At 47.5% G+C, this 72,089-nt stretch overlaps 1 protein-coding gene across 3 annotated transcripts; it reads right to left on the bottom strand.

The window, feature by feature from the left end:
• Positions 1-52,215: 52,215 nt before the first annotated feature.
• On the bottom strand, positions 52,216-68,923 carry LOC123120494 (uncharacterized). 3 transcript variants are annotated; one of them, XM_044540499.1, is made up of 5 exons: positions 68,842-68,923; positions 68,160-68,268; positions 67,900-68,049; positions 67,604-67,757; positions 65,699-66,830 (listed from the first exon to the last, which is right to left on the bottom strand). In XM_044540499.1, the coding sequence occupies exons 1-5, from the start codon at positions 68,854-68,856 to the stop codon at positions 66,737-66,739; spliced, it is 522 nt and encodes a 173-aa protein (XP_044396434.1). In that variant the 5' UTR covers positions 68,857-68,923; the 3' UTR covers positions 65,699-66,736. The 3 variants fall into 3 exon arrangements, with proteins under 3 accessions (XP_044396436.1, XP_044396434.1, XP_044396435.1); XM_044540501.1 differs by lacking the exons at positions 65,699-66,830; positions 67,604-67,757 and adding an exon at positions 52,216-52,398 and having other exon boundaries at positions 68,842-68,892; XM_044540500.1 differs by lacking the exon at positions 67,604-67,757 and having other exon boundaries at positions 65,699-66,933; positions 68,842-68,892.
• Positions 68,924-72,089: the final 3,166 nt, after the last annotated feature.

The following is a 72,089-nucleotide window of genomic DNA, read 5'->3' as shown; positions in this document are numbered from 1 at the left end:
ACAAAAGACTGTTCCGAGTGAAGAGACAAGTTCCACTCGGAGACAAAGACAAGCATATTTAAGGAAAAACCAAGTTCAGATAAATCCCATGAGGTTCCAGACCGCACATCAAAGTACTCGGGCATCAGGCCCGAAGGAGTTTAACGGTTACAAAACCACTCGGCATACCGAGGCAAATTTAAACGGGTCACAAAGAGTTTGTTCACTCCGCAGGAGGAGGGCTGGCAGGCTCGACGAACTCATCCAGGTCGATTCCATCTGCAATCCGAGTGGCAGCGGCAATAAAAGTCTCCATGAAGGATTGGAAGTCAAGCTTCTTGGTGTTGGCAACCTTGATTGCCGCTAGCTTCTCTTCTTTGGCTTCCTTGTAGTGGACGCGAATCAGAGACAGAGCCACATCAGCACCACACCGTGTAGAAGACTTCTTCCATTCCCGCACTCGACCGGGGATCTCATTGAGTCGAGTCATCAGAGACTCGAGGTCATTCTGGAGCGTCTCCCTGGGCCAGAGCGCTGTGTCGATCCGCGGCACCACAACCTTCAGTCGAGCGAGGTAGTCGACGACGCCAGCAAGACGGGATTCCAGTCGGAGCACGTTCATGGCAGCTTCATCCTTAATACGGGAGTTGATGGGGTCCAAGCTCGTTTCGATTCGACCAGTCTCTGCCTCGAAGTTTTGACAGAATTCTGCACTTATAGAGAAACAATGAGTCGGCGGTTATATGACTAGTCGACGAAAGCAAATCAATCGGACGAAGAAAAGTACCTTCAAGCATGAGGAATAACTTCTTGGCGAGTCCTCCCAGATAATTCTCCAGCTCATCTCTCTTGCGGGTGATGTCTTCCACTTTGTCGGTCAGGGTCCCTTTGTCCTTCTTCAGTCGAGTCACCTCTTTGTTGGCTTCATCAAGGGCAGCCTTCAACTTGGTGTTCTCTTCCTCCAGCTTTCCGACTGAGGCCACCTTCTGGTCGGCGAGCGCCGTTTTCTCTTCTGCCGTTTTCTGTGCGGCCGCAAGATCAGAGTCCTTCTTCTCCAAAGCCTGTCTCATTGTTTCTACAAAGAATAATGTTTGAGCTAGAAAAAGGAAGGAAAAGATGGCAGGAGAATCAGTCGTCGAGTTTTTCATACCAACAACATCATCCTTAGCCTTCTGCAAATTCATCTTGGCCAACTCTAGATCAAGATTGAGCTGGATCTCCTTCTGCTCCAAGTCAGTGAACCGAGCTCCAAGTTCACAAGATTTCTGTGGTCAAAGGATAGTCAGTCGACAGACACAAAGATTGGTTGCTTCCGAGCAATAAAGTAACAAGCTCAAAGAGTTCTAAGACTACTGCCGAATCAAACATTCAACACTAGTCTCGGGGACTACATCCAGTGGGTGCACTCAGCGTGCCCCCACTGGTTTGACTTTTTGATTGACTTGGTCCGTCCAGTCGGAAAAAAAGAGAGAAAGATATTACTTGTTCTCAGACCATAGCCGACTGCCCGCAGTCGACTACGGTCTCGGGGACTACACCCAGTGGGTGCACTCAGTGTGCCCCCACTGGTTCAGGTTCCACTCAACATGATCTGTTCAGAGCGAGTGGAAAAGTTCTGTTCAAAGACCCCCGCCGAATCAAACATTCGACGGTGATCTCGGGGACTACACCCAATGGGTGCACTCAGCGTGCCCCCACTGGTTCAAAGATTCAATCGATACAACCTAGTCGACTCAAGAGGAAACATTATTCAGCAAAAATTGAAACACCCAGTGGGTGTACAGATGCAAAGTGCAGACTGACAAATAGATGCACAGTAAAGGTTTTCAGGTACCATATCCTAACAGAACAAGCGTCAAGCCAGAAGATCAGTCGGAAATAAGCTAACCTGGACGTTGGCTGGAGTGTTGAGCTGGCGTCATAAGCAGCTTGACTGGCCTCGCGAACCACTTTCATCTGCTCCATCATAATGCCTGCCTAGCATATAGCTTCCTTGGCAGCACTCACTTGATCTTCTGGGACGTGATGAGTAGTGAAAAGTGAAGACGACAGATCAGCTGCAACCTGTGCAGTCGACGCTGAAGGCTATGCACTCGACAATGGAACGCCAAAAGTAACAGAAGCCCGGTTGAGGTCTCCGGACTGCTGAATCGCTGGTTCCGTCGCCAGCATCGACTGGGGCATCTTGCTAGTTGATGCTTTCCTGCCCGAGGTCCTGCCCCTCCTTCCCGTGGGCCTCAGTGGCACATCTTCGTCGTTGTCTGGAAGTTCAATAACATTGGGCGGAGCTGCAAAGGAGTCAATCACAAGAGTTCAGTCGACCGTCAAAATGGCTGATAGAGTAAAGACAAGATGACAAGAGTTATACCCGCGTTGGAAGTGACTGCGTCTTCCATCTCCTCCTCCTCATCATCTTTATAAACAGAAGTTCGAGAGGTAGCAGCACTGCAAATTTCAAAATACACTCGGTCAGAACAGGAAAATGAGTCCACCAAAGATCAAGTCGTGCAAAACTAAGAAGTCAAGCTAAAGGATTACCCAGAAGCGACGGGAATGGCCACTTCGATTTTTGGTAAGGCCTTCCGAGGCTTTGATGGCGCGACTTTGGGCTGCTGCGGAGCTTTCTCAGTCGGCACGAGAGAAGTTGTTCGAGTGCGCTTTGAGGTCTGACCAGTCACCTTGCCACAAACACTCGCCGGGTCTTGCCTCTGCTTGGAGCGTCTTTCTGAACGAGGTGGAGACTCGACTTCCTCGCCATTGCTTGAGTCTTCGCTCTCCTCGTCTTCCTCCCCATCAGATCGCCACTCGCCGCTGTCACCTCCGCTCACCTCTCCCTCTTGCTCCTGTTCCTGCACTTGCTCTCCGTTGGGCATTGAGTACATCTCAGTATAAATCTGCAAAGCACGGGATTGAACAGATATCAGTCGGTTTCGAGAACTATTATGTATCAGGACAAATGGATACTCGAAGGAAAAGGTCAGACCTTATCCGGCTCGCTGGTGTTGTCGAGTGGAGGAATTCTCCTGGACCCCCTAGGGTTGTCCTTGTTGCCAGTGATGCCCTGCAACCACTGCGCCACCGTCTCCTCGTCAACTTCCTCTGGGTGGATCCGCGTGGTGTCGTCGATGCCCGAGTACATCACATCGGATGATCACGAGCTTGAAGTGGCTGGATGCGTCAACTGAGAAAAACCTCTAACAAATCCATGCCAGTCACGCCATCACGAACGAGCTGAACCACTCGGTCAACCAACATGTTCACCTCTACTTTCTCCGCTGGAGTCACTTTCAAGGAAGAGGGCTTCTCAACTCGGTCCATGGAAAAGGGGGAAGCCCAGTCGAGTGACCAGGAGTCGGCTGGTCTTTGCAGTAGAACCAGGTCAACTGCCACCCTCTAATTGAGTCGGGAAGAATCATAGCAGGGAAAGTACTTTTACCCCTCATCTGGATCCCTAGACCTCCACACATCTGGATCACATGCGTCCTCTCATCACTTGGATTAGCCTTTTTAACATACTGGGAACGACAAGTGAAAATGTGTTTGAAGAGGCCCCAGTGCGGTTGACAACCCAGGAAGTTCTCACAGATGGACACAAATGCGGCGAGGTATGTGATGGTGTTGGGAGAAAAGTGGTGGAGTTGGGCTCCAAAAAAGTTCAGAAAACCCCGGAAAAAAGGATGGGGAGGCAAAGAGAAACCGCGGTCGACGTGGGTCGCAAGAAGGACACACTCACCATCCTGCGGCCGCGGCTCGGTCTTGTCCTCCGGAAGTCGCCAGGAACCATGGGGAATCAGTCCCCCTCGACCATATCCTCCAGATCCTCCTGCTGGATCGTGGAGCGGATCCAATCGCCCTGGATCCACCCTCGCGGCAGACCAGATCTCGACGACGAACCTCCCCGACTTGTCTTCTTGCCCTTCGCCTTCGCCGTGTCGTCTTCTCTTTCCCCATCGCAGCAGGTTGAGCTTGGATTGAGCGGCGGCGCCGAGAGTGGAGGCGGACGCAATGGAGAAGCAGAGGAGGAAGAAGAGAAATGGGGCGCACTATGCAAAAAACCCCGACCCCGATGCCTTATATGAGCCTTCTCCCGAGTGACTAACTCGTGGGCCCAGGAAATCCTGTCAAATCCTGCAACAGTCGCGCGCTCGATACATGGCGATAAAGGTGGCGCAAAGATTGAGGCGTCCCTGCCTAATTTGTTCCATTTTCTGCGGCCCTCTCCGTCCCGCGCGCTTCTCCAAATTTCGAATCCCGTGAGATCCGGGAATGGCAGTGAAGTCAATCGCGCCGAAGATTTTATACCATGACAACACTCGAAGCTTATCAGCAAAGTTCACTCGACAGTTTAAGAATGGATCAAGGCGACTGAAAATGAAGTCGAAGTTGTTATGTGGTTCGTCAATCCAAGTAAAATGCTTCCGAAGCATGAAAACTGGGTTGAAACCAACTTCAACTCCTTTTTCCACTCGAACCCAGAACCATTCGGGGGCTAATGATGAATACATGTACCTAGGGTAGGGTAATAGGCCTGACCTAGACACCCTTCCCAAGGACATTACCTAAAAATCAAGGATACTCAAAGGACAAACACCATCCACTCGACCATGAAACATTCCACTCGGAAAACCCAATTCCATTCGACCTGGGTGTACTCACTCGACCACATCAGAAATCACTCAGGTGGCAGAAGATCTAAAGTCACTAAGAACAGCAACGGTCAAGCGTTCACTCCGTAGTCTTAATGATCATTTATGCACCTTTATTGCTGGCGTTACCAGTAACGTCCTATCTTTATGTACATTGAACCCTGTGTAACTGAGGGCCGGAGGGGTCTGGCGAACTCTATATAAGCCACTCCCCTCCTCAGGCACAAGGGTTTGCACCCCTTGTAACTTCACACATAATCCAATCGACCGAGCCCCCGGGCACCGAGACGTAGGGCTGTTACTTCCTCTGAGAAGGGCCTGAACTCGTAAATCTTGCGTGCACAACTTCACCGTAGCTAAGATCTTGCCTCCTCATACCTACCCCCCATTCCACTGTCAGACTTAGAACCACGACAGGGCGCACTAGCCCCTTGTGGGCTGGTTAGCCTCCCTTCTATGGCCATATGGCCCATATCTTTCTCGGGGGGTTCCGGTAACCCCTCCGGTACTCCAGTATGTACCCGATACACTCTGGAACCCTTCCGGTGTCCGAATACTACCTTCCAATATATCAATCTTTACCTTTCGGCCATTTCGAGACTCCTCATCATGTCCGTGATCTCATCCGGGACTCCGAACAAACTTCGGTCACCAAAACACACAACTCATAATACAAATCATCATTGAATGTTAAGCGTGCGGACCCTACGGGTTCGAGAACTATGTAGACATGACTGACGGTGTCCTGGACTAGGGGGTACTCACCACGTCATCTCCCGATCTGTTAGATTGGGCCGAGGACCCCCATGGCTGTATACTCATGGGCCAGTTCGGACAGCTGCCGCATACAAGGAAGATTCCACAAGACTTGGTGATCAAGACAAGGACTCCTCCCCACCGGCGTATTCGGCTAGGACTCTTGTTATCCTAGGCCTCTGGTGCATTATATAAACCGAGGCCAGGCCAGTCGATAGATACAACAACAATCATAATCATAGGCTAGCTTCTAGGGTTTAGCCTCTACGATCTCGTGGTAGATCAACTCTTGTAATACTCATATCATCAAGATCAATCAAGCAGGAAGTAGAGTATTACCTCCATCGAGAGGGCCCGAACCTGGGTAAACATTGTGTCCCCCGTCTCCTGTTACCATCGATCCTAGACGCATAGTTCGGGACCCCCTGCCCGAGATCCGCCAGTTTTGACACCGACATTGGTGCTTTCATTGAGGGTTCCGCTGTGTGATCGGCAAAAGGATCAATGGCTCGACTACAGATCAACTGCGACGTCGGCTTCTTCGTCACCGGCTCGGCCGGTCACCTTGGCTGGACCGAGGACTGCGCCCTACCTCTGATCGTCATGTTCGGATGAGGGCCTTCATCAACATCAACTCCGATCTCTATCAAGATCATGGAGGAATCATCCAGGGAGCCCGGGGGCTCAACGTCAACATTGCCCTCGGGCGACCGTGCTGTTTTTCTGGACAGCGAACTTGTATCCGCCGCCACCGTCTCCTCAAGTGTCGTTTTAACGATTGCTTCAGTAGAATTGTGCGGAATTGAGTCTACAACAACCCTGGAAAATTTCGTCGAGTTCCGATGGAGGAATCTCTGGCAATCCGCGATATACCGGAGCCGTGTCAAATCTGGACGGGAATCTGGACGAGTTTAGGGCGTGGTCTCCAGAGCCCAGCTCGGAGGTCCTTTGGAAGATCCAATCGTTCATCTACTGCGGAATTCCCATATCTACCACCCCTCCAAATTTCAGCTCGATCCGACCGTCCAAACTTCGGGAACCTTCCGATTAGTGCATCACTTTTCAGATCTGTTTTCTGCGCGAAAACGAATCCGACCCGAGTTCGTCTTTTTTATGAATGGGATTTCGGACATCCTTTTTGAAGGAAGTTTTGTATGGGGTATTGTGTTTTGTTCCCGAACACATCCCACTAACTTTAAAATATTTTGAACATGACCTTCACCATCATGCTGGTGTCAAACCAGTCCGGCAATATTGCTCCACGGCTGCCGACCTGCGCTAGACACGTCATCACTTTGTTGAGCCGAGCTCAAATTCTTATCATCTCACCAAGCCGAACAGGAGTTCGGCATCGTGAAGGATAAATCATCACCAACATCGCTGCCCCATGGATTACACGGAGTGGGCGTTGGAAATATGCCCTAGAGGCATGTGTGGATACATAGACAACACCATGTCCCTAGTAAGCCTCTAGTTGACTAGCTCATTGATCAATAGATGGTTACGGTTTCCTGACCATGGACATTGGATGTCGTTGATAACGGGATGACATCATTAGGAGAATGATGTGATGGACAAGACCCAATCCTAAGCCTAGCACAAGATCGTGTAGTTCGTTTGCTAAGAGCTTTTCTAATGTCAAGTATCATTTCCTTAGACCATGAGATTGTGCAACTCCCGGATCCCGTAGGAATGCTTTGGGTGTACCAAACGTCACAACGTAACTGGGTGGCTATAAAGGTGCACTACAGGTATCTCCGAAAGTGTCTGTTGGGTTGGCACGAATCGAGACTGGGATTTGTCACTCCGTGTAAACAGAGAGGTATCTCTGGGCCCACTCGGTAGGACATCATCATAATGTGCACAATGTGACCAAGGAGTTGATCATGGGATGATGTGTTACGGAACGAGTAAAGAGACTTGCCGATAACGAGATTGAACAAGGTATCGGGATACCGACGATCGAATCTCGGGCAAGTACTATACCGGTAGACAAAGGGAATTGTATACGGGATTGATTGAATCCTCGACATCGTGGTTCATCCGATGAGATCATCGAGGAGCATGTGGGAGCCAACATGGGTATCCAGATCCCGCTGTTGGTTATTGACCGGAGAGTCGTCTCGGTCATGTCTGCATGGTTCCCGAACCCGTAGGGTCTACACACTTAAGGTTCGGTGACGCTAGGGTTGTAGAGATATTAGTATGCGGTAACTCGAAAGTTGTTCGGAGTCCCGGATGAGATCCTGGACGTCACGAGGAGTTCCGGAATGGTCCGGAGGTAAAGATTTATATATGGGAAGTCTTATTTTGGTCGCTGGAAAAGTTTCGCGCATTATCGGTATTGTACCGGGAGTGCCGAAAGGGGTCCGGGGGTCCACCAAGGGCGTCCACCAGCCCCGGGGGGACACATGGGCTGTAGGGGTGTGCGCCTTGGCCTATATGGGCCAAGAGAACCAGCCCCATGAGGCCCATGCGCCAAGAGATAAGGGAAAGGGAGGGTCCTAAAGGGGGAAGGCACCTGCGAGCTGCCTTGGGGAGGATGGACTCCTCCCTGGCCGCACCCTTCCTTGGAGGAAGGGCCAAGGCTGCGCCCCCCTCTCCCTTGGCCCTATATATAGTGGGGGGAGGGAGGGCAGCAATATCTAAGCCCTGGCGCCTCCCTCTCCCTCCCGTGACACATCTCCCTCCTCCCGCAGCGCTTGGCGAAGCCCTGTTGGAATCCCGCTACTTCCACCACCACGCCGTCGTGCTGCTGGATCTCCATCAACCTCTCCTCCCCCCTTGCTGGATCAAGAAGGAGGAGACGTCGCTGCTCCGTACGTGTGTTGAACGCGGAGGTGCCGTCCGTTCGGCACTAGGATCATCGGTGATTTGGATCACGACGAGTTCGACTCCATCAACCCCGTTCTCTTGAACGCTTCCGCTCGCGATCTACAAGGGTATGTAGATGCACTCCTTCCCTCTCATTGCTAGTAAACTCCATAGATTGATCTTGGTGATGCGTAGAAAATTTTGAATTTCTGCTACGTTCCCCAACAGTGGTATCAGAGCCAGGTTTATGCGTAGTTTCTATGCACGAGTAGAACACAAAGTAGTTGTGGGCGTCGATTTTGTCAATTTACTTGCCGTTACTAGTCTTATCTTGATTCGGCGGCATCATGGGATGAAGTGGCCCGGACCGACCTTACACGTACTCTTACGTGAGACAGGTTCCACCGACTGACATGCACTAGTTGCATAAGGTGGCTAGCGGGTGTCTGTCTCTCCCACTTTAGTCGGATCGGATTCGATGAAAAGGGTCCTTATGAAGGGTAAATAGAAATTGGCATATCACGTTGTGGCTTTTGCGTAGGTAAGAAACGTTCTTGCTAGAATCCCATAGCAGCCACGTAAAACATGCAACAACAATTAGAGGACATCTAACTTGTTTTTGCAGGGTATGCTATGTTATGTGATATGGCCAAAAGGATATGATGAATGATATATGTGATGTATGAGATTGATCATGTTCTTGTAATAGGAATCACGACTTGCATGTCGATGAGTATGACAACCGGCAGGAGCCATAGGAGTTGTCTTAATTTATTGTATGACCTGCGTGTCAATGAAAATGCCATGTAATTACTTTACTTTATTGCTAACCGTTAGCCATAGTAGTAGAAGTAATAGTTGGCGAGACAACTTCATGAAGACACAATGATGGAGATCATGGTGTCATGCCGGTGACGAAGGTGATCATGCCGCGCCTCGAAGATGGAGATCAAAAGGTGCAAGATGATATTGGCCATATCACGTCACTTTATGATTTGCATGTGATGTTTATCATGTTTACATCTTATTTGCTTAGAACGACGGTAGCATAAATAAGATGATCCCTCACTAAAATTTCAAGAGACGTGTTCCCCCTAACTGTGCACCGTTGCGAAGGTTCGTTGTTTCGAAGTACCACGTGATGATCGGGTGTGATAGATTCTAACGTTCGAATACAACGGGTGTTGACGAGCCTAGCATGTACAGACATGGCCTCGGAACACATGCGAAACACTTAGGTTGACTTGACGAGCCTAGCATGTACAGACATGGCCTCGGAACACAAGAGATTGAAAGGTCGAACATGAGTCGTATAGTAGATGCGATCAACATGGAGATGTTCACCGATGATGACTAGTCCGTCTCACGTGATGATCGGACACGGCCTAGTTTGACTCGGATCATGTATCACTTAGATGACTAGAGGGATGTCTATCTGAGTGGGAGTTCATTAAATAATCAGATGAACTTCATTATCATGAACATGGTCTAAAGGACTTTGCAAATTATGTCATAGCTTACGCTTTAGTTCTACTCTTTAAGATATGTTCCTAGAGAAAATTTAGTTGAAAGTTGATAGTAGCAATTATGCGGACTGGGTCCGTAAACTGAGGATTGTCCTCATTGCTGCACAGAAGGCTTATGTCCTTAATGCACCGCTCGGTGTGCTGAACCTCGAGCGTCGTCTGTAGATGTTACGAAACATCTGACATACACGTTTTGATGACTACGTGATAGTTCAGTGCGTAATGCTAACGGTTTAGAATTGTGGCACCAAAGACGTTTCTGTTGGGAATCGTAGCAGAATTTAAAATTTTCCTACGCTCACCAAGATCCATCTATGGAGTATACTAGCAACGAGGGGAAAGGAGTGCATCTACATACCCTTGTAGATCGCGAGCGGAAGCGTTCCAATGAACGTGGATGACGGAGTCGTACTCGCCGTGATTCAAATCACCGATGACCGAGTGCCGAACGGACGGCACCTCCGCGTTCAACACACGTACGGTGCAGCGACGTCTCCTCCTTCTTGATCCAGCAAGGGGAAGGAGAGGTTGATGGAGATCCAGCAGCACGACGGCGTGGTGGTGGATGAAGCGAGTCTCGGCAGGGCTTCGCCGAGCTTCTGCGAGAGGGAGAGGTGTAGCAGGGGAGGAGGGAGGCGCCCAAGGCTGTTGTGCTACTGCCCTCCCTCCCCCCTTTATATAGGCCCCCTGGGAGGGGGGGGGGGCCGGCCAAGTCCCATCTAGATGGGGGGGGGCGGCGGCCAGGGGGGTAACTTACCCCCCAAGTCAAGTGGGGCGCCCCCCCACCCTAGGGTTTCCAACCCTAGGCGCAGGGGGGAGGCCCATGGGGGGCGCCCCAGCCCACTAAGGGCTGGTTGCCTTCCCACTTCAGCCCATGGGGCCCTCCGGGACAGGTGGCCCCACCCGGTGGACCCCCGGGACCCTTCCGGTGGTCCCGGTACAATACCGATAACCCCCGAAACTTTCCCGGTGGCCGAAACTGGACTTCCTATATATAATTCTTCACCTCCGGACCATTCCGGAACTCCTCGTGACGTCCGGGATCTCATCCGGGACTCCGAACAACTTTCGGGTTTCCGCATACTCATATCTCTACAACCCTAGCGTCACCGAACCTTAAGTGTGTAGACCCTACGGGTTCGGGAGACATGCAGACATGACTGAGACGCCTCTCCGGTCAATAACCAACAGCGGGATCTGGATACCCATGTTGGCTCCCACATGTTCCACGATGATCTCATCGGATGAACCACGATGTCGAGGATTCAATCAATCCCGTATACAATTCCCTTTGTCAATCGGTATGTTACTTGCCCGAGATTCGATCGTCGGTATCCCAATACCTTGTTCAATCTCGTTACGAGCAAGTCTCTTTACTCGTACCGCAATGCATGATCCCGTGACTAACGCCTTAGTCACATTGAGCTCATTATGATGATGCATTACCGAGTCGGCCCAGAGATACCTCTCCGTCACACGGAGTGACAAATCCGAGTCTCGATCCGTGCCAACCCAAGAGACACTTTCGGAGATACCCGTAGTGCACCTTTATAGTCACCCAGTTATGTTGTGACGTTTGGCACACCCAAAGCACTCCTACGGTATCCGGGAGTTGCACGATCTCATGGTCTAAGGAAAAGATACTTGACATTGGAAAAGCTCTAGCAAACGAAACTACACGATCTTTTATGCTATGCTTAGGATTGGGTCTTGTCCATCACATCATTCTCCTAATGATGTGATCCCGTTATCAATGACATCCAATGTCCATAGTCAGGAAACCGTGACTATCTGTTGATCAATGAGCTAGTCAACTAGAGGCTTACCAGGGACACGTTGTGGTCTATGTATTCACACATGTATTACGATTTCCAGATAATACAATTATAGCATGAACAATAGACAATTATCATGAACAAAGAAATATAATAATAACCATTTATTATTGCCTCTAGGGCATATTTCCAACAGTCTCCCACTTGCACTAGAGTCAATAATCTAGTTACATTGTGATGAATCGAACACCCATTGCGTCCTGGTGTTGATCATGTTTTGCTCTAGGGAGAGGTTTAGTCAACGGATCTGCTACATTCAGGTCCGTATGTACTTTACAAATATCTATGTCTCCATTTTGAACACTTTCACGGATGGAGTTGAAGCGACGCTTGATATGCCTGGTCTTCCTGTGAAACCTGGGCTCCTTGGCAAGGGCAATAGCTCCAGTGTTGTCACAGAAGAGAGTCATCGGGCTCGACGCATTGGGAATCACCCTAGGTCGGTAATGAACTCCTTCATCCAGACTGCTTCCTGTGCTGCCTCCGAGGCTGCCATGTACTCCGCTTCACATGTAGATCCCGCCACGACGCTTTGCTTGCAACTGCACCAGCTTACTGCTCCTCCATTCAAAATATACACGTATCCGGTTTGTGACTTCGAGTCATCCAGATCTGTGTCGAAGCTAGCGTCGACGTAACCCTTTACGACGAGCTCTTCGTCACCTCCATAAACGAGAAACATATCCTTAGTACTCTTCAGGTACTTCAGGATATTCTTGACCGCTGTCCAGTGTTCCATGCCGGGATTACTTTGGTACCTTCCTACCAAACTTACGGCAAGGTTTACATCAGGTCTGGTACACAACATGGCATACATAATAGACCTATGGCCGAGGCATAGGGGATGACACTCATCTTTTCTCTATCTTCTGCCGTGGTCGGGCATTGAGCCGTGCTCAATTGCACACCTTGCAATACAGGCAAGAACCCCTTCTTGGACTGATCCATATTGAACTTCTTCAATATCTTGTCAAGGTATGTACTCTGTGAAAGACCAATGAGGCGTCTTGATCTATCTCTATAGATCTTGATGCCTAATATATAAGCAGCTTCTCCAAGGTCCTTCATTGAAAAACACTTATTCAAATAGGCCTTTATACTTTCCAAGAATTATATATCATTTCCCATCAATAATATGTCATCCACATATAATAAGAGAAATGCTACAGAGCTCCCACTCACTTTCTTGTAAACACGGGCTTCTCCATAAGTCTGTGTAAACCCAAACGCTTTGATCATCTCATCAAAGCGAATGTTCCAACTCCGAGATGCTTGCACCAGCCCATAGATTGAGCGCTGGAGCTTGCATACTTTGTTAGCATTCTTAGGATCGACAAAACCTTCCGGCTGCATCATATACAACTCTTCCTTAAGGAAGCCATTAAGGAATGCCGTTTTGACGTCCATCTGCCATATCTCATAATCATAGTATGCGGTAATTGCTAACATGATTCGGATGGACTTCAGCTTCGCTACGGGTGAGAAAGTCTCATCATAGTCAACCCCTTGAACTTGTCGATAACCCTTAGCGACGAGTTGAGCCTTATAGATGGTCACATTACCATCTGCGTCCGTCTTCTTCTTAAAGATCCATTTGTTTTCTATGGCTCGCCGATCATCGGGCAAGTCAGTCAAAGTCCATACTTCATTTTCATACATGGATCCTATCTCGGATTTCATGGCTTCTAGCCATTTGTCGGAATCCGGGCCCGCCATCGCTTCTTCATAGTTCGAAGGTTCACCGTTGTCTAACAACATGATTTCCAGGACAGGGTTGCCGTACCACTCTGGTGCGGAACGTGTCCTTGTGGACCTACGAAGTTCAGTAGTAACTTGATCCGAAGCTCCATGATCATCATCATTAACTTCCTCCCCAGTCGGTGTAGGCACCATAGGAACATTTTCCCGTGCTGCGCTACTTTCCGGCTCGGAAGGGGTGACTATCACCTCATCAAGTTCCACTTTCCTCCCACTCAATTCTTTCGAGAGAAACTCCTTCTCCAGAAAGGACCCGTTCTTGGGAACGAAGATCTTGCCTTCGGATCTAAGGTAGAAGGTATACCCAATAGTTTCCTTAGGGTATCCTATGAAGACGCATTTCTCCGACTTGGGTTCGAGCTTTTCAGGTTGAAGTTTCTTGACATAAGCATCGCATCCCCAAACTTTTAGAAACGACAGCTTAGGTTTCTTCCCAAACCATAATTCATACGGTGTCGTCTCAACGGATTTCGACGGAGCCCTATTTAAAGTGAATGCGACAGTCTCTAAAGCATAGCCCCAAAATGAGAGCGGTAAATCGGTAAGAGACATCATAGATCGCACCATATCCAATAGAGTGCGATTACGACGTTCGGACACACCGTTTCTCTGAGGTGTTCCAGGCGGCGTGAGTTGTGAAACTATTCCACATTTCCTAAGTGTGTACCAAACTCGTGACTTAAATATTCTCCACCACGATCTGATCGTAAGAATTTTATTTTCCTGTCACGTTGATTCTCAACCTCATTCTGAAATTCCTTGAACTTTTCAAAGGTTTCAGACTTGTGTTTCATTAGGTAGACATACCCATATCTACTTAAATCATCAGTGAGAGTGAGAACATAACGATATCCTCCGCGAGCCTCAACACTCATTGGACCGCACACATCGGTATGTATGATTTCCAATAAGTTGGTTGCTCGCTCCATTGTTCCGGAGAACGGAGTCTTGGTCATCTTACCCATGAGGCATGGTTCGCACGTGTCAAATGATTCGTAATCAAGAGACTCCAAAAGTCCATCTGCATGGAGCTTCTTCATGCGCTTGACACCAATGTGACCAAGGCGGCAGTGCCACAAGTATGTGGGACTATCGTTATCAACTTTACATCTTTTGGTATTCACACTATGAATATGTGTAACATCACGTTCGAGATTCATCAAGAATAAACCATTGACTAGCGGGGCATGACCATAAAACATATCTCTCAAATAAATAGAACAACCATTATTCTCGGATTTAAATGAGTAGCCATCTCGCATTAAACGAGATCCAGATACGATGTTCATGCTCAAAGCTGGCACTAAATAACAATTTTGAGGTTTAAAACTAATACCGTAGGTAAATGTAGAGGTAGCGTGCCGACGGCGATCACATCGACCTTGGAACCATTCCCGACGCGCATCGTCACCTCGTCCTTCGTCAGTCTCCGCCGCATACTCATATCTCTACAACCCTAGCGTCACCGAACCTTAAGTGTGTAGACCCTACGGGTTCGGGAGACATGCAGACATGACCGAGACGCCTCTCCGGTCAATAACCAACAGCGGGATCTGGATACCCATGTTGGCTCCCACATGTTCCACGATGATCTCATCGGATGAACCACGATGTCGAGGATTCAATCAATCCCGTATACAATTCCCTTTGTCAATCGGTATGTTACTTGCCCGAGATTCGATCGTCGGTATCCCAATACCTTGTTCAATCTCGTTACCGGCAAGTCTCTTTACTCGTACCGCAATGCATGATCCCGTGACTAACGCCTTAGTCACATTGATATCATTATGATGATGCATTACCGAGTGGGCCCAGAGATACCTCTCCGTCACACGGAGTGACAAATCCCAGTCTCGATCCGTGCCAACCCAACAGACACTTTTGGAGATACCCGTAGTGCACCTTTATAGTCACCCAGTTACGTTGTGACGTTTGGCACACCCAAAGCACTCCTACGGTATCCGGGAGTTGCACGATCTCATGGTCTAAGGAAAAGATACTTGACATTGGAAAAGCTCTAGCAAACGAAACTACACGATCTTTTATGCTATGTTTAGGATTGGGTCTTGTCCATCACATCATTCTCCTAATGATGTGATCCCGTTATCAATGACATCCAATGTCCATAGTCAGGAAACCGTGACTATCTGTTGATCAACGAGCTAGTCAACTAGAGGCTTACTAGGGACACGTTGTGGTCTATGTATTCACACATGTATTACGATTTCCGGATAATACAATTATAGCATGAACAATAGACAATTATCATGAACAAAGAAATATAATAATAACCATTTATTATTGCCTCTAGGGCATATTTCCAACAGTTTCTTGAAACATCGCAGAACATATGAGATGTTCCGAAGACTGAAATTGGGATTTCAGACTAGTGCCCACGTCAAGAGGTATGAGACCTCTGACTTTCTTAAGCCTGCATAATAAGGGAGAAAAGCTCAATCGTTGAGCATGTGCTCAGATTGTCTGAGTACCACAATCGCTTGAATCGAGTGGGAGTTAATCTTCCAGATGAGACAGTGATGGTTCTCCATATTCACTGCCACCAAGCTATTAGAGCTTCGTGATGAACTATAACATATCAGGGATAGACATGATGATCCTTGAGCAACTCGCGATTTTTGACACCGCGAAAGTAGAAATCAAGTAGGAGCATCAATTGTTGATGGTTAGTAAAACCACTACTTTCAAGAAGGGCAAGGGAAGAAGGGATACTTCATGAAACAGCAAATCATTTGCTGCTCTAGCGAAGAATCCCAAGGTTGAACCCAAACCCGAGATTAAGTGCTTCTGTAATGAGGGGAACGGTCACTGAAGGAGAGCTACCCTAGATACTTGGTAGATGAGAAGGCAGGCAAGGTCGACAGAAGTATATTGGATATACATTATATGAATGTGTACTTTACTAGTACTCCTAGCAGCACCAGGGTATTAGATACCGGTTCGGTTGCTAAGTGTTAGTAACTCGAAATAAAAGCTGCGGAATAAATGGAGACTAGCTAAAGGTGAGATGACGATGTGTGTTGGAAGTGTTTCCAAGGTTGATGTGATCAAGCATCGCATTCTCCCTCTACCATCGAGATTGGTGTTAAACCTAAATAATTGTTATTTGGTGTTTGCGTTGAGCATAAACATGATTGGATTATGTTTATCGCAATACGGTTATTCATTTAAGGAGAATAATGGTTACTCTGTTTATTTGAATAATACCTTCAATGTTCTTGCACCTGAAATGAATCTCGATCGCAGTGATACACATGTTCGTGCCAAAAGATATAAAATAGTAATGATAGTACCACATACTTGTGGCACTGCCATTTGAGTCATATTGGTATAGAACGCATGAAGAAGCTCCATGTAGATGGATCTTTGGACTCACTCATTTTTGAAAAGATTGAGACATGCGAACCATGTCTATTGGTATGAAGAAACTCCATGCAGATGGATCGTTTGGACTCACTTGATTTTGAATCACTTGAGACATGCAAATCATACCACATGGGCAAGATGACTGAAAGGCCTCATTTTCAGTAAGATGGAACAAGAGAGCAACAACTTATTGGAAGTAATACATTTTGATGTATGCAGTCCAATGAGTGCTGAGGCATGCAGTGGATATCGTTATGTTCTTACTTCATAGATGATTTGAGTAGATGCTGAGTGTATTTACTTGATGAAACACAAGTCTGAATTATTGAAAGGTTCAAGTAATTTCAGAGTAAAGTTGAAGATCGTCGTGACAAGAGGATAAAATGTCTGTGATATGATCATAGAGATGAGTATTTGAGTTACGAGTTTGGCACACAATTAAGACATTGTGGAAAGTGTTTCACAATTAATACCGCCTGGAACACCACAGTGTGATGGTGTGTCCGAACATCATAACTGCACCCTATTGGATATGGTGCATGCCATGATGTCTCTTATCGAATTACCACTATCGTTTATGGGTTAGGCATTAGAGATAACCGCATTCACTTTAAAAGGGGCACCACGCAATTCCATTGAGACGACATCGTTTAGAGAAACCTAAGTTGTCGTTTCTTAAAAGTTTGGGGCTGCGATGCTTATGTGAAAAAGTTTCAAGCTGATAAGCTCGAACCCAAAGCGGATAAATGCATCTTCATAGAAAACCCAAAACAGTTGGGTATACCTCCTATTTCAGATCTAGAAGCAAAAGTAATTGCTTCTAGAAACGAGTCCTTTCTCGAGGAAAAGTTCCTCTCGAAAGAATTGAGTGGGAGGATGGTGGAGACTTGATAAGGTTATTGAACCGTCACTTCAACTAGTGTGTAGCAGGGCACAGGAAGTTGTTCCTGTGGCACCTACACCAATTGAAGTGGAAGCTTATGATAGTGATCATGAAACTTCGGATCAAGTCACTACCAAACCTCGTAGGTCGACAAGGATATGTACTACTCCTGAGTGGTACGGTAATCCTGTCTTAGATATCATGTTGTTAGACAATACTGAACCTACGAGCTATAGAGAAGCGATGGTGGGCCCATATTCTGACAAATGGTTAGAAGCCATGAAATCCGAGATAGGATCCATGTATCAGAACAAAGCATGGACTTTGGTGAACTTGCCCGATGATCGGGAAGCCATTGAGATAAATGGATCTTTACAAAGAAGACGGACGTGGACGGTAATGTTACCGTCTATGAAGCTCGACTTGTGGCAAAGAGTATTTTCACAAGTTCAAGGAGTTGACTACGATGAGATTTTCTCATCCGTAGCGATGCTTAAGTCCGTCGGAATCATGTTAGCATTAGCTGCATTTATGAAATCTGGCATATGGATGTCAAAACAAGTTTCCTTACCAGTTTTCGTAAGGAAAGGTTGTATGTGATACAATCAGAAAGGTTTTGTCGATCCTAAGGATGCTAAAAGGTATGCTAGCTCCAGCGATCCTTCCATGGACTAGAGCAAGCATCTCGGAGTCAGAATATACGCTTTGATGGAGTGATCAAAGTTTTTGGGTTTATACAAAGTTTGTTAGAAACTTGTATTTACAATAAAGTGAGTGGGAGCGCTACAACATTTCTGATAAGTATATGTGAATGACATATTGTTGATCCGAAATGATGTAGAATTTCTGGAAAGCATAAAGGGTTGTTTGAAAGGAGTTTTTCAAAGGAAGACCTGGATAAAGCTGCTTACATATTGGGCATCAAGATCTATAGAGATAGATCAAGACGCCTGATGATACTTTCAAAGAACGCACACCTTGACATGATTTTGAAAGAGTTCAAAATAGATCAGCAAAGAAGGAGTTCTTGGCTGTGTTACAAGGTGTGAGTATTGAGTAAGACTCAAGACCTGACCACAGCAGAAGAGAGAGAAAGGACGAAGGTCGTCCCCTATGCTTTAGACGTAGGCTCTACAGTATGCTATGCTGTGTACCGCACATGAAGTGTGCCTTGCCATGAGTTGGTCAAGGGGTACAATAGTGATTCGAGAATGGATCACATGACAGCGGTCGAACTTATCCTTAGTATCTAGTGGACTAAGGAATTTTCTCGATTATGGAGGTGAAAAGGGGTTCGTCGTAAAGGGTTACGTCGATGCGAACTTTGACACTAATCCGGATGACTCTGAGTAGTAAACCGGATTCGTATAGTAGAGCAGTTATTTGAAATGGCTCCAAGTAGCGCGTGGTAGCATCCACAAGATGACATAGATATTCGTAAAGCACACACGGGTCTGAAAGGTTCAGACCCGTTGACTAATAACCTCTCTCACAAGCATAACATGATCAAACCAGAACTCATTGAGTGTTAATCACATAGTGATGTGAACTAGATTCTTGACTCTAGTAAACTCTTTGGATGTTGGTCACATGGTGATGTGACTTGTGAGTGTTAATCACATGGTGATGTGAACTAGATTATTGCCTCTAGTGCAAGTGGGAGACTGTTGGAAATATGCCCTAGAGGCAATAATAAATTGGTTATTATTATATTTCCTTGTTCATGATAATCGTTTATTATCCATGCTAGAATTGTATTGATAGGAAACTCAGATACATGTGTGGATACATAGACAACACCATGTCCCTAGTAAGCCTCTAGTTGACTAGCTCGTCGATCAATACATGGTTACGGTTTCCTGACCATGGACATTGGATGTCGTTGATAACGGGATGACATCATTAGGAGAATGATGTGATGGACAAGACCCAATCCTAAGCCTAGCACAAGATCGTGTAGTTCGTTTGCTAAGAGCTTTTCTAATGTCAAGTATCATTTCCTTAGACCATGAGATTGTGCAACTCCCGGATACCGTAGGAATGCTTTGGGTGTACCAAACGTCACAACGTAACTGGGTGGCTATAAAGGTGCACTACAGGTATCTCCGAAAGTGTCTGTTGGGTTGGCACGAATCGAGACTGGGATTTGTCACTCCGTGTAAACGGAGAGGTATCTCTGGCCCCACTCGGTAGGACATCATCATAATGTGCACAATGTGACCAAGGAGTTGATCACGGGATGATGTGTTACGGAACGAGTAAAGAGACTTGCCGTTAACGAGATTGAACAAGGTATCGGGATACCGACGATCGAATCTCGGGCAAGTACTATACCGGTAGACAAAGGGAATTGTATACGGGATTGATTGAATCCTCGACATCGTGGTTCATCCGATGAGATCATCGAGGAGCATGTGGGAGCCAACATGGGTATCCAGATCCCGCTGTTGGTTATTGACCGGAGAGTCGTCTCGGTCATGTCTGCATGGTTCCCGAACCCGTAGGGTCTACACACTTAAGGTTCAGTGACGCTAGGGTTGTAGAGATATTAGTATGCGGTAACCCGAAAGTTGTTCGGAGTCCCGGATGAGATCCTGGACGTCACGAGGAGTTCCAGAATGGTTCGGAGGTAAAGATTTATATATGGGAAGTCTTATTTTGGTCGCCGGAAAAGTTTCGCGCATTATCGGTATTGTACCAGGAGTGCCGAAAGGGGTCCGGGGGTCCACCAAGGGGGTCCACGAGCCCCGGGGGGCCACATGGGCTGTAGGGGTGTGCGCCTTGGCCTATATGGGCCAAGGGCACCAGCCCCATGAGGCCCATGTGCCAAGAGATAAGGGAAAGGGAGAGTCCTAAAGGGGGAAGGCACCTCCGAGGTGCCTTGGGGAGGATGGACTCCTCCCTGGCCGCACCCTTCCTTGGAGGAAGGGCCAAGGCTACGCCCCCCCTCTCCCTTGGCCCTATATATAGTGGGGGGGAGGGAGGGCAGCAATACCTAAGCCCTGGCGCCTCCCTCTCCCTCCCGTGACACATGTCCCTCCTCCCGCAGTGCTTGGCGAAGCCCTATTGGAATCCCGCTACTTCCACCACCACGCCGTCGTGCTGCTGGATCTCCATCAACCTCTCCTCCCCCCTTGCTGGATCAAGAAGGAGGAGACGTCGCTGCTCCGTACGTGTGTTGAACGCGGAGGTGCCGTCCGTTCGGCGCTAGGATCATCGGTGATTTGGATCACGACGAGTACGACTCCATCAACCCCGTTCTCTTGAACGCTTCCGCTCGCGATCTACAAGGGTATGTAGATGCACTCCTTCCCTCTCGTTGCTAGTAAACTCCATAGATTGATCTTGGTGATGCGTAGAAAATTTTGAATTTCTGCTACGTTCCCCAACAGCGGGCACGCCGGCATCGCCGCACGGTCACTTCATCAAGCCGGCATTGACCACGTCACGAGTCACGACCTGCATCGGCAGGGCCGCACTGTTGCTTTTTCAAGCCGATGTCCGTCACGCCGACCTACTTCGACTCATCGGCTGACATCGAGGCTTCAACACCTCGGCTGGACCCGGAGCTTCGCCATCTCTTCATCAACCTACTCCGGATACTTCGGCGTCACCAGTCAACCGGCTTCGTCACGTTAGCTGGACCAGGGGCTTTGACTCGGCGAGCCAACCTTTACCAGCATCGCCCTGCCGTCGCTTCATCGCCCATCAGGCAATGAGAATGCGGATCGAGTCCCAATTTTGGGAGTCACTTTTCTTTGGATTGCTACAACAAATAAACCAGGTGCTATTAATCCTAGTATTTTTTGCTTGTTTGGGTTTATTTTTCCCAAGGAATTATTACTCTGGTTTCTCCATCATCTGTACACAGGTCTATCAAATGATGGCCGCATTAACGATGGTCGCGTGGTGGTTCGGTCAGTTTCCGTACATAGTCCGGCGAACGCCGCATCCGGAACTCGGACCGACCTGTGAATTCAGGCTTTGCCACACCTTTACCGCATCACGCCGACACCCTGCACCGACATTGACTTCGGCGCCAGGCCATATTCCTTTTATTACTCACTTTGCATAAATTATTTATTATGCAACAGTTTTTTTAATTTATCATTATTATTATTATTATCTCCGGTTTGCACTATTTTTGTGCACAGGTAAATGATTCGGGTCGGGCAGTGTTGTCACCTCGGCGTACTGACATACCACGTCACCTCGGCTGGACGAGGGGCTTCATCAACACCTCATTAACCCACGCCGGGGACTTCGGCGGCCTGCATTGGTCGCGCTATGTCACCTCTTCGGAGTGCCGAGTTCTTCGCTCGACCACATCGGGCTTGGCGGCTGAGACCTTGTCCCGCACCAAGCTCGGACCGCGTCATCAATGCCGAACACATTAACCAGCTAAGTTGCTTTGAGGCTCAAAAACTCCCAGTTTTAAATTTTGTTCGATTCGACCAAGCATTATACCTTTTTGGCAAAAAGTGGCTGGTGAAAAACTTCCTTGTCGAAACTTTGTTTGTGACACACAAATTCAAATACCCCGTTTACTTGGGGGCTTCCTTTATGAAGCTTTTCCTCTTGCACATGATTATACTTGTACGGCTTCGTTCCTTGTTCGTGTATTACGCCACAATATGCACCATATTGACTTAAGCGATTTGCAAGCTGGGTTGCCTCGCTCCTGTGTTTACCCCTACGTTCCCGATTGTTCGGCTAGGGAGTAAAGGGAGCACCTCTGCGATTGTCACGATCGGGTCATCCGAGCCGGACCTCAGACTGGGTGAAGCCGAATGCTAGCGCTCTTATTGTTTTCAATTATGGTCGGCACACAACAGAACTCATGAGTACAAAAAATCTATTGCACAAGTCTCATAGTAACAATGAGCACCGAAGAAAAGTATCGGTGGGGGTACTATTTTCTTTGAAGATGCTTCTTACACTTCGTCAGTAATATAGCATAAGTTCCCTGAGCGCGCTTTGTCTGTTACAGCCTTATGGCCTGATTGCCTGGTTATCGGAAACACCGTCGATATTCTCGATAGGTGGAGTACATAACACTTTTCGGCCCTTGACGGAAGAGGGAGAAGCCGACGGTCGGTTAAGACGCGTATAAAGTTCGGGTGAACACAGATATGATATAAGTACTTTGGTACATACAATCATTATACATAAAATTCTTTTACCCAAGTCACTTGGGGCTCTTAAATTTATATGAGCCGTTTTATAATAAGCATTCTTCTTCTTAGTCGTTGCAAAGTTTTTATTATTATTATTATTATTATTATTTATCACTCCTTTTTTCGACACGAGTGTGTGGTCACTAGCCGGGGAGCCTAATTTCTCTCTCAAAGCCGCTAGAGTTTAGTTTGCTAAGCTGGCCTAACGAGAAGTACTCCGCCTTCGGGATAGGAGGTTGAAGCCGTAGGCTGACCTGCTTGAGGTCTTGAGATAAGATGTGTCATGATAAAGCACGACAGAAGCACCTTTTTTTCTAAGACCAATTTTCGATTTGGCACCGAACACTTGATCTAGTTCGGGCGTCCAGTTTTTACTGAAGTTTTCGGTTTTCCAAGCCTATGGCACTTTTAAACTATCTGTGTGTTTCCAGCATTAGTGTCGTAGTGCGGCGCCGGACACCTTTAGGGATTCGGCAAAAACATTCTCGGACATTGTTGTATATGCATCGGTTTCGAATTGCGTCTTTGGTCAATAGTTGGGTTGCCCGGCTCCTGTGCTTGCCTCCTACGTTCCTCTTTGTTCGGCTAGGTGCGCAACGGGAGAACCACTGTGATTGTGCTTCCAGCTAGCATGGTTAAGTGCCTCAGTGGAGAAAGCCGAAAACTAACTGTCACAATAAGCGTAAACTGGTCAGCGATCCGATGATTGTGTTAAATGACAGGCCGTTCATAATATTGGCCGAAGTGTTTACGGCTTGACCTCGACTGTCGCCGAACACTAACCGGAGGCTAGTAACTGGCCTTCCAACTTTAAAGCTCCTATGACTAAGTGAAAGTTATAAAGCCCGCATATCTGATTGCCTCGTTTCTGCTAACACAACCGCCTCCGGGCACCAAGACGTCGGCTAAGGGTTGTTTTGTTAGTGCGGAAACACCCTGCATAGTATCTACAAGGGGTAGAAGCCGACGATAGGCCACTTTCAGCTGATAAACAGTCGCAATGGAGTCAAAATAATGATGTAAAGTACTTGGATACATAGAATCATTACACATAATCTGTGATTTTACTCTGGATATCGATCCTTAATTCGGCCACCCGTGCCCACATTAAGGCTCGGGGGCTACTGGGCTTCGTGCTCATTATTTATAAATATTAAAGGGGCACATCGATCCCCTGATCTGGTGTTGCCACCCGACCAGCGTCTCGGGGGCTACTGCATTGCCTATTCAATACAGAAAATCCAAAGGGCTCAGTGTTCGGCTTGATCGAACTATGGGAAAGCGCGTCTTCAAACAACAATAAGTACCATCTGGACCTATCTGGCATCAAGCTAATATATCACGGCGACTTTTCAAGACCCTCTCTCAAGGGCCCGTTCGCCGATCACTATTATCTCTAATATATTACACTGTGTTTTTATTCCTATGTATGCTGCCGAGCTAGGAGTTGATCCTCAGGCCGATTTCACGCATCGGCCTGAGTCTCAGGGGCTACTGGGAGCAGCGGTTTCATGTTTTCCATCAGGTGCATCTCGGGTTTTAGACTGATACACACCTTGAGGCTACTGGATATACATATAATGGCTATATACCTCGGCAGAGAATAAACTGCACCAGTCAAAAATATTCACAAAAGTCAGCCCGCTGTCGGGTGGTGCACCACCTCGGAAGCAGTCCGGCATAAAGCTTGGGCGCCAGCGGCTAGCTCCATAGAGGGCATTCCCGGCATTAAGCTCAGCTAAACTCCTTTGACTTTTTTGAACCAAGGTGATCTATGACACCTCGGATATAGTCCGGCATTGGAGCTCGGATACAGTCCGGCGTTGGAGCTTGGACACAGTCCGGCATTGGTGCTTGGCTGCAAAGGATACCTCGAATGCAGTCCGGCGTTGGGGCTCGGATGCAAGAGGACACCGTCACACGGGAACAACTTCAAACCCGAGGCGTGGCATAAAAATAACAAGGCATTGATAAAGGCCGAAGACTTAAAGGGCTCCTCGGATACCCAACGTATAAACTCGTCAGATTTAGCTCGACAATCCTCAAGACAGATGATGGGAAAATTTGTTGAACCAATTTTCAAGACCGACGACCGAAGATGAAGAACAGTTCGGAAGAATCGAGGAGCGTCCCTAACTTGAAGACCGGTTCAGGGGGCTACTAACGGTGTCCTGGACTAGGGGTACTCACCACGTCATCTCCCGATCTGTTAGATTGGGCCGAGGACCCCCATGGCCGTATACTCATGGGCCAGTTCGGACAGCTGCCGCATACAAGGAAGATTCCACAAGACTTGGTGATCAAGACAAGGACTCCTCCCCACCGGCGTATTCGGCTAGGACTCTTGTTATCCTAGGCCTCTGGTGCATTATATAAACCGAGGCCAGGCCAGTCGATAGATACAACAACAATCATAATCATAGGCTAGCTTCTAGGGTTTAGCCTCTACGATCTCGTGGTAGATCAACTCTTGTAATACTCATATCATCAAGATCAATCAAGCAGGAAGTAGGGTATTACCTCCATCGAGAGGGCCCGAACCTGGGTAAACATTGTGTCCCCCGTCTCCTATTACCATCGATCCTAGACGCACAGTTCGGGACCCCCTACCCGAGATCCGCCGGTTTTGACACCGACAATGACCGAGACACATCTCCAGTCAATAACCAATAACAGAACCTGGATGCTCATATTGTCTCCTACATATTCTGCGAAGATCTTTATCAGTCAAACCACATAACAACATACGGCATTCCCTTTGTCATCGGTATGTTACTTGCCCGAGATTCGATCGTCGGTATCATCATACCTAGTTCAATCTCGTTACCGGCAAGTCCCTTTACTCGTTTTGTAATGCATCATCTCATAACTAACTCATTAGTCACATTGCTTGCCAGGCTTATAATGATGTGCATTACCGAGAGGGCCTAGAGATACGTCTCCGATACACGGAGTGACAAATCCTAATCTTGATCTATGCCAACCCAACAAACACCTTCGAAGACACCTGTAGAGCATCTTTATAATCACCCAGTTACGTTGTGACGTTTGATAGCACACAAGGTGTTCCTCCGGTATTCGGGAGTTCCATAATCTCATAGTCAAAGGAACATGTATATGTCATGAAGAAAAGCAATATCAATAAAACTAAATGATCATAATGCTAAGCTAACGGATGAGTCTTGTCCATCACATCATTCTCTAATGATGTGATCGCGTTCATCAAATGACAACACATGTCTATGGTCAGGAAACTTAACCATCTTTGATTAACGAGCTAGTCAAGTAGAGGCATACTAGGGACACTCTGTTTTGTCTATGTATTCACACATGTACTAAGTTTCCGGTTAATACAATTCTAGCATGAATAATAAACATTTATCATGATATAAGGAAATATAAATAACAACTTTATTATTGCCTCTAGAGCATATTTCCTCCAGTCTTCCACTTGCACTAGAGTCAATAATCTAGTTCACATCGCCATGTGATTTAACACCAATAGTTCACATCATCATGTGATTAACACCCATAGTTCACATCGCCATGTGACCAACACCCAAAGGGTTTACTAGAGTCAATAATCTAGTTCACATCGCCGTGTTTATTAACACCCAAAGAGTACTAAGGTGTGATCATGTTTTGCTTGTGAGAGAAGTTTAGTCAACGGGTCTGCCACATTCAGATCCGTATGTATTTTGCAAATATTCTATGTCTACAATGCTATGCAAGGAGCTACTCTAGTTAATTGCTCCCACTTTCAATATGTATCCAGATTAAGACTTACAGTCATCCGGATCGGTGTAAAAGCTTGCATCGACGTAACTCTTTACGATGAACTCTTTATCACCTCCATAACCGAGAAATATTTCCTTAGTCCTCTTAGGTAACTAAGGATAACTTTGACCGCTATCCAGTGATCTACTCCTGGTTCACTATTGTACCCCCTTTCCAAACTCATGGCAAGGTACACAACACAGCATGGCATACTTTATAGAACCTATGGTTGAGGCATAGGGAATGACTTTCATTCTCTCTCTATCTTTTGTCGTGGTCGGGTTTTGAGTCTTACTCAACTTCATACCTTGCAACACAGGCAATAACTCATTCTCTGACTGTTCCATTTTGAACTACTTCAAAATCTTGTCAAGGTATGTACTCATTGAAAAAACTTATCAAGCGTCTTGATCTATTTCTATAGATCTTGATGCTCAATATGTAAGCAGCTTCACCGAGATCTTTCTTTGAAAAACTCCTTTCAAACACTCCTTTATGCTTTCTAGAAAATTCTACATCATTTCCGATCAACAATATGTCATTCACATATACTTATCAGAAAGGTTGTAGTGCTCCCACTCAATTTCTTGTAAATACAGGCTTCACCATAAGTCTGTATAAAACCATATGCTTTGATCACCTTATCAAAGCATATATTCCAACTCCGAGATGCTTGCACCAGTCCATAGATGGATCGCTGAAGTTTGCACATTTTGTTAGCACCTTTAGGATCGACAAAACCTTCTGGTTGCATCATATACAACTCTTCTTTAAGAAATCCATTAAGGAATGCAATTTTGACATCCATTTGCCAGATTTCATAAAATGTGCCAATTTCTAACACGATTCAGACAGACTTAAGCATCGCTACGAGTGAGAAAATCTTATCGTAGTCAACACCTTGAACTTGTCAAAAACCTTTTTCGACAAGTCTAGCTTTGTAGATAGTAACACTACTATCAACGTTCGTCTTCCTCTTGAAGATCCAATTGTTCTTTATGGCTTGCCGATCATCGCGCAAGTCATCCAAAGTCCACATTTTGTTCTCATAAATGGATCTCATCTCAGATTTCATGGCCTCAAGCCATTTCGTGGAATCTGGGCTCATCACCGCCTCCTCATAGTTCGTAGGTTCGTCATGGTCTAGTAACATGACTTCCAGAACAGGATTACCATACCACTCTGGTGCGGAACGTACTCTGGTTGACCTACGAGGTTCGGTAGTAACCTGATCCGAAGTTTCATGATCATCATCATTAACTTCCTCACTAATTGATGTAGGCATCACTGGAACTGATTTATGTGATGAACTACTTTACAATTCGGGAGAAGGTACAGTTACCTCATCAAGTTCTACTTTCCTCCCATTCACTTCTTTCGAGAGAAACTCCTTCTCTAGAAAGGATCCATTCTTAGCAACGAATATCTTGCCTTCAGAACTGTGATGGAAGGTGTACCCAACAGTTTCCTTTGGGTATCCTATGAAGACACACTTCTTAGATTTGGGTTCGAGCTTATCAGGCTGAAGCTTTTTCACATAAGCATCGCAACCCCAAACTTTAAGAAGCAACAACTTAGGTTTCTTGCCAAACCACAGTTCATACGGTGTCATCTCAACGGATTTAGATGGTGCCCCATTTAACGTTAATGCAGCTGTATCTAATACATAACCCCAAAACGATAGTGGTAAATCGGTAAGAGACGTCATAGATCGTGCCATATCCAATAAAGTATGGTTATGACGTTCGGACACACCATTACGCTGTGGTGTTCCAGGTGGCATGAGTTGCGAAACTATTCCACATTGTTTCAAATAAAGACCAAACTCGTAAGTCAAATATTTGCCTCTGCGATCAGATCGTAGACTTTATTTTCTTGTTACGATGATTTTCTACTTCACTCTGAAATTCTTTGAACTTTTCAAATGTTTCATACTTATGTTTCATTAAGTAGATATACCCATATCTGCTCAAATCATCTGTGAAGGTCAGAAAACAATGATACCCGCCGCGAGCCTCAACACTCATCGGACCGCATACATCAGTATGTATTATTTCCAATAAGTCAGTTGCTCGTTCCATTGTTCCGGACAACGGAGTCTTAGTCATCTTGCCCATGAGGCATGGTTCGCAAGCATCAAGTGATTCATAATCAAGTGATTCCAAAAGCCCATCAGCATGTAGTGTCTTCATGCGTTTTACACCAATATGACCTAAACGGCAGTGCCACAAATATGTTGCACTATCATTATCAACTTTGCATCTTTTGGCATCAATATTATGAATATGTGTATCACTACGATCGAGATTCAATAAACCATTCACATTGGGTGTATGACCATAGAAGGTTTTATTCATATAAACAGAACAACAATTATTCTCTGACTTAAATGAATAAACATATTGCAATAAACATGATCTAATCATATTAATGCTTAATTCAAACACCAAATAACATTTATTTAGGTTCAATTCTAATCCCGAAGGTAGAGGGAGTGTGCGATGGTGATCGTATCAACCTTGGAATTACTTCCAACACACATCGTCACCTCGTCCTTAACTAGTCTCTGTTTATTTTGCAACTCCTATTTCAAGTTACTACTCTTAGTAACTGAACCAGTATCAAATACCGAGGGGTTGGTATAATAATCACTAGTAAAGTACACATCAATAATATGTATATCAAATATACCTTTGTTCACTTTCCCATCCTTCTTATCCGCCAAGTATCTAGGGCAGTTCCACTTGCAGTGACCATTTCTTTTGAAGTAGAAGCACTCAGTTTCAGGCTTAGGTCCAGACTTGGGCTTCTTCCCGGGAGCAGCTACTTGCTTGCTGTTCTTCTTGAAGGTCCCCTTCTTCCCTTTGCCCTTTTTCTTGAAACTAGTGGTCTTATTAACCATCAACACTTGATGCTCCTTCTTGATTTCTACCTCCGCAGCCTTAAGCATCGCGAAGAGCTCGGGAATTGTCTTTTCGTCATCCCTCGCATATTATAGTTCATCATGAAGTTCTAGTAACTTGGTGATAGTGACTAGAGAACTCTGTCAATCACTATCTTATCTGGAAGATTAACTCCCACTTGATTCAAGCGATTGTAGTACCCAGACATTCTGAGCATATGCTCACTAGCTGAGCTATTCTCTTCCATCTTGTAGGCAAAGTACTTTGTCAGAGGTCTCATACCTCTTAACACGGGCATGAGTCTGAAATACCAATTTCAACTCTTGGAACATCTCATATGCTCCATGCCGTTCAAAACATTTTTGAAGTCCCGGTTCTAAGCCGTAAAGCATGCTGCACTAAACTATCAAGTAGTCATCATACCGAGCTTGTCAAACGTTCATAATGTCTGCATCTGCTCCTGCAATAGTTTTGTCACCTAGCGGTGCATCAAGGACATAATTCTTCTGTGCAGCAATGAGGATAATCCTCATATCACGGACCTAGTCCGCATCATTGCTACTATCATCTTTCAACTTAGTTCTTCTCTAGTAACATATCATAAATAAAATGGGGAAGCTATATGCGAGCTATTGATCTACAACATAGATATGCAAAAACGATCGGGTACTAAGTTCATGATAAATTAAAGTTCAATTAATCATATTACTAAAGAACTCCCACTTAGATAGACATCCCTCTAGTCATCTAAATGATCACGTGATCCATATCAACTAAACCATGTCCGATCATCACGTGAGATGGAGTAGTTTTCAACGGTGCTATATGATTCACGTTCGACCTTTCGGTCTCAGTGTTCCGAGGCCATATGGGCATATGCTAGGCTCGTCAAGTTTAACCCGAGTATTCTGCACATGCAAAACTAGCTTGCACCCGTTGTATGTGAACGTAGAGCTTATCACACCCGATCATCACGTGGTGTCTCGGCACAACGAACTGTAGCAACGGTGCATACTCAGGGAGAACACTTATACCTTGAAATTTAGTGAGGGGTCATTGTCGGTGTCAAAACCGGTGGGTCTCGGGTAGGGGGTCCCAAACTATGCGTCTAAGGTCGATGGTAACAGGAGACGGGGGACACGATGTTTACCCAGGTTCGGGCCCTCTCTATGGAGGTAATACCCTACTTCCTGCTTGATTGATGTTGATGAATATGAGTATTACAAGAGTTGATCTACCACGAGATCGTAATGGCTAAACCCTAGAAGTCTAGCCTGTATGACTATGGTAATGAATATATCCTTTCCGGACTAACCCCTCCGGTTTATATAGACATCGGGGGGATCTAGGGTTACATAGAGTCGGTTACATAAGAAGGAATCTTCATAGTTTGGTCGCCAAGCTTGCCTTCCACGCCAAGGAGAGTCCAATCCAGACACGGGTACAGTCTTCGACCTTCATGTCTTCATAGCCCATCAGTCCGGCCCATGGATAACAGGTCGGACGCCCGAGGACCCCTTAGTCCAGGACTCCCTTAGTAGCCCCTGAACCTGGCTTCAATGACGAGGAGTCCGGCGCGCAGATTGTCTTCGACATTGCAAGGCGGGTTCCCCTTTCCGTACTCCAAGATAGTCTTCGGTTGTAATGATTGTATCCGGACTTGTGTACACAACTGCAAAGGATATAATATTCCACGAGTCCAATCTGCCGACAACTTTTTGGTAATACGACATCATGCCTGCTCGGCCATTATTTTCGAACCGTTAGCTGGCCCGTTGTCCCACGTCTCGAGACGTGGTTTTATTGGCGTGTCTTATCCAAGCGGAGATTGTGTCTCCCTGTTTTAAGGGATTCTTATCAACCCGGACGTGGGTAACCCAACCGTCGTTTGGGTACAACTCCTTGGGAACAGGCAGGTTTTGAGGCCCAGGAGGGGACGTTCGATATTCGCGGCCTTTATATAGGGGTTCAGACCCGTCTTTTTCTTTCACGCTTGCTTCTTCCTCAACTCTTGCCACCCAGAGTTCCAACACCCAGGTTCCAAGCGCCACAAGCTCCAATCATGTCCGGATCTAGTCATCAAGGCCGGTGGGTGGCTTCTTCTATCATAGAGGGAGATATTGCAAAGCTTCGGGCGGCGAGATATCTGACCGCAGAAATCCTTCATCGGCTTCCTGCTGAGGGGCAGGTTATTCCCACCCCCAGATCCGGCTAGAGGGTTGTGTTCGTGTCCCACTTCCTCCGCGGGTTAGGGTTTGCACTTAACCCCTTCGTCTGAGGGCTCATGTTTTATTATGGGCTAGATTTCCACGATCTGGCCCCGGATTCTATTCTTCTTATCTCGGCGTTTATCGTCACATGCGAAGCCTTCCTCCGAACTCCTCCGCACTTCGACTTGTGGCTCAAGACCTTCGATGTGAAGCCGCAAGTGACAGAGGGGGAACAGGTAGAGTGCGGTGGTGCCATAGTGAGCAAGCTTGCTAGCGCTGTTTGGCTGGAGGGATCTGTCGTGGATTTGTCACGGCAGATGTCCTTAGTGTCAGGACTTAGTCGCGAGGCCAACGCATCTATGTGGTAGCTTGAGAGGGGTTGAGCGGAATCGAGAGACGCAACACAAGACAAGGATTTATACAGCTTCAGGCCCTGGGAAACATCATCCGGTAACAACCCTACATGCTGTTTGAGGCTAGGTCTCATTATGATCACGAGGGAGTCGCCGGTAAACCGGCTCTTTGTGTCTAGCCCTAGAGATTGTTTCTTCTTGCTTGTCCCTCTTTGGGGAGCCCTGCCCCTCCTTATATATGTTGAAGGGGCGGGTTACATGTGGAGTCCTATTAGGATCAGGACTAGTCTATCTCTAATACAAACCGGATACAAGTCCAGGTCTTAACTCCTTTGTAAGACAAATATTCCTCACGCCTTTCCTCTTAAACCGGCCCACCATAACATGAGCCGGCCTTCTAGGCCTTGGGCCTTGTCACCGTCTGTCCCGCCCGCCGGGTTACCAGTGAATCATAATGTTCAGTCCGGTTGCTTGTAAACCGTCTGGTCTGTGCGGGTCGCCGGTGAATCGCCAAGTCCGGCCGGTTTATACTTCCGGCCGGGTTACGCCACGGGGTATATCCCCGACATTAGCCCCCAAGTTTAGCTTGGATTTATCCATGGTAAACTTATGCTGCAAAATAAACACAAGAAGCAATTTGACAGGTTGTGCTTCGGGTTAAGAATTCTTGTAAACCGGCACCTGATCATCCTTAAGTCCTTGTCATTCCTCCTTCTAGAAAATCCGGGTCAATAACCAGCTTCATACTCAAATTGCTGACGTTGGTTTCTCATAGAAAAATATTGTGAAGAACAATCCACTTGAGCCGGCTTCCAAAGCACCGGCTTAAGAAATATGGTCTTGAAATACTCATCTGATATTCAGCCGGTTTGAAGATGTAAAACTCGCCGGTTTAATATTACCAAAATTGCCGGTTTGTAAATATGGATGGCACTGAGTCATAATTGTTACCGACGCTGGGTCATAATTGTTGCAAACACCGGGTCAATCTGGTTTGCTCAGAACTGAGAATTTGAAGATTTTTCTCCCTTATATCCATATTACCTGTAGCCCCCAAGTCTTGAGCAGAACAAAGTGATGGCTTAAGACTTGTTTCCATATAATTACTGCCACTTTGAAGAAATCCATGTTGTTCATCTCAGTCACTAGTAAAAACTGAATACTCCATATATGTAGCCCCCAAGTGCCGGGTCATTATGCAATAATGAGCAGGGACTTTATAAATATGATCATGTAGATTTGAACAATAACGTGTAGCCCCCAAGGGCCGGCTAAGTAAGATAATATTGAGCTGATACTTTATATATACTTCTTTGAAAAGAACATCATATAATATAACCCCCATCATGGGGCTTGAACCCACGTCCACAAGGTTAAGAGCTTTGTGCTTTACCAACTAAGCAATGGACCTTTCAATATAATGGTTTTAAGACTTGTGTACCTTGAATTGTTGACAGGAGCAATTGATAGCCCCCAAGGGTCGGCTCATTATGATGTGATGAGTCGGGTCTTCAATAAGGCCAATAAAAATAACTTTGCATTAGCCCCCAAGTGTCATGGTGCATGCTTGCAGTGACATGAGACTTGCATATTTGATATAATCTCAATTTGAATAATGTAGCCCCCAAGTGCCGGGTCGTAAGCCTGCAGCGACTCGGGACTATTTCTACAATTGTAAAATAAATAATATCCATTGATAATATAATAGCCATTGTGCTAAAGCGACTTTGAGAACCTTAATCATAATACTGGTTTACTGATAACCATAATAAAATCCAGCCATGTTGGCTATTTGAAGATTTGAATAATATAATCCAATGATTTATGAGCGCATGATTCCAATGGCGCAATCCAAATATATACTGGCAACTTATAATCCCAAGCCAGTCCGGGTTAATAAACACTGGATAATTTATCATCATACTGGCGACTTATAGTCGAAAGCCAGGCCGGGTTAATAAACGCCGGATAATTTCTCATCATACACTGGCGACTTATCGTCTTAAAGCCAGGCCGGGTTAATAAACACCGGTGATTTATAATTATGCTTTATTCAACCTGTTTCTGCATACAGCAAGTTTAAAGTGTCCTGGCGGTTTGCCGCCGGACGGGTCATAATGCCCAACATATAACCTGGGTTGATAACCAAGGCTGCACTTAAGAATAATCAAATATGAAATATATCATACATGTGACATTAAATCACATCATTGGCTGGCCAACTTTATTGTAGTAAAGGTGATAACCCCAATCTTGAGTACTGATAACTCCTTCCATATCGTGCCGGTTTATGATAAAACCGTGCCGGGTTGTGATAAACACCGGATTAACCATATATAATACTGGCGACTTGTAGTCAAAACCAGACCGGGCTGATAGTCTCCGGATTATAACTTGATGATGTACTGACAACTTGTAGTTGACAGCCTAACCGGGTTGATAAACGCCGGTTTGAAAACGTCGCAAATCTTATGAAAACAAAGAAAACTCAGCAAAAGGCAAATAAAAACCGTTGTAGTCGAGGCTTTTCACGGGCTGCCAGGCCCCAAATTCGATCAAGAGGTGTAGCTATGGTTCGGATACGACCAAGCCCCCAAGTGATGTTGTGGCATTGTGCCGATCAAGAGGTGTAGCTATGGTTCGGATACGACCAAGCCCCCAAGTGATGTTGTGGCATTGTGCCGATCAAGAGGTGTAGCTATGGTTCGGATACGACCAAGCCCCCAAGTGATGCTGTGGCATTTCGCCGATCAAGAGGTGTAGCTATGGTTGGGATACGACCAAGCCCCAAGTGATGCTGTGGCATTTCGCCGATCAAGAGGTGTAGCTATGGTTCGGATACGACCAAGCCCCCAAGTGATGCTGTGGCATTTCACCGATCAAGAGGTGTAGCTATGGTTCGGTTACGACCAAGCCCCCAAGTGATGTTGTGGCATTTCGCCGATCAAGAGGTGTAGCTATGGTTCGGATACGACCAAGCCCCCAAGTGATGCTGTAGAAAGCTTTGATAAGCTAAATCTAGGGGTGAACCGAACGTCACTTTATGAACAGAAGCCCCCATGTAACCACACATGATACGCCAATAAGGCAGGATACCCATGTTTGAACCGCGCATCATGGCTACAGGTCCTCTTCGGCAACCTTTAACTTTTTGCAAGAGATAAATTCTTCTTGAACCGGGATTTTGAACCGGATATTGAGGGCTTCAAAACTGCGTGGGAGACACCTTTCCCTTGAACCGGATTTTAAATCGGAAACTTCATTTTCAGCCGGAAATTTTCTGACGGCTTTTAAACTCGAACTTGTGAGAAGTTAATTCCTTTTTGAACCGGACATTCTTAAACCGGATTTGAGAGCTTCAGAGCCTTGTGGGAGATAGACTTCCCTTGAACCGGATTGTAAACCGGATATTTGAGAGCTTCAGCGAGACTAACTTCCCTTGAACCGGATTTTAAACCGGAATCCTTTCTGATGACCCGAAACTTCTTCATTGAGCCGGGATTTTGTAACTGTCATATACTTTCTAAGCCGGAAATTTCCTGACAGCCTTTAAATTTTCATCAATATAACAGTAGCCAACGGGAGCGGGTTATCTTTCTCTCCATCGTCCTGGGGTTCTTAAATTTGCTGAAACTGGCAAGATTTGCTGAGTCATGTCATCGTAGCCCCCGAGTCTCAAGACGACTCGAGGTGTTGGCTTGAGATTCTCCATATTTGACCATAGCAGAAGGTGTATATCATTGGCGTTGATAGCGTGATGTGAATTCACAGAAGGTTGAGGTGACTGCGGCGGGTTTATAAATGATCCCGTATGAGTCGTGTCAGCAACTCGGCCAATGGTTCCTTCCAACTAGCTGTTTGAAGTTTAACCAAACTGTAGTGGCGGCGACTTGTGCGCCTGCCCATTGAGCCACCCAGTGCAGACGGCGGTTGATAGTATATGATAATTTGCCTTCATTTTATTGAAAGAAAACCGGGCTACCCAAGCTGTGACTTGCTCATACTCAATAAACAGCTCATGCAGACAGGTGCGGCCCGGTATGTTGATGTAGACCAGGCCGCGAGAGACGGAAGACAAATACGACCGCGACTTCAGAGGCAACACAGGTAGCTGAGTCGGACGCGGTGTTATAAGCCGGTGCAGTCTAGTGAACCGGCCGCGGACGGGGAAAATCGGCACCGGTGTTGTAAACCGGCAAGGACGGGCGAGTTAACCGCGGGCGCAGTAACCCGCACGAACGAGCGAGTTAACATAGACCGGGTCCGCAGAGGCGGCAACTTATGTACGTCCGCCCACTCCATAGATACAGAATGATACCATCTTTACAATGAACCATCATCCTGCAAAAAATATATATTGCCGACCAGAGTAATTGTTTCTTTGACAAAAACAAGATGCGCCAAAAATAAACCTTAGATGGATACCACCTGACTCGTCCGGACAGTAAATGAGTCGGCTGCGGCGTTGTAAGCCGGTGCGGACGGGGAAAATCATCCTCCGTGTTGTAAGCCGGTGCGGACGCGTGAACCGGTCGCGAGGGCGGACGGGCGAGTCGTCCGTGGCGCTATAAGCCGGTGCGGTCGCGAGAGACGGCCACAGGCGCGGACGGATGTAAACCGAACGGCGGGGGCTGCGACTTGCACGTGTATCCGTCGAGCAGCATGGCACGGAGGAACGCTAGTGCAAAATTATGCTGGCACATGCTCCATGTCCGCCGTATAACAATACCGTTGTCATAAATAATTATCCTGCATAAAAATATTGCAGGACAAAATAATTTTTCCCGGATGAATTAATATACGCTTAGAAAAAATAAAGAAAAATAGCACCTGGTATTTGTTATCGGATGAGGATGCTGGTGTTGGATAATGCTGGACATAGTTGGACGCATATGTACGTGTATACTGATCTGACGTAGTAATGTCACCCACTGACTATGTGCAGATGCCTTCACGTACAGTATTCTATGCATATTTGCACTGTTTCTTCCATTAGTACTAGTCTGGCTAGTGTTGCATAAGGTCTTCACGTGGAGGAAACAGGAGCATCAGCTATGGTTAATACTCCCAAGCACGTCTTGATTGGTGCTGATTTCTCTGAGGCTGTTCATTAACAAAAAATTTGCTGAGTACGTGCTTGCTTCTCCGCTTGATGTGAGATGGTGCTGGTTTTGTATCTTCCATGAACCAGCGCTCGTGGATAGGACATGCAGGAGCCATGTATGGAGCAGACGTTCTAGCATTGACCAATCTGTAGGTGATTTTGCACACAATGAAAGTATGGAGACGTCTAGCTCTTCTGTTGGCGCATCTCGACTGGTTGCACTATGCAAAGAACTATCCCTCTGCTTTACGTTTCTGAAAACGAGAGAACAAGCAGCAGCCGGATCTGAACCCCAAATTTTTTTGTCAGAATAAGCGGCAAGCACGGCCACAGCAGCAGCGGAACTGCACTGGCTGTGCGAGGCGAAGACGGGTCAGCACAGCGGTTTTAGGCCAGAGCGAGATGCGGCGATGGCGGATCAATACGAAGGCACTCAGAGCAACGACTTGAGGCAGAGGCCGGTGGAGACGCCCGACGACTCGCAGTACAGGCTCTGGTCATAGAGGCGGCGAAACTCGGCGGACGGTGGCTTGCAGGCCGCGGCAGTGGAGGCAGCACAGGGTCGGTTTGACCCAGAGGTCAGCGCGGCGAGGCCGGCTCGGGCTCGGAGCGGTAGCGGAGGCGGGACGGACCACGGCGGAAGCTGCACGAGACCGGGTCGGCCCTGGGGCGCCAGACCGCAGAGGCGGGGACGGAGACCGCAACGGCTCGAGACCGGTGGATTGACGAGGCGGAGGCAGGCCGAGTCGAAAACGGTGGTCGGCAGCCGCGCGGAGGCAGAGGCAGCCGGTTCGGAGGCGGGGCCGTGGCGATGGAGACAGCGGATTGGAACAGGCGGCTTAGGCGGCAGGTTGCCGCGGCAGAGTCAGCTTGTCGGACAGGACGGCGGCGGAAACCATACTAGGCCAGGCGTGGCTCGGCGTTGACTCGCCATATACGAGGCGGCTCGTCGGCGGCTTTCTCGCTGCGGGCAACTCAGTCACCAAGCAGAGGCCGGGTCAACGGGGCGATTCTTAGGAGGAGTCAGAGCCCGCGGACAATCGTGGCTGTTTCCGGGTCGACCCCAGTTGAATAGATCGGGATGTGGTCTTCCTTTTTTTGGTAATTGACAAACTTTCAAGCTGACCGTACTCAAGTGCTTGGTGGGCCACCTTATACGAACAGCCGCCACGGAGGATTACTCGGGGTTGGATCCTTGCTTGCACACGCGTTTTTTGATTGATTTGACATAGCGCACAGCGGATGCAGCACAATTTCTGCCAACCTCGGCGACAAACAACTGTAGAAAAATTGATCTTAACTTCGACTTCGATGGATCACGTTTGCGCACAAAAAAAAACTCCAAACCGTGAGAATCGCCGGCTCTGCCGAAGACTATCTCCTGCCGAATTTTCTTTATTCGACCGATTGCAACCCTCTCGATCCCTGTGAGAGATCCCTCCAAAAACTCATCACCACCGTGCGCGGGCCCCACGGTGGGCGTCAACTGTCGTGAATTTGTCACGGCAGATGTCCTTAGTGTCAGGACTTAGTCGCGAGGCCAACGCATCTATGTGGTAGCTTGAGAGGGGTTGAGCGGAATCGAGAGACGCAACACAAGACAAGGATTTATACAGCTTCAGGCCCCGGGAAACATCATCCGGTAACAACCCTACATGCTGTTTGAGGCTAGGTCTCATTATGATCACGGGGGAGTCGCCGGTAAACCGGCTCTTTGTGTCTAGCCCTAGAGATTGTTTCTTCTTGCTTGTCCCTCTTTGGGGAGCCCTGCCCCTCCTTATATATGTTGAAGGGGCGGGTTACATGTGGAGTCCTATTAGTATCAGGACTAGTCTATCTCTAATACAAACCGGATACAAGTCTAGGTCTTAACTCCTTTGTAAGACAAATATTCCTCACGCCTTTCCTCTTAAACCGGCCCACCATAACATGAGCCGGCCTTCTAGGCCTTGGGCCTTGTCATCGTCTGTCCCGCCCGCCGGGTTACCAGTGAATCATAATGTTCAGTCCAGTTGCTTGTAAACCGTCTGGTCTGTGCGGGTCGCCGGTGAATCGCCAAGTCCGCCCGGTTTATACTTCCGTCTGGGTTACGCCACGGGGTATATCCCCGACAGGATCCTTTGCCAAATCTTCCAATTTATGGTAGCAGAGGTGGTTCTATATCACCGAGCCCCGTGGCTCCAAGTGGGTAGCTGCGCCCGCATTTTGATCCAGCCCCCCAATTCAGCTTGCATCATGGATTAATAAAGGGGTTGGACTGGGGATCAACGGACGAGGTGCAAACTTTGCAAAGTCGCATCCGAAGGCTTATTGAGAGGGACATCAATATCGTCAACGTCGTTCAAGTGATGCTAGTCCGCCGGACCCTGCCGTGCCAGCGACGGCCTCTCCGCATGTAGGAGTTCAATCCAGAAGGGTCGCGGACTCTTCAGCATTTTTTCGGCACTACGCATGAAGGAATGTGGAGATTATTTTTTGGGAAACGAAAGCAATGGCCGGACACCACCGAAGATATCGGCTTAGACTGCAACCATCCGGACACCCCGGTAAGTACTCGTTCGCCGAACACCTCATAATCAGACACTCAGTGGTACTGACCGAATCATCCTTTTTCAGGGCTGGATAAAGAAAGTGGAACGGATCAGGTGTCCGGCTCCCCTTCCCGAAGACTCAGCTAATCCTTTGTTAACAAGGATGCTGGCCTCGACACCATGCCAGGCGCCGGCAAGGGAGGGTAAAGAGGAGAGTAAGAAGACCCGAGATGACCTTTGTTCTGGAGGTAAGTCAGATGCAGAGTCCGGAGAAATCGATCTTTCCTCGCCTGAAGACAGAGGCGAAAGAGGACCCAGTATCCCTTCTCCAAGCAGGAGGAAAAGGGCCGCCTCCGAAGGCTCGGAGGGGCGGTCTCCCAAGAGGGGGAAGATGCCACCATTGAGCGGCTCGGGTTTGGAAAGCGACGCTGTTGTACAGCTCCATCATGGGGACAAGCCCTCGACCAAGCCGTAAGTGAATCCGGGGTACTTTGATAGCGTCCCGCTCCTTTGTCGTTACCGAAGATATACGTAACATGTCCGTGCATTTTTACAGGTCGACACCGAGTTTTTCTAGGCAATCCTCTTCTTCGGGAGGTCTCCTCCCAGAGATGATGGAGAGTGAGACGCCTCCCCCAACCTCCTCGCCTAATAAGGCGGACGATTATGAAGTGTCATCGCGGAGGGTTTTTCTTGATCAACAAGCTATGCAGGGGATAAAAGAGGCAGTTCCCGAAGGTGAATCCCTGACCGTCCGGGATTCTAGGGCCGATAATAAAGGCCCCGGACTGTCTGGCTCGCAGCCGACGGTGATTCTGGAGACGGGTGAACGGATTCCTTCAAAGGATGGTTGTGCTCCTAGAGCGGCTTCCGGAGACCCGGAGGCTCCGGATATATTGCGAGACATGTTGCGAAAAGCGTCTGTCTCAGGGGAACAACGTACCTTGATGGTACAGTGGTTGAGAAGATCCTGTCCGCGAAGATCGGATTGAATGAAGCCTTCATGAGCCTGCTAAAAGGCTTCGAGGTTTGTGATATAATGTTTTCAGCTATGTTTTATTTGCAACGATGCACCTGTGTATAGGTAGTAGCCCCTGAGACTCGGGTCGGCTTCCATTGGGAAGCGAACGGAGGATCGAAAAGAATTACTCAAGGACTTAATCTGATGAACTTGAACACAAGCTGCTTCCCCCTTGGCTACTTCCCGGACTATGGATATTGCCGAACTCCAGCGGAAGCTTAACGTACCAGGGGATGACCTTGCGTTAATCAATATGCATCTTGACGAGTCGCAAGGTATGTATTTGAGGCAATTCCCATACATTTTTGTGGTATAAGCAGGATGCTAGGATTTATATGCTGGAATATGCATGGTTGCAGATGGTGCTACCGTCGTTGAAGCTCTTCGAGCGGAGCTGGCCCGGGCCAAGGAGCAGGCCCGATGTAGCAATGCGGCTGCCGAAAAGGCGTCGGCTGAGTTAAAAGCCAAACAAGCTGCACGGCGCCAAGACGAGGAGAAGATATCCATGATGGCGCTTGAACTGGAAAATGCTACAGGCCGCTGTGAATTTCTGGAGAAGGATAATGAAGCCAAAATGGTTGAACTGAACAAGGCCTTACAAGAGGCGAGAGAAGCGCGATCGGAATCCAGAGCAGCCCGTGAGGAGATCCGGCAAGCTGGGGACATTGCGGCTGGTAAACCCTTTCTGCTACAGACTAAGTTCGGCGATCCAAACTATGCTCAGCTTGACCGAGTGTGGAGCTTTTCGGACGAGTTTTTAGACTTGCCAAAGAGTTCTTCCGATGCGGCGTAGTACTATCAAGCGCGAGAAGGGTACACAATGGAGAAGCTTTTTTGGTCACAGTTTGGCGCATCAAGGCGCCCTCTGTTGCTGAATGAGCAGATGTCCCAATGGGCCAAGCTTCATAGGATATCCGGCGCTGCCATGAAGAACGTCATAGTCCGGTTGTGGCCAACCGAGCCTGTTCCGAAGAGCTACTTCGGTTTGGTGCAAAGGCTTGTTGACGCGGTGCCGCGTATCAACGCTGTGAAGCGGCCGGCGTGCATTGAGGGTGCACGAATGGCTTTTGCCCGAGTCAAGACATTCTGGGGGAAGATGAAGGCCATCGATGTTGCGGCGAAGAGTCCACCCAAGGGCAAGGACCGTCCTGAACCGGAGCATTATTTTGAAGACGTCCTAGAGGTTGCCCGCTTGATGGAGGGTCAGTGCTCGAAATACATAATGTTCGAGTGAGGTGTATGAGAATTGTAAAAGACAATTTTGTAATTTAATTTATTTTTATGTTTTGCTCGATAGCTTGTATTCCTCCTGTGCGGCCGTTTTAATATAATCTGAAAGTTTTCCAGTCGTCGGCTTCAGCCCCCTCGTACGAAGTACGCGGGTGTTCGGAAAAGCATTTAATCACTCTTTATCCAACGTCTTGGTCCATGAAGCAGGTGATAATGCGGCGAACCAGGCAATCGGACTATAGGGCATTAACACTTTCACTTAGCTATAGGAGTTTTATGGTGGGGCTACGACATAGCCCGTGGTATGTATGCGGCGTATGGTGCCTTACATATTTAATCTGAAAAAGATCCCTCGTGTGACACGGAGAATCGCTAAAGATTCCAATAAGTCGTCAAGTGGTTGACCAGCTCTTGCCGCATCATGACAGTCAGTTTTTGGCTTTCTCTACTGAGGTACTTGACCAGATGAACCGGAAGGACAATCGCAATAGTTCTCCCTTTACTACCCTAGCCGATAGAGCGGAACGTAGGGTAGCAAGCACAGGAGCCGAGCAACCCAACTATTGACCCAAGACAATGATTCGGAGCTGATGCATATAAGGCCAAACTTGCGACGCCGAAGTACGCTATAGAGTTGTTCGGACTTTTACTGGCCACTCATTTGTTCCCATACCGAGCCCCTGGCAGGTTATGCCAAGGTATATCTATGAAATAACCGTAGGAGCCATATTCATTGGCGAAACAACACGGATGATTAATTCGAATACTGTTTACTGGGACCTGAGCGATATGCCAATGATTACTTTATATGTATAGACCCCAACCCCGGCTATTTGACATGCCCGGGGTTTGAGGCGGAGGAAGAGGCATAGTACAGGCTCGAAATAAAGAGTGCGGTCTACAAAAAGTTAATTTGGACCTCCTGTCTGAAGGAAATATGCCCTAGAGGCAATAATAAAGTTATTATTTATTTCCTTATATCATGATAAATGTTTATTATTCATGCTAGAATTGTATTAACCGGAAACATAATACATGTGTGAATACATAGACAAACAGAGTGTCACTAGTATGCCTCTACTTGACTAGCTCGTTGATCAAAGATGGTTAAGTTTCCTAGCCATTGACATGGGTTGTCATTTGATTAACGAGATCACATCATTAGGAGAATGATGTGATTGACTTGACCCATTCCGTTAGATTAGCACTCGATCGTTTAGTATGTTGCTATTGCTTTCTTCATGACTTATACATGTTCCTATGACTATGAGATTATGCAACTCCCGTTTACCGGAGGAACACTTTGTGTGCTACCAAACGTCACAACGTAACTGGGTGATTATAAAGTTGCTCTACAGGTGTCTCCAAAGGTACTTGTTGGGTTGGCGTATTTCGAGATTAGGATTTGTCACTCCGATTGTCGGAGAGGTATCTCTGGGCCCACTCGGTAATGCACATCACTATAAGCCTTGCAAGCACTGTAACTAATGAGTTAGTTGCGGGATGATGTATTACGGAACGAGTAAAGAGACTTGCCGGTAACGATATTGAACTAGGTATTGAGATACCGACGATCGAATCTCGGGCAAGTAACATACCGATGACAAAGGGAACAACGTATGTTGTTATGCGGTCTGACCGATAAAGATTTTCATAGAATATGTGGGAACCAATATGAGCATCCAGGTTCCGCTATTGGTTATTGACCGGAGAGGTGTCTCGGTCATGTCTACATAGTTCTCGAACCCATAGGGTCCGCACGCTTAACGTTACGATGACAGTTATATTATGAGTTTATATGTTTTTATGTACCGAAGGAGTTCGGTGTCCCGGATGAGATCAGGGACTTGACGAGGAGTCTCGAAATGGTCGAGACGTAAAGATCAATATATTGCACGACTATATTCGGACATCGGAAAGGTTCCGAGTGATTCGGGTATTTTTCGGAGTACCGGAGAGTTACGGGAATTCGTATTGGGCCTTAATGGGCCATACAGGAAAGGAGAGAAAGGCCCCAAAGGGTGGCCGCACCCCTCCCCATGGGCTAGTCCGAATTGGACTAGGGAGGGGGGGCGCCCCCTTCCTTCTTTCTCCTTCTCCCTTCCCTTTTCCTACTCCAACAAGGAAAGGAGGAGTCCTACTCCCGGTGGGAGTAGGACTCCCCCCTTGGCGCGCCCTCCTCCTAGGCCGGCCGCCTCCCCCCTTGCTCCTTTATATACGGGGGCAGGGGGGCACCCCACAGACACAACAATTGATCTATTGATCTCTTAGCCGTGTGCGGTGCCCCCCTCCACCATATTACACCTCGATAATATCGTAGCGGTGCTTAGGCGAAGCCCTGCGTCGGTAGAACATCATCATCGTCACCACGCCGTCGTGCTGACGAAACTCTCCCTCAACACTCGGCTGGATTGGAGTTCGAGGGACGTCATCGAGCTGGACGTGTGCTGAACTCGGAGGTGACGTGCGTTCGGTACTTGATCGGTCGGATCATGAAGACATACGACTACATCAACCGCGTTGTGTTAATGCTTCCGCTTTCGGTCTAGGAGGGTACGTGGACAACACTCTCCCCTCTCGTTGCTATGCATCACCATGATCTTGCGTGTGCATAGAATTTTTTTGAAATTACTACGTTCCCCAACACTGTCGCACGTCTGCGCCGCCTATCCCCGGCGAGGGGAATCCTTGATGGAGGTAGCCCCTTAGGTGAGTGTACGGATCGGAACTCCGATAGTCATTTTTAGATGTTTCTCCTGTTTGTCACCTGTTTTTAAGAGATAGTGAAAAATAAAAAGAAAAATAGATAAAAAGTGTTACGGGAATGCTTGCAGGCTTGTCCGTAGTGTGCTTCCACCAATGCCCATGGTATCTTGAGTGCGTAGTGATGTATGCGTGGTACACATTTTGCAGGTGTACACGGTGGGCGGCGGAAGCCGAACTGCTATTTTATTTTAGGGAGCAGTCGATCCTCGGGTGGAAGTTGCTTCTGACCCCCGGGATTTCGTTGGTGAACCTCTCCGTCGTCCCTGTCGCCTGGCAGCCTCCTCCCCTTGTGTTCGGCGTTGAGCTTGCCAGCCTGCTTAAAGACCCAGCAGTTTCTGTTAGTATGATTAGCTGGTTTATCGGGGTGGCCGTGAACCTGGCAGGGTCGGTCCAATATCTTGTCTAGGTTGGATGGTTCGTCTCAATTCGCCTTGAATGGCTTCTTCCGTTGACCGGGCTTGGGGGTGCTGAATCCGACGTTGACCACTGTGTCACGTGATTCTTCATTATCATTGCGACTGTTGTGTTTACTTCGTCGTGGCTTGCCGTTGTCGTCTCGAATTTCGGAAGTGCCCGGGTCGCTGGTGCTATTGCTTCTACGAGCGAGCCAGCTGTCTTCTCCCGCGCAAAAGCGGGTCATTAGAGCAGTAAGGGCTGTCATGGATTTAGGTCCTTCTTGACCGAGGTGGCGTGCAAGCCATTCATCCCGGACGCTGTGTCTGAAGGCTGCAAGGGCTTCCGTGTCCGGACTGTCCATGATTTGGTTCTTTTTGACTAAGAACCGAGTCCAGAGCTTCCTGGCGGACTCTCCGGGCTGCTGGACAACGTGACTTAGGTCATCGGCATCAGGTGGCCGGACATATGTTCCTTGGAAGTTGTCAGGGAAGGCCTCTTCCAAGTCTTCCCAGCTGCCTATAGAATTTTCAGGCAAGCTGTTTAACCAGTGCCAATCTGGTCCTTTTAGTTTTAGTGGGAGGTATTTAATGGCGTGGAGGTCGTCTCCACGAGCCATATGGATGTGGAGGATAAAATCTTCTATCCATACCGCGGGATCGGTTGTTCCGTCGTATGAATCAATATTGATAGGTTTGAATCCTTGGGGAAATTCATGATCCATTACTTCGTCAGTGAAGCAAAGAGGGTGTGCGGCGCCTCTGTGTTGGGCCACACTACGACGTAACTCCGAAGAAGTCCATTTGCGGTTTTCGGCTCGGGCGTGGCTAGGTTTGTCATGTCCGAATATGTAGCCATCGTCGCGTGTCGAGGCATGCCCTCGTGATCCGTAGATCGATCTTGCCTGTCCTGCTCTATTGTCCAAGTCCCGTCGAAGGTCGTCTGCACAACCATGAGCTGTGTTATTCTTGCCTTTACGGCGAGGTTTGGCGGTCTGGTGTCTGGCTTGGGTTGCCTCTTTATCCGAACAGAGCTGTCGACGACCCGCCGTATTGTGTGATGATGGTACGGGCTCCAGCGCCTCGTCATCAAACTGGGGTAGCAATCTACGCTTCGGGTAGCTTTTGGTTGGGCCATTAAGGTCGTATTCTTCGGCGGCCAGGACTTCGGTCCATCTATTGTTGAGTAGGTATTGGTTAGCTTGAAGCTGCTGCTGCTTCTTTTTCAGGCTCCTTGCAGTAGCTATTAGCCTGCGCTTGAAGCGCTCCTGCTCGAGGGGTTCTTCGGGTACGATGAAGTCGTCGTCACCGAGGCTTACCTCGTCTTCGGAGAGCGAAGGTAGTTGTCGTCCTCCGATTTGTCGCTGGACAGGGCCTGTTCATCGGGGCTGGCTTGCCCGTTTTCTTGTTCCTCCTGTTTGGATCTTGCTCCCACAGGGTCTTCATTGTTTTCGGCGTCGTCCGGAGTACCATTTTCTCCGATGCCAGCGTTGCTGCGATGTGACTCAGAGCGGCGTTTAGGGCGCCGGTACTTAGGCTGTGTCTCAGGAGGTTTATTCTCAACTGGATCTTCTTTGTCATCATCGCTAGCTTTTTTAGGTGTATCGACCATGTACACGTATTACGAAGAGGTGGTCGTCCCACGTCTCGTGAATGGAGGGTCTTGGCCTTGCTCCTTGTCGGCATCGTCATTTATACCGTCGATGTCTTCGAAGCCATAATCAAGCATGTCAGTTAAGTCCTCGACAGTGGCTATGAAGTGGGTGGCGGGTGGGAAGCGAAATTCTCCATTTTCAGCTTCTAGCTCGAACCGGACATAGTTCGGCTGTGAGTCCCCCGCCAAGGACAGGTTTTTTAATGAATTTAGCACATCGCCCAAAGGTGAGTGCTGGAAGATGTCTGCGGCGCTGAATTCAAAAATCGATAACCCATCCAGCTCGGTGTTCGCAGACGTTCGTGGTTCGGAACTTATATCCGGAGGCGAGTCCAGAGTTCCGTTGACGCCAACATCGCAAGGTGGTGAGTCTGTGTGCGGCTCCAACGCCGCGGATTCAGCAGTTTTGGATGGCGCGATCTGCTCCGGATCTAAGGCCGTGGCAGTTATAGGAACCATCTCCTGAATATGGTCCGATGACAGATTTAAGTCATGTTCATCGGAGCGAGGGGGTGCGATCGCCGTGGTCTCAAATCCGTTGAAGATCAAGTCTCCACGGATATCCGCGACGTAGTTCAAGCTTCCGAATCCGACCTGGTGGCCAGGGCCGTAGCTATCGATCTGCTCCAGATGGCCAAGCGAGTTGGCCCGCAGTACGAAGCTGCCGAATACGAAAATCTGTCCGGGGAGGAAGGTTTCTCCTTGGACAGCGTCACTATCGACGATTGGAGGGGCCATCGAACCTTTCGTCGATGGCACAGTGGAACTCTCAATGAAAGCACCAATGTCGGTGTGAAAACCGGCGGATCTCGGGTAGGGTGTCCTGAACTGTGCGTCTAAGGTCGATGGTAACAGGAGACGGGGACACGATGTTTACCCAGGTTCGGGCCCTCTCTATGGAGGTAATACCCTACTTCTTGCTTGATTGATCTTGATGAATATGGGTATTACAAGAGTTGATCTACCACTAGATCGTAATGGCTAAACCCTAGAAGTCTAGCATGTTTGACTATGGTAATGAATATATCCTTTCCGGACTAACCGTTCCGGTTTATATAGACACCGGGGGGATCTAGGGTTACATAGAGTCGGTTACATAAGAAGGAATATTCATAGTTTGGTCGCCAAGCTTGCCTTCCACGCCAAGGAGAGTCCAATCCAGACACGGGTACAGTCTTCGGCCTTCATGTCTTCACAGCCCATCATTCCGGCCCTTGGATAACAGGCCGGACGCCCGAGGACCCCTTAGTCCAGGACTCCCTCAGTCATCTTATAATGCTACCGCCGTACTAAGCAAAATAAGATGCATAAAGGATAAACATCACATGCAATCAAAATATGTGACATGATATGGCCATCATCATCTTGTGCCTTTGATCTCCATCTCCAAAGCACCGTCATGATCTCCATCATCACCGGCTTGACACCTTGATCTCCATCGTAGCGTCGTTGTCGTCTCGCCAACTATTGCTTCTACGACTATCGCTACCACTTAGTGATAAAGTAAAGCAATTACATGGCGATTGCATTTCATACAATAAAGCAACAACCATAAGGCTCCTGCCAGTTGCCGATAACTTATACAAAACATGATCATCTCATACAACAATTTATATCTCATCATTTCTTGACCATATCACATCACAACATGCCCTGCAAAAACAAGTTAGACGTCCTCTACTTTGTTGCTGCAAGTTTTACGTGGCTGCTACGGGCTTCTAGCAAGAACCGTTCTTACGTACGCATCAAAACCACAACGATTTTTCGTCAAGTGTGTTGTTTTAACCTTCAACAAGGACCGGCCGTACTCAAAGTCGATTCAACTAAAGTTGGAGAAACAGACACCCACCAGCCACCTCTGTGGGAAACACGTCAGTAGAACCAGTCTCATGAACGCGGTCATGTCATGTCGCCGAGCCGCTTCATCCAACAATACCGCCGAATCAAAGTAAGACGTTGGTGGTATGCAGTATGACTATTATCACCCACAACTCTTTGTGTTCTAGTCGTGCATATCATCTACGCATAAACCTGGCTCTAATACCACTGTTGGGGAACGTAGTAATTCAAATTTTTCCCACGATCACGCAAGATCTATCTAGGAGAAGCATAGCAACGAGCAGGGAGAGTGTGTCCACGTATCCTCGTAGACCGAAAGCGGAAACGTTAGGTTAACGCGGTTGATGTAGTCGAACGTCTTCACGATCCAACCGATCAAAATACCGAACGTACGGCACCTCCGTGTTCAGCACACGTTCAGCTCGATGACGTCCCTCGAACTCTTGATCCAGCAGAGGGTCGAGGGAGAGTTCCATCAGCACGACGGCCTGGTGACGGTGGTGGTGATATGATCCGCACAGGGCTTCGCCTAAGCACTACGACGCTATGACCGGAGGAGTAAAATGTGGAGGGGGGCACCACACACGGCTAAGAGAACAATTGATGTGCTATGGGGTGCCCCTGCCCCCGTATATAAAGGAGGGGAGGAGGAGGCCGGCCACAAGGGGGCGCCATGGGGAGGGGAGTCCTACTAGGACTCCAGTCCTAGTAGGATTCGGCCCCCCTTTTTTCCTTTCTACCAGAGGGGAAAAAGGGGAAGGAGAGGGAGTAGGAGAAGGGAAGGGGGGTGGCGCCCTCTTCCCTAGTCCAATCCGGCCTCCTCCCTTGTGGGGGGCGCACCGGCCCCTTGTGGGCTTGTTAGCCTCCCTTCTATGGCTCATATGGCCCATATCTTTCCCCGGGGGGTTCCGGTAACCCTTCCGGTACTTCGGTATGTACCCGATACACTCCAGAACCCTTCCGGTATCGGAATACTACCTTCCAATATATCAATCTTTACCTCTCGACCATTTCGAGACTCCTCGTCATGTCCGTGATCTCATCCGGGACTCCGAACAAACTTCAGTCACCAAAACATACAACTCATAATACAAATCGTCATCGAACGTTAAGCGTGCGGACCCTACGGGTTCGAGAACTATGTAGACACGACCGAGACACATCTCCGGTCAATAACCAATAGCGGAACCTGGATGCTCACATTGGCTCCTACATATTCTACGAAGATCTTTATCGGTCAAACCGCATAACAACATACGTCATTCCCTTTGTCATCGGTATGTTACTGGCCCGAGATTCGATCGTCGGTATCATCATACCTAGTTCAATCTCGTTACCGACAAGTCTCTTTACTCGTTCTGTAATACATCATCTCGTAACTAACTCATTAGTCACATTGCTTGCAAGGCTTATAATGATGTGCATTACCGAGAGGGCCCAGAGATACCTCTCCGATACACGGAGTGACAAATCCTAATCTTGATCTATGCCAACCCAACAAACACCTTCGAAGACACCTGTAGAGCATCTTTATAATCAGCCAGTTACGTTGTGACGTTTGATAGCACACAATGTGTTCCTCCGGTATTCGGGAGTTGCATAATCTCATAGTCAAAGGAACATGTATATGTCATGAAGAAAGCTATAGCAATAAAACTAAACGATCATAATGCTAAGCTAATGGATGGGTCTTGTCCATCACATCATTCTCTTATGATGTGATCCCATTCATCAAATGGTAACACATGTCTATGGTCAGGAAACTTAATCATCTTTGATTAACGAGCTAGTAAGTAGAGGCATACTAGGGACACTCTGTTTTGTCTATATATTCACATATGTACTAAGTTTCCGGTTAATACAATTCTAGCATGAATAAAAAATATTTATTATGATATAAGAAAATATAAATAACAACTTTATTATTGCCTCTAGAGCATATTTCCTTCAGGTAGCAGCGGTGCTTGAATCGGGCGGCGATCGAGCTTGAAATGTGGCGGGAAGGGACGACCAAGCTTCAAACCTGGCAGCGGAGGTGGAATTGAAGCGGGGCAGTGCGATGGAGCTAGAATCGGGCGGTGGCGCGGCGGAAAAGCGGCCGTTGCGGCCGATTTGCAGGCGAGTCCAGCCGAAATGCGGCGGAGCGTCGGCAGATCCGGCGGCACTGGGGGTGGAGAGGCCGGATCTGTCGGCGGCGGGGTGCAGAGGGTCGGCGGCGCGACAGTGGATCGAGGTAGCCGGTCGGGGGAGGGGAGGGGAAATTTCAGGGTAGTTGGAGTTCGCGCGCGGCTGGTCGTTTACATCTGGGTTTACATCTCGAGCGGCTGGAGATGTAAATTTGCATCACGAGGTATTGTATCTTACATCTTCGAAAGACGGAGATGTAATTTTTTTTTATCTACATCATCTATTGAATAGGGGGTTTTGAATCTCAAAGATGCAAAAGTTAATTATTTTTACATCTACATCATTTATTGGAGATGTTGTAACCATCAGTTTCTTTCTACTACTATATGTTCTTCGTCCCCTCCCTATCACCACATGTACCTTTGCTGCCCGTGAAAGCCAGTCCTCTTTCGCCAACCGTGTTGGATCCAGCTGTCAAGAAGAAAAAGGACGTGTTGGATCCATGGCACGGGAAAGAAGACTTGGGCGTGGGCGGGAGTTTTCTACCCACGGATCCACACGCCATTTTGAAAGCGGGAGAGGAAAATATCCCAATGTCGTGTGGCAAGCACATGCCAAGGCTGCCACATGCCCACATGCAAGAAGAAAAGTTGAAGCATGAGATAAGGTGGTACTGCTAGTACTGATATTTGACGTCGACGGCACACGAGAAAGCCAGCCTTCTGGAGCGAACGGGCCAGCCAGATCGCAGGGGAGGTGTTGGAGTTTTCCTCCCTCCCGCCCGTGGGCACTGCGCGACGTGTGGCGGGCTCACGCGCGGCCTGGACCAGATTGGCCGGGGCTCTGCCACCACATGATGCCCACATCCTTATCGCCAAATCCACGTAGAGCTGAGCTGTATCGTCGCCGTAGCCGCCGCCGTGCTCCGTTTGCACACGCGTCTCTTCTCGTCTTCTCGAACCACCTCCGGTCAAGTGGTCTAATCCATTTTGTGCACGCGGACTATTTCTCTAGACAAACCTTGCATGATGCCCTGCCAACCCGGCTGTTCTTTATGAATAAACACCGTGTCTAGCCGATCAGCCACATGGTAGTATTTTGCCTTAAATACTCTCGCGCACAAGCTGTCGGGATGTGCAATAAGTCGCCAAGCTTGCCTAAGGAGGAGAGCCTGGTTAAAAACTTTAGGCCTCCTTTGATTCATAGAAAAGAAAAAATGAAGGAATATGAAAATTAAAGGATTGCCATGCCCTACCCACCTGAATCCTATGGAATTAGAAAACATAGGATTTGGCACAACTGGGTGTTTGATGGGAGCATAGGAAAAGCATGGGAACTCAGAGCATTATAATATTATTATTTTGAAAGGTGTGCTTTCAAACAGGTAGCCGTTACTCCCTAAGCTAGCCGTTTGGCTACAACAAGATATATATACGCAAGCACAAAGTTTCTTCTTTACAAGATCTCCACTTCATACAACCGAGAACAGGTTACATGCAAGTCTTTGCTGGTGATAGCTGAAGTTTCCTCATATTTGCTTGATCTTCTCTCAAATCTGAGGTTAGCTCCTCTCCTGTACACGTTCCTTTGCTTTTTTTAGATCTTCTCCCTGTATACATTCCAGTTGCTTTAGTTCTTCACCCTGTACATGTTTCCACCACTGGCCATTTAGTCCATATCAAGAAAATCGAGAACACCATGGCCTTTTTTGTTCCCCGTATACATTTTTCATCCTAGCCGACCACCCAAAATCATCAAGTCACCAACAATCATCAGCATGAGAAGCCATATTTTTTTAGTTCTTGCATTCTGTAACTGATTCAAACACATATGCAAAGGTAAAAGGCAAGAAAAGAAATATTGTCCTAATATCATGACATAGTAGAATGATCTGTACTAAGTTGTATTAGTTATCTCCCAAAAAATCCAGAATATGACAAAGTTATTTGGGATCACGATGTGACTAGCATGGCAGAACTAAGCCTTGTTGTTTGACCAATAAATTACTAGAAGTCTTAACTATACTAATTAAGCAGATATATTTAAACTTGAAAAGTCATGACATAACTCACTGATTTTCCACAGGCTTGTTTGTCATAACATCCGATGGATCCGAGCTACTGTCGTAGATCAAAAAGTGAGGATGAATTTGCTCTTTTTGTTCTTCCTACTTTAGGAGAACCCTCTCATTCCTCAAGAAGACCTATGCACACTTCAATACTTACAGGCGCACGGCGTGTAAACGAAATTTTAAATGGACATGAAGACCTATGCAAAAGGTACTTCAGAATGGAGACTGACATATTTCAAGCTTTGGTTCAGAAACTGCGCGAGAATGATCGCCTTGTCACTACTAGGAAAAGGCCTGCTAGTGGCGCACCAGTTTTGCCTACTAATGGCGCACTACTGGTGCGCCACTAGCACCACGCCATTAGAATTAAATACTAATGGCGCATCCCTGGTGCGCCATTAGTATCTGGTATACTAATGGCGCACCATGCAGTGCGCCATTAGTATAGCCCACCGTGCGCCATTAGTAGGCCTTCCAGGGGCCATATTTACCCATGTGCCTTGGCATACTAATGGCGCACTAGGGGGTGATGCGCCATTAGTGTCCTTTCTGCAGTGCGTCATTAGTGTGATGAGTGGTGCGCCATTAGTATGAATATTAGGGATTTTTTTTCTTTTCTAATATTTCACATGTTACAAAACATATTACTGCACATAATATAAAGAGCACAACATATAAACAGCAGATTTATCGAATACAATAGAAGATTAGTCTCCGAATACAATTCATCATATTAGTCTCCGAATTTCAAATACCGAACAAAGTTATAAAATTACAAGTCTCGAAACCGCGAGTAGCGAGTTTGTCTTCACATTACAAGTCGATATCGATCATCTAAACTACCATCACATAGAAGAGAGCCGCGGTCATCACGATTAGCATCATCGCGATGAAACTGGTCTTTATCCGGTTCCTCCTCCGCTCCCTCCTCTCTCCCGCTAGATAGCGCGCGTATCTAACTTCCGCCTCCGCCCTAGTGGTGTACCCTTTGTAACTGTTACCGCTGAAACGGTGAACCTGTCTCCGACACTCCTCCAAGTCGTCGTAGACTCCGGAAACCTTACCCTTGTACACGACATACGACGACATCTCTATATATGCACTAGCCAAACAAAACGTTAGTAGCAATTCACAGACAATACATAAGCAATATATAAGTATGCAACAAAAGGATCGGAAGAAAAAAGCAACACATTAATAGCATGATTCGTGGTCCTACTAATAAATAGCATCGATTACATATAAGTTGAACGACTGTCCAAACCAAAGAGACATACAAGTTCATTAAAGTTTAATATTACAACATGAGCCAATCGACATTTCAGAACTACATAGCATCACTACTTTCGACTCGACTCAGGGACCGGAGCATGGATGAAGCCGCCGTCTTTCGTGATGGTCATGAAATCGCGGGCGTTGTCAGCCTGCATTTGTGGCGTTGTTTCTATCTCACTGTTGGACGGTTGATGTCTGAGATAGAACTGCCCCGAGGTACGAAGGACATCTTGATGGATGATTTCCGCAAACTCCGACTGGATGCGAAAGAATTCTTGTTTGATGTCCGCATCCTGGATTGCCGACAAGCGTGCGGCCCAATCTTTGAGATTATTTGGTAGAAGAAGGTGATTATGGTCCCGTACGATCGCCCGCATGTGATGGAGGGCGTAGTAGGCATCCTTCTGACCGCCAGGCGGCTGCTTGACGCAGGAGAACGTCGTATTGTGGCTGAAGATGTGCTTGTCGTACTTACGAACTGGCCTGCTGGAGGTGCCTCCAGATTTGGCGTAGCCGGGGAGAACATCATCAAGAACTTTCTTGATATTTGTGTAGTCTATCTTCGACTGACGGTCCGGGTCGAAATACGTGGCCATGGAATATTTCGGGCTTAAGAGGATGAGTGTGCAATGTGTGTCACTGCACAAAACACGGAATGTTAGAAAAAAAAGAACGATCGAAATCTAAGAAATCATATGTTACGGGGCGGTGAGGGGATGACTTACTCGGGAAAGTAAGGCACGAGGAAGTTATCCTTATCTGGGTTTGCCAGAATGACGCCTTCGAGGTATGAACTCGCGACTTGCCGGTCCCCAGCGCTGCCCAAGATCTTGGCACGCATGTAGAAGGGGTCGACTATCACGATGTCCGGGGTCTTGTCTCTAATGATCCGCATCTCCATACTCAGTGAAAATAGCCGAACGAAGGTGTAGTGCAGCGGATGAAGGTTAAACATAGCGAAGATGTCATCAAACCATAGGACGATCGTACCCCTGATGGCGCTATCCACAAAGCCCTTGCCCTCTGGCACCTTGGCCACGAAAACCGGGTATGCCACATCATTCTCGGAGAGACGCTGCTTCTCCAAAGAAAGAATACTGTCATGCAGACTCCGCATAACACCGGTTGCAGCATTGAGCAGATTAGTCGGTAGCATCGGCCTACCCGCCACATGCACCCCCCTCGAGATATCCTTAGGTGAAGGTGGCCCGTCCTGAGCACAGATCGTACTCAGTGCCGGCTGGCTCGCACCGCCCTTGTTATTCTTTCGTTTCCGTCCCTTCTTCCTCATCTCTTGTAATGGGATCGAGTTCTGCTCAGAGACCGCCTTCTTGAGTGTGTTGGGGCTGATAATATTCCGCACCTCGGCTATCTGAGGCTCGGTGAAGGCGGCAGCTGGAGGCGTCTCCTGAGAACTGAACGCCAGACGACGCCTGTTGCAATTGGGTTTCTTCGCGGTACCAGCTCGATCGCAGTCGTCTTTTTCAGGGTTGGGTTCTTGAGAAGGAGGCCCGAAGAATTCGTCACCGTACCCATGTTCGGCAAAGTACTTATCGACGTTGGTAAATGTACCATCGTCGTTGTCGTCGTCGTCCGGATCCTGTGCCATATGCATGTCCGGATCCTGTGCCATAGGGATGTCCGGCATGTCCGGTAGCGTTGCGGCGGTCTTGCCATGGCTTGGCGCCGGCACGACTGGCGGTGTTGTCTGTGGGGTGGTGTCCCCTGCCCCCAAACGAATCTGGCTCTTCGGCCAAAGCAGGGGCCAGCTTACGCAGGCGCTGAGGGTCATCACATCATCTTCATGGTCCCCAGCGGGTCGAATCGGAGGTAACAACTCGTCGCAGCCTAGCAGCACCCGAACCAGTTCAACCCTATACACGGTGGGTGGCATCGGACTACCGTGGAACACGGGGTTGCCCGGTTGAACGATTCTGCCCTTGGCGACATCGATCAACTCGCCGCCCACGAGGTGCAGGAGAGTGCATGGAACGTCGGCGGCGCCCTGCGAAAACATGTAGGGCGTCAGGGATGCCCAGTCAAAGGCAAGGAGATGAAGTCATCGGCCGAGAGGCTTAGTTACCGTGATGGCGTCGAGCTCGGCTAATGTCGAGGCACCGCCAACGGCGGGTGTGCAACTGACGGAGGGGCCGCTTGCTGCCGAGGTGCCGGCCGGCATACACCCGGGTGCATTAAGCTCCAATGCCCGTGCCGGCGCCGGAGACACCAATACCGCCTCCGCCGGAGACACCAATGGCCCCGCCTGCGTGTTGTGCAATTTGCTGGCCGTGAAGCTGGGAACCGGGGGCGGCCCCTGTTGGCCGCCCGCAATCCACGCCTGCAGCCCCTCAATCAAGCTAGGCACAATGGCGGCGAGCGTCGTTCGCAGTTGTTGTTGCACTTGCTCTTGGACAATCTCCGGAATCCGCGCCACTTGTGCCTTGAGTTCTTGAACCTCGCGCGACTGGCTTTCCGAGCTGGTCTTTTTCTCCTTTCGCCCACCAGCGTTATAGTATGACGACCATTTTGTGGACAAGCCTTTGCCAGCCACACGACCAGCTGACGACGGCTTACTGAGCTTATCCTTATTTTTCATTATGTTCAACGCCCTATTTAGAGTGCTGTCCCAAGCTGGGGAGCTCTGAGACGACCCCGCGCTACTGCTTTCAGTCTCCTGCGGAAGGAATGTGAACCATTTAGAAATTTGGCTTCATTAACTAGAATGCAACCATATATGTAGCTAATTACGTGGGGGTGTATTCCTTACCAGAACTTTCTCAAGCGCCTTGGTCTTCGGATCCGTGGTAAGCTCCTTTGTTACCGGGTCCTCCTTGTACCGGGCCCTGACATAGTTCCTGGTCTGCTTCTCACGGTATTTCTCGACGCAGGGCGGTAGGCCTTGCTCGGCACGCTCCGCGTCCTCCTTGTCCCATATAGGTTCCGCCACTCTGTAACCGCCGGGACCGAGTTTGTGGACCCCTAAGTTCAAGTCCCGCATCTCTTTCCCCCACTGACTTGATTCCTCGGATGCGCCGCTCTCGCACTTGATCTTGAACTCCTTGTAGTCATCTTCGCTGATCGAAGGATTGTTCGCCTTGATCTTCTCATAACTATCACCTTTGTTAATCATTCTCTTCACCGCGGTTCTCCAAGTAGACAGGGTCGTGCTCATCTTCGTGAGGGCGGCGCTATTCACTTTATTCCTTGAGAGGCGTGTGTTTGCAAACTCAGCAGGGAACTTGTATCATTCGTGCAGCTTCGTGAAGAGGAGGTTGCGCAAATTCCCTCGGTCCTTATGCCTTAGGTTCTCGGTGTTGATCGAGACGGTGCTCCGGAGAATGCACCCGAGCTGAACCGAGTACCCCTTGACTAATTCTTTGGGCGCCGTTGGATCCCCGTCGCAGTTCACTTCAGTAAATTCCTCCTTAATGGTGCCGAGCATGTTCGGGCGCCGGTCCTTCCGTTGCCTCTTCGGTTGGCTGCCATCTGTGCGTGCGCTGCCATCATCAGTGGTGGCATCCTCGGCGGCACCATCAGTGGTGTCATCCCCGACGCCACTAGGGGTTGTGTAGTCAGGATCGGTGTCTTCCGCGGTGTCCTCATAGCGGTGAGGTTCTTCCTCCATCTCCTGGGACAGCTCCCAGAATGCCTTGCCGCCCGAACCGCCGGCCTCATCGTTGTGGGCCATGTTTCGCTCTAAATAGGAAAAAAGTTAGGTCAAAAAGTTGGTTATTGTCAAGGAACAAGATCATGGTCTGATCATTTAGGGTTTGTCGACACCGAGGCATCCTAAAAGCTAAGCTTTTATCATTTAGGGTTTGTCGACGCCGAGGCACCCTAAAAGCCTAAGCTTTCATCATTTAGTTTTTATCGACACCGAGGCACCCTAAAAGCCATGGTTTTATAATTTAGGGTTTGTCGACTCTAAGTTGGGCCTAATCACTTGGCTCTATTGCCACCTATGGTTTAATGCAGCAAGAATAAAGGGGCAGTTGATCCTACTTAATTAAGTACTAAGATACCCCGGCCCATGCATTAGTCGCAAGTACCCCATATGTCCTATTTTAGCAAAGTCATGCTAAAATTCACAGAAAATTTCAGCATGACCTTTGCTGAAAATAGGACATACGGAGTACCCGAATTTGCCGGAATGGAAGTTAATCGACATTCTGGCAAACTCAAGGGCCTGTCGGGGTACCTGCAAAATCATCTCTTCCTTTCTTTCTTTAGTTTGAAATAGTAGTGGCCATGGTGATGGACACAGAGGGCCAAATTGCCAGCCAGATTTGCCTTAAAGATATTGCTGGACACAGAGGGCCAAATAGTAGTGGCCATGGTGATGGACACAGAGGGCCAAATAGTAGTGGCCATGGTGATGAACAGTACAGGTACACCAAAAGCAGTGTTTTTGTCCCAACCAGTACAGGTTGTACTACTAGAAAACAGAAGAAATTTACAGCTATCCTAATAAAAACTTACAACCTGCAAGGAAACTAGAGATGCACACAAGTAATGGCTTAGTAAGGTGGATGCTTCATGAGGGGCACCGTTTTATAGGATCTCAACCACAGGGGAATTCTTTTTTAAAAGAAGGGTACAATATCATGCTTATTAATTGATAGTCATGGTAAGTGAACTACTCGAATGTTACATTTCAAGATATTCTTCAGTGCTATCCATCATGTGACAGAACAGTATGTAAGATTACTGAAAGTTCAGTGTGATAAGCCCACACAAATGCTGGGTAACCAACTTACAGCTGACATGGTCAAATTTTAGTTAAGATTCAGTTAAGATACATACAGTAAAATCAAAACAAAAATGGACAGTAAACTGATAATGACAGTAAACTGTAATTTGTTACACAGATTTTCCTACTGAAAATATAACTGAATGAACAGAAAAAAGGGTGAAAAGATAACTGAATGCTAGGCTAAAATGGACAGTAAACTGTAATTTGTTAACAGTTTACTGTGATTATCAGGTGTCATAATCTACTGAGTAGTCATGTCCGAGTCATGCATCCATGCATCCGGTGGCAACATCTTGCATACATGATCAGGAGTACATCAAAATCTATTGAGTAGTTCTTGTGCTCATCCAGTAGCAACATCTTTCATACATGATCAGCAGTCATGTACCAAATTTTTATTTAAACTGAATTTGCAAATCACCAAGAGCTCTACTAGTTTCAGACTAGATTTACACTAAATACACTAGAGTATTTGACCAGTAGTCATGTGAACTCTTTGAATTTGTAAACACTTCCAGACTTGAGCATTGAGAGTTCACAATTGCAAAAAATGCCCCTTGTTCCTGAACTTGTATTGTACTCCCCAATATTTCAATCTGATATTCTACAGTTTTATAAAAAAACACAGTCCATGGGAAGGCTACAATCATTTGATCAAACACAGAATGTTTATGCAGAATGTTTATGCAGTACAGAGAAGTGTTGAAAATTCAGTTACCACTGTTGCCTTGTTGATCTGCTGTACTTCTTTGATCTATTGTTGCTATTTCCCCTGCTGTTAATCAGCTTCTTCACTCTCTAGTTGCTGTAGTTCTTGATCTGCTGCGGAGGAACACAGGCAGGGCAGTGAGAGGAGCAACTCAGGCAGATGAACAAGGTACTAGATCCAACTCAGGCCACGGTCGAGGGGAGGGAGGGAGGGAATGGGGAGGAAGGGTGGAGAGGAGGAAGGAGCAAGGAGGAGAGGTACCTGGGCCGGCGCGGCCGGTCGCCGGAGGGGTTGGGGTCGGCGGCGGCGGGATGGTTGCGGGTCGGCGGCGGTCGTCGTCCTGCACCCCGTGCGGTCGTCGGCGGTGGGATGGTTGCGGGTCGGCGGCGGGATGGTTGGGGGCCGCGGCGGCTTGCTGTGAGGTGGGCGGCGGAGGAGCTGCAGTGGTGGGGGTGCGGGGGCGCGGGGGCGGCGGCGCACGTAGGAGCGGCGGCGTCGTGGGTCGGGGCTGTGGGGGGGGAGTGTGGCGAGGGAGGGACGAAGGGATCGGGCGAATTAGCTAGCTAGGGGGGAAGAGTACTAATGGCGCACCCCCTAGCGGTGCGCCATTAGTATGTTTTTTTGATAGCAATGGCGCACCCTCGAGCGGTGCGCCATTAGAAATCTTTTTTCTAGATAGCAATGGCACACCACCCAGCGGTGCGCCATAAGTAACCTTTTTTTTGCACAGCAATGGCGCACCAGCCAGCGGTGCGCCATAAGTAATTTTATTATTATTATTTTTTGTTGCATCTAATATTTTTTAGAAAATGAAAATGAATATGAAACAGTAATATTTTTTTTATAAAAACAGTAATATTTTTAAAAAATATCATCAAATTTGTTATTTGAAAATATATATGAATATGAAAAAATATCATCAAATTTGTTATTTGAAAATATAATCAAATTTGTTTTTTTATTTTTAGTCGCATTCATTTGTGAATTGGTAAGACATTACTGGGGAGGGTGCGGGGGGTCGTCGCGGCGGTGGAGCGGGGGAGGGTGCGGGGGTGCTCGGCGGCGGTGGAGCGGGCCGGGGAGGGTGCGGGGGGTGCTCGACGGGGGTGGAGCGGGCCGGGGAGGGTGCGGGGGGTCGTCGTCGGCGGTGGAGCGGGGGAGGGTGCGGTGGGTCGTCGGCGGCGGTGGAGCGACGGAGGGTGCGGGGGGATCGAGATCGAGATGGAGAGGGATAGCGATCGAGATGGAGGGGGATCGAGATCGAGTGTCCTCATGAATATTCAATATTTTTTCATATTGAATATGAAAAAATATCATAAAATTTGAAAAAATATTCATGAATTCAAAAAGTGCCCATGAAATTTAAAAATATTCATGATTTCAAAAAGTGCCCATGAAATACATCGAGAAATGAAGGCTACAATTTAAATACAATTGATCTTAGCTAGCTATCTGTTCACAATCTTCTTGCCCTTATTTTTCGTAAATGGAGTTCTTCTCTTAAACGGACGCCCTTTAGGTAGGGTGGTCCTGCTTCTTCTTGTGGTGTATGCTGGTACTTCATCGTCGTCGTCATGTTCCATCTTCGGGTCGCCGTACTTGTCGAAGTCTTGCTCATTGGCGACTCCATCCATTCCGATGATCTTCCTTTTGCCTCTCCTCACGACAACACGACTGGGCTTTGACGGGTCGGTAATGAAGAAATTGGTCCACTTGGGAAGCCAGTACCCATGGCTCATTTTTCGCGGTGACGTTTGCGCCCGCTGTCTTGGATTTGGCTTCGGGTATAACCATGGTGGTGAAATACCGGTCTTCTTTTAGGACGCTCTTGGCCCATCTGACACAGAACATCGGGACCTTCTCTCCAGCGTAGCTCAGCTCCCAGATCTCCTCGATCCTTCCGTAGTATCTGTCCTTGTCGTTACTGGTGTAGGATTCCATCGTTACCCCGGAGTTCTGATAACCATCGCTCTTCATGTCCTTTCCCTCGGTGTAGAATGTGTAGCCGTTGATATCGTACACCTCATACGTCATCAGGTTGTGCTCGGCGCCCTGTGACAAGGCGAATATGAGTTGTTCTTCCGCGGAAGAATCCTCATGTAAAGGGTACGACAGAAGCTTCTGCTTGAACCAACGCGTGAAACATGAGTTGTGCTCTTTGATTATATCTCCGTCCGTCCTCTGTTGGCCTCGGTCATTGTACGTCTTCTCAATAAAGGTTTTGTGCTCTACCACCCAAGGATCGACCACGTCTATGTGTTGTAGCGCGACTAGGTTTGCTCTTTCAAAGTCGGCGAGTCGACCCTCGAAGTCGACATGCATTTCGCGGCGACCCTCACGGTGACCCCATCCAGCGAGCCTGCCGAGGTGCCTGTTGACGGGCAGACCAACGGGGTTCTCGATGCCTAGATAATTCGTGCAGTAGGAGATGCACTCTTCGGTCAGAAAGCCCCTGGCTATGCTTCCCTCTGGACGTGACATGTTGCGAACGTATCCTTTGATGACACCATTCATCCTTTCGAACGGCATCATGCTGTGCAGGAACGTCGGCCCGAGTTGGATGATATCCTCCACGATATGGACCAGCAGATGCACCATAACGTCGAAGAATGCGGGCGGGAAGTACATCTCAAGCTCGCATAGTATCACCACGATCTCTTCCTGTAGCCTTCTGAGTTGCCTCACGCCAACCGACTTCCGAGAGATGACGTCGAAAAAGTTGCATAGGCCAAATAGCGTTTCACGGACGTGCGCGTCCATGATCCCACGGATAGCAACTGGAAGTATCTGCGTCATCAGCACGTGACAGTCGTGAGACTTCATCCCGCTGAACTTCTGCTTCGCTGAGTCTAGGTATCTGCTTATCTTCCCCGCGTAACCGTAAGGATGTTTTACTCCTACGAGGCAGGTGAAAAACTGATCGATCTCCTCCTGACTTAGAGTGAAGCACGCGGGAGGGAAGTCATTTCCGGTCTTCTTGGCCTTTTTTCCTTTGCGACGACTTTCCGTGTCCTGCTTCGCCTCATCATCATCATCATTAGCGTGAAGCTCCTCCCTGATGCCCATTGATTTCAAGTCTGCCCTTGCTTTCAGCCCATCTTTGGTCCTCTCCAGCATGTTGAGCAGGGTACCAAGCAGACTCTCGCATACGTTCTTCGTGATATGCATGACATCAAGGCTGTGAGGCACACGGTGGATCTTCCAGTACGGCAAGTCCCAGAAAATAGACCTCGTTTTCCATACCTTCAGTAGCGGCTCTTGCGCCTTTCGCTTCTTTCCCGGCTCTGGCGCCTTTTGCTTCTTTCCCGGCAGTGGGCAATCTTTCCAATTTTTCAACAGCTCGTCTATTTCCTCGCCACTCCTCGTACGCGGGCGTCTTCGGGGTTCGGTTTCACCATCGAACAGATCCTTGCATTTTCTCCATGGGTCATCGTCATGAAGCCACCTTCGATGTCCCATGAACACGGTTTTCGAAGACCCGGGATCTCTATCTAGCTGGCGATACGTTGTGTCATCCATGCACCTGACGCATCCAGAAAATCCGTGGACCACCTGCCCCATGAGATATCCATAACCGAGATAGTCGTGCACCGTCGTGAGCAGTGCGGCTCTCATAGGGAAATATTCTTTCTCTGCGGCGTCCCACGTATTGGCTGGCGTTTTCCACAGCGTGTCTAGCTCCTCTTTCAGCAGCCCCAGATACAGATTGATGTCGTTCCCTGGTTGTTTCGGCCCTTCAATTAGCATACTCATGTGAATGTACTTCCTCTTCATGCACAACCAGGGGGAAGGTTGTACATCCACACAAACACAGGCCAGGTGCTATGTGTGCTTCTCTGGCTGCCAAACGGATTGACTCCATCGGTGCTCGCGCCCAGCACGATGTTCCTTGGATCGTTCCCAAATTCTGGGTGTTCGAAGTTCAACGCTTGCCACTGGCTCCCATCCTTAGGGTGACTCAGCATCTTGTCTTTTTTATTTATCTCCGGATCATTTGCGTCATCTTCTCGCTTCTTCTCCTCCCTATCCGCGTGCCAGCGCAAGAGCTTTGCTACCTTAGGGTCCGCGAAATACCGCTGCAGACAAGGAGTGATCGGAAAGTACCACACCACTTTTCGAGGAGCTTTCTTCCTCTTCTTGTATCGAGTGACGCCGCACACCGGACATATGGTAGACTACGCGTGCTCGTCCCGATAAATGATGCAATTGTTCATGCACACATGGTATTTCACGTGCGGTAAATCCAGAGGACACACGATTTTCTTCGCCTCCTCGAAACTGGTCGGGCACTTGTTCCCCTTGGGAAGACGTTCGTGCCAGAATGACATGTTCTCGTCGAAGCATGCGTCGGTCATTTTGTGTTTTACCCTCATCTCCAGAGCCATGAGCGTTACTTTCAGGCGGGTATCCTCAGGCCTGCATCCTTCATACAATGGAGTAACCGCGTCTATCTCCAGTTGATCCATCTTGGCTTTCTCTCGGGCGGCAGCTCTTGCGTTATCCGTCTGCTTGAGAAGCAGCTCTTGAATATGAGGGTCCTGCACCTAGCCCATCGATGGTCCATCGTCGTCTGCTCCGGCATCTTCATCTTCATGATCATGCCCTTCGTCTGCTCCGGCATCTTCCTCATCATCATGTCCGGCATCTTCTACATGATGACTGTGTACTGCATCTACTTCGTGATCATGTCCTGGAGATTCTTCGTCTTCTCGCCCGCCCTCGCCGCGGTTGTCTTGCTGCCCTTCCTCATTTCTTGCCCGCCGGCCCCCATGGACGACTTCATAATCATCTTCATCACCTTGCCACCGATAGCCATCCATGAAACCACGCAAGAGCAGGTGGTCCCGCACTTGTACGAAATCCGGGTCCATAAGGCTCCTCAGCTTGCATCTTCGACACGGACATCTTATCTCCGTCTCGTTATTTTGAAGCATCTCGGCCATCGCGGAGCTCAAAAACCTATTCACGATGCCTTCGGTCATCGTGCGGACCATGGTCACCTGCGGGGTAGAGCAAAACGATATTTTAGAACCAAGAAAAAATTTGGCATGACTTTGCCTAAAAATAGGACCAAAAAGAATGCATAGTGCCAAAATTCTCGCCAAAACGGAATGAATCAACATTCCGGCAAAATATTGGCAACTATCGCATTTCAAATACCAGTACCTGCAAACACAAACATATATGCAACACCACAAACATATGCAACACCACAAACATACATAGATCTAGCTAGGCCATAAAAAGTGCATGTGCACGTTGTTGGAGGGAGAAAAAAGTAGATCTACAACATAAAGAAAGCTTTCCCCTTACTTACCTATCAAAAAAGGTAATTTAACCACTTAATTTGGATGAATCTATGGTGCAAATGAGGTGAGGAGGAGGAGGCACCCGAGACAAGCTTGGAGAAAGAGGTGGAGAGAATGAAGTGGGGAAAGTGAGTGTGTAGGTGGCTGTCCAAAATATCTAGCTGGTCCCAGGTTACTAATGGCGCACCACCAAAAAATGCGCCTTTAGTAACCCTGGTTACTAATGGCGCACCAGCTGGCGGTGCGGCATTAGTAGTTTTGCAAAAAAAAAACAAAAAATGATAGTAGTGGCGCAAGGGGTGACTGGTGCGCCATTACTAGTTAAAACTAGTAATGGCGCACTGCGCCCCGGTGCGCCATTAGAATTTTTGGAAAAAAGAAAAGAAAAAAATTTGTTAGTAGTGGCGCACCATGGTTGTGGTGCGCCATTAGTATTTTTGGAAAAAAGAAAAAAATTGTTAGTAGTGGCGCACTATCACACTAATGGCGCACCAGCACACGATGCGCCACTGCTATATAGTAGTGGTGCACCGCATGTCTGGTGCGCCATTAGTGTGCATATTGTCTATAGCCCTTTTCCTAGTAGTGTGTTGATGGAAGAGATGTCTCAGTAGAAGAACAAGTTGCTATATTTTTGTATGCATTATCTAAGAATGCAACAAATGATACTTTGGCAGATTGGTTTCAGCATAGTGTACAAACAATAAGTTACTATTTTGGAGAAGTGCTCAATGCAATTACAGAACTCTATTCTGTATATATACGTCCACCTTCCCTACACCCGCATCCAATCTTGAGTAAACAGAAGTTCTACCCCTTTTTATGGTATGTATACATGCTTATGATCAAGTTCAAATAACATAATTTCGAAATTTTACAGAGAAGATTATATGGCTTATGTACTTATATTTATGCAGGACTGCATCGGCGCTATAGATGGTACACATATTCCATTGAAATTACCTGTTCATGAGCAAGAACCATATCGCAATAGGAAGCAAACATTGTCACAAAATGTTATGGTAGCATGCGGTTTTGATTTAAAGTTTGTGCATGTACATGCTGGTTGGGAGGGATCGGCTTCAGATGCAAGAGTCCTACAAGATGCAGTTAACCATGGGTTTCAAGTACCCCCCGGAAAATTTTACCTTGTAGATGCTGGTTATGCAAATACACCACAATTTCTGGCTCCATATTGCGGTACTAGGTACCACTTGCAAGAACAAGGGAGAGTTCGTCAAAGGCCAAGAAATCATAAGGAATTATTCAACCTACGACATGCACAACTCCGAAACCATATCGAGAGGATTATTGGTATACTAAAAATGAGATTACCGATACTGAGAGTGGCTTCACATTACTCTGTTACCAAACAAATTGACATATCAGTTGCTAGTTGTGTGCTGCACAATTTCATACATTTGCATAATGGAGATCTATCTTGGCCTGAGAATACTGCTGTGGAGATTGATCAAGAACAATTTGTTGATGTGCCAAGTGGAGATCACAAGTATCATAACGACATACATGCATTTAATTACTCTAGAGATGCCGGGAATCAAAAGCGAGAAGATATAGCACAACAAATGTGGGCACAGTATGTATCACAAAGATCTTAGAATATGTAATATGTTATCCAAGTCCAGCTACCATTCTTGTACTTGAAATATGACATGCAAGTTGTAGTACCATTCTTGGACTTCAAAGTTGCAATAGTACTACAAATTTTCATGCATGCCTAACCAAAAGCCTCTCAACATAACTACCAAAATATACTAAACCATCATGGTCAGTTCTATGACCAATTCAACTAAACATAAATATATGACACCTACAGACCAAAAGCTTCCCTAAAATAGAACCTATGATCTCAGTGGATCACCACAATGGCTAATTTTGATGGGTTGTTTGGGCACACGCAATCTCTCTTTTAAGCCAAGGCAGTCATAGTTCATTAGTAGAGTATGACAAGAAAACTTCCCTGTTCTCCTTGCATTTGAAGATATCTGATGCCATCAACATATCTCCTAGTTGTAGACCTTCCAACCCTTCAATTGCTGTGATGCACTTATTGATGGAGTAGGGGTCCTCTAGCTTCTTATCCTCAATTGCAGCAAATCGATCAATTTCTTCCTTCTTCAGTTTTAGATACTTCTCATGGAAGTCGTCATTAGCACCACGTTTCTGTTTTTCCCACGCTTAGTGTCATGTTTGTCCATTTGTGTAGATCTTGGTGGGGCTTGCACATGCTGAATAGGTGTAGATAGGTGCGGGGGAGAATCCACATTGAACTCTTCAAGTTTTTCACTAAAGTAAACTGCATATCTGACTCACCGGCAGCTGGCATGGTAGGTGATGGTGATTGATACAGATCAGTCACTTGTGTTGACTGTGATGAAGGAACCGGTGCATGCTTCCTCTTCCTAGTATAATGGTCCAAGCCTTGACGAGTTCTCCCTTCAGCATAACGACCTAGAGAATAGTTCCAGAAATTTGTTCAGAACAATTAACCTTATATGCAAAGTGTAGACAGCAAGAAAAATAAGCTACAATGTAAATGGGAATAGTATGTTAGTCACCTTCATAGAGTGGAGCTAATTCTTCATAAAGGGGGAATGACCTTTCTTTCCATTGCAGAACATCCTTGCTGTTCTTCCGAGCAGCAAAGCTTGCCCAAACACTATCTGGTGCGTCAACCATTTTTCTGTCCTTATCCCATCCAAAGCCACTTTGATCCAACAATTCTTGAACACTTTGATAGTCTCTCGTCAGATCTTGCTCCTTTTATTTGACTTGGTTGAGAGTAAATGATTGATCAAACTTTTGATTTAGTTGAGAAACAATATTTCTCCATGCCTCCTTACTCCAAGCATTATGTGTCCGAAAACCAGGCACATCGTGATCTTTTAGGAGTCTAACAAGGAACAACTTCATTTGGTGACTCCATTTGGCTCGAGTATTAACTTTTGTGAGTCCTAAATATTTAACATAGGTGGACCAATTTAGTTTCTAAACCAATAACACATCACAACTATTCTTTTTATAACAGTAACACATAACAACTTAATAAAGTTGCACAACTGAGTTTATCAAAGTCACTGAAACATCAGATCATACCTATTTCTGGATGAATACTTGCAGTCCCACCATCCAGTTCAAGATCAATTGCCCCATTGGATTGCAGATGATGGCCTTGTCGCTCTGACAAGCACCATCGATCAGCCATTTGGGGACTCCATTTGATTCGAGTATTACCTTTTGTGGCTCCTAAATATTCAACATTGGTGGACAAATTTAGTTTCTAAATCAATAACACATCACGAATAAATAAAATTGCACTCTGAGTTTATCAAAGTCATTCAAACATGAGAGCATACCTATTTCTGGATGAAGACTTGCAGTCCCACCATCAAGTTCAAGATCAATTGCACTATTGGATTGCAGATGATGGCCTTGCCGCTCTGACAAGCACCATCGATCAGCTACCTACATGCATCAGACTGTTAATTAGCATACATTCCGTTAGCACATATGCAAGGCCACCAATGATATTTGTGCAAAAGAGAATCCATGGAAGGGGAAAATTTAGTGCCCTGTGCACACACACAAATTACCATTCCTATATATGTCATCTGCATTGCGAATTAACTCAAATGTAAGAAAATATATATGTTGGTCTAATAGCTATGAAGAAACTGGCCCCATGATGCTCATACAGTGGCAATGAACCAGAAGGAAACTAGCAATACGAGTAGCACCAGAACATGGCCTCACATGTCACTTGGTAGGCTACCGGATTAACTCAAATCCGAGAAAATATTTAGACCTGTAGTTGTAAAGAAAACCCCCAAATCCCCAAACAGTAATCTCAGATCTGAAAAACGGGAGAAAAATCCATAATAGGTTGCAAGCCAATACTAATCAAAATCAATCGAATATGTGTGTATGGTAGCTACAAATCATGGTAATTGATGCCGAGCAACAACAGAAAAATACAATTAGCTATTATATGAAGCAAGGGAGGACCGGATCTAGCTTTTGGAGTGGCCTCCAAAGTACCTTGTTGCTGGACATCGAGGATGGGAACACAGACCAAGAGGCCTGTCCGCCAGCGGATGAGTTGAGCTGAGGGCCGCACGGCCGGCCGTGGCGCAGCATGACTGTTGGAAATATGCCCTAGAGGCAATAATAAATGGTTATTATTATATTTCTTTGTTCATGGTAATTGTCTATTGTTCATGCTATAATTGTATTGTCCGGAAATCGTAATACATGTGTGAATACATAGACCCCAAAGTGTCCCTAGTAAGCCTCTAGTTGACTAGCTCGTTGATCAACAGATAGTCATGGTTTCCTCACTATGGACATTGGATGTCATTGATAACGGGATCACATCATTAGGAGAATGATGTGATGGACAAGACCCAATCCTAAGCATAGCATAAAAGATCGTGTAGTTTCGTTTGCTAGAGCTTTTCCAATGTCAAGTATCTTTTCCTTAGACCATGAGACCGTTCAACTCCCGGATACCGTAGGAGTGCTTTGGGTGTGCCAAACATCACAACGTAACTGGGTGACTATAAAGGTGCATTACGGGTATCTCCGAAAGTGTCTGTTGGGTTGGCACGGATCGAGACTGGGATTTGTCACTCCGTGTGACGGAGAGGTATCTCTGGGCCCACTCGGTAATGCATCATCATAATGAGCTCAATGTTACTAAGGCGTTAGTCACGGGATCATGCATTGCGGTACGAATAAAGAGACTTGCCGGTAACGAGATTGAACAAGGTATTGGGATACCGACGATCGAATCTCGGGCAAGTAACATACCGATTGACAAAGGGAATTGCATACGGATTGATTGAATCCTCGACACCGTGGTTCATCCGATGAGATCATCGTGGAACATGTGGGAGCCAACATGGGTATCCAGATCCCACTGTTGGTTATTGACCGGAGAGGCGTCTCGGTCATGTCTGCATGTCTCCCGAACCCGTAGGGTCTACACACTTAAGGTCCGGTGACGCTAGGGTTGTAGAGATATATGTATGCGGAAACCCGAAAGTTGTTCGGAGTCCCGGATGAGATCTCGGACGTCACGAGAGGTTCCGGAATGGTCCGGAGGTGAAGAATTATATATAGGAAGTCAAGTTTCGGCCACCGGGAAAGTTTCGGGGGTTACCGGTATTGTACCGGGACCACCGGAAGGGTCCCGGAGGTCCACCGGGTGGGGCCACCTATCCCGGAGGGCCCCGTGGGCTGAAAGTGGAAGGGAACCAGCCCTTAGTGGGCTGGGGTGCCCCCCTTGGGCCTCCCCCCATGCGCCTAGGGTTGGGAACCCTGGGGGGAGCTTCCCCCTTGCCTTGGGGGGCAAGGCACCCCTTCCCCCCCTTTGGCCGCCGCCCCCCCTTGGAGATCCCATCTCCCTGGGCCGGCGCCCCCCCAGGGGGCCTATATAAAGGGGGGGAGGGAGGGCAGCAACATACAGCCTTGGGCGCCTCCCTCCTCCCCTGCAACACCTCTTTCTCTCTCGCAGAAGCTCGGCGAAGCCGTGCCGGAGACCCGCTACATCCACCACCACGCCGTCGTGCTGTTGGATCTCCATCAACCTCTCCTTCCCCCTTGCTGGATCAAGAAGGAGGAGACTTCGCTGCACCGTACGTGTGTTGAACGCGGAGGTGCCGTCCGTTCGGCACTCAGTCATCGGTGATATGGATCACGGCGAGTACGACTCCGTCATCCACGTTCATTGGAACGCTTCCGCTCGCGATCTACAAGGGTATGTAGATGCACTCCCTTCCCCTCGTTGCTAGTACACTCCATAGATGCATCTTGGTGAGCGTAGGAAAATTTTAAATTATGCTACGATTCCCAACAGTGGCATCATGAGCCAGGCCTATGCTTAGTTACTATGCACGAGTAGAACACAAAGCAGTTGTGGGCGTTGAGTTTGCCAATTCTTCTTGCCGCTACTAATCTTTTCTTGTTTCGGCGGCATTGTAGGATGAAGCGGCCCGGACCGACCTTACACGTACTCTTACGTGAGACAGGTTCCACCGACTGACATGCACTAGTTGCATAAGGTGGCTAGCGGGTGTCTGTCTCTCCTACTTTAGTCGGAACGGATTCGATGAAAAGGGTCCTTATGAAGGGTAAATAGAAATTGGCAAATCACGTTGTGGTCATACGTAGGTAAGAAAACGTTCTTGCTAGAAACCTACAAACCACGTAAAACTTGCAACAACAATTAGAGGTCGTCTAACTTGTTTTTGCAGCAAGTGCTATGTGATGTGATATGGCCAGAAGATGTGATGAATGATATATGTGATGTATGAGATTGATCATATTCTTGTAATAGGAATCACGACTTGCATGTCGATGAGTATGACAACCGGCAGGAGCCATAGGAGTTGTCTTTATTATTTTGCATGACCTGCGTGTCATTGAATAACGCCATGTAAATTACTTTACTTTGTTGCTAAACGGGTTAGCCATAGAAGTAGAAGTAATTGTTGGCGTGACGACTTCATGAAGACACAATGATGGAGATCATGATGATGGAGATCATGGTGTCATGCCGGTGACGAAGATGATCATGGTGCCCCGAAGATGGAGATTAAAGGAGCATGATGATATTGGCCATATCATGTCACTATTTGATTGCATGTGATGTTTATCATGTTTTTGCATCTTATTTGCTTAGAACGACGGTAGCAAGTAGGATGATCCCTTATAATAATTTCAAGAAAAGTGTTCACCCTAACTGTGCACCGTTGCGAAGGTTCGTTGTTTCGAAGCACCACGTGATGATCGGGTGTGATAGATTCTAACGTTCGAATACAACGGGTGTTGACGAGCCTAGCATGTACAGACATGGCCTCGGAACACACGCAATACACTTAGGTTGACTTGACGAGCCTAGCATGTACAGACATGGCCTCGGAACACGGAGGACCGAAAGGTCGAGCATGAGTCGTATAGAAGATACGATCAACATGGAGATGTTCACCGATCTTGACTAGTCCGTCTCACATGATGATCGGACACGGCCTAGTTAAACTCGGATCATGTTTCACTTAGATAACAAGAGGGATGTCTATCTGAGTGGGAGTTCATTAAATAATTTGATTAGATGAACTCAATTATCATGAACTTAGTCTAAAATCTTTACACTATGTCTTGTAGATCAAATGGCCAACGTTGTGCTCAATTTCAACGCGTTCCTAGAGAAAACCAAGCTGAAAGATGATGGCAGCAATTATACGGACTGGGTCCGGAACCTGAGGCTCATCCTCATAGTAGCCAAG

This window comes from Triticum aestivum, chromosome 5D, assembly GCF_018294505.1.
Source record: "Triticum aestivum cultivar Chinese Spring chromosome 5D, IWGSC CS RefSeq v2.1, whole genome shotgun sequence".
Lineage (NCBI taxonomy): Eukaryota > Viridiplantae > Streptophyta > Magnoliopsida > Poales > Poaceae > Triticum > Triticum aestivum.
This window is presented reverse-complemented; position numbering and strand designations above follow the sequence as displayed.

Excerpts from the sequence above, each read along its gene's own strand:
- LOC123120494 (XM_044540499.1), bottom strand. Across the intron at positions 67,758-67,899 it reads AAGTATTCATCCAGAAATAG|GACTCACAAAAGTTAATACT; the intron begins GTATGATCTGAT and ends TTAAATATTTAG. Across the intron at positions 66,831-67,603 it reads GTTTCTCAACTAAATCAAAA|GGTTGGAAGGTCTACAACTA; the intron begins GTTTGATCAATC and ends CAGCAATTGAAG.